The sequence below is a fragment of the Ixodes scapularis genome, unplaced genomic scaffold (assembly GCF_016920785.2).
Source record: "Ixodes scapularis isolate PalLabHiFi unplaced genomic scaffold, ASM1692078v2 PGA_scaffold13__105_contigs__length_92229423, whole genome shotgun sequence".
In the NCBI taxonomy this organism is placed as follows: domain Eukaryota; kingdom Metazoa; phylum Arthropoda; class Arachnida; order Ixodida; family Ixodidae; genus Ixodes; species Ixodes scapularis.
The window spans coordinates 87,434,759-87,506,847 of NW_024609839.1; the positions used below are offsets into that span (position 1 = coordinate 87,434,759).

The window sequence follows — 72,089 nt, forward strand, 5'->3', positions numbered from 1 at the left end:
CTTTTTTCTTATTTCTTTTTCTACTTGTAATTGTATAAAATGTTTATATCGATGATGTTTCCGGTTTCTGATTCTGCATTATAATTTTATAACTTTTTACCTGTTTTTTATTAGTTTTTTAATATTTTTGCTCGTACAATGTACTCTCCACTATAACTCTGTTCTTGTATATTTACAATGTCGTTCCTTTCATTTCATTGGCTGGGCTAATTTTTGATCACTAAAATAATGGCCCTGTCTCATTGAGGAACCATGGCGGTGACAGTAACACAACATGCTCATCAACAGTTGGTCAACTTTGTTTTCGGTCGTCCTGTTGCCCGACAAACACAGGAGACAGCAACAATGTTGCCTCGGTGTGACATCTTTCGGCAACAAAAACAGCTGCAACTTGCGCTGAACGACGCCTGTTGCCTAGGTCGGTTGGTGAGCGAAACACAGATAGCCTCGATGGCAGACTTCCCTCTCAATAACGTTTTTCTTTTTTTTCTTTTTGAAGAACGTATTAAGGTAAAGGTTTGGTAAACGCAATTTAACGATAACTAATGCTAGTGCTAAGCTAAAATAATTTTATGAATGTTTTTGGCGCGTAATTACGGAAAGCGATTGTCGAGATGGTCACAGCTACGGTCGTGAACGTTCAGACGGTTGTTGAAATTAATGCCACGAGACCACCTCACATTACTGCTTGTGAAATGAAATGGCATGCCTACTTACTCGTTGATAAACTTTAATACAAATCACGAGATAAAGCAAATAAAAAAATTGAAACATAAAAGCGACCGCTCTGTTCATGATTGCCGATAATTGAAACTTGAAAACAGCAACTCTCAGACACCTGAATTCTTTGTTCTTTTTGTTTTGTTTTAATCCCTACACTCTAAGAAAAAAGGGAGGAGAAAGGTAGCAAAAGCGACTGTTCCTCCTTGTTGCGCACAAGTTGCCCAGAGAAGGGAGGAACGGCAGTTCAGATGACAGGAGGAGGGCGAGTTCCTCCTTGCTCAGTTGCCGCAGGGGTAGGACATCGCGCTACTGACCAAGTGGTCAACGGTTCGATCCCCAGAAAAGTGTTTTTTTTTTTTTTTTGTAAAGTTTTTTTTTTTTTTTTTGTTTACCAAAACACACATAAACAAACCCAGACCAATGAAAGGAAAATTAAAGTCCTTATTATTCTCCGAGACGTTTTCCTCCTCCAGGCAGACCGGAGAAAGCTTTCGCCCTCCCGACTCATCTTCTTTCGGTTTCGTTTTTCGAGCACATCGCGCACGTTGTTTAATAAATTAATGTTGAGTTGATTGAGCTTCAGCGGCAGCGAAGGCCGCCTGTAATTCTGTCTTCTAGTCCAAACGTGCAGAACATTTCGGTTGCATTGACGTTTTTACCGCTAATTTTATCAAACGAGCTAACGAAGCCGCTAGAAACAGCGAAGTTCCGGAGCAGTGCCAGCAGCGCTACATACACTGGGTAAGACGGCCGTCTCCGATTTGCGGGACACACGCGGAACTACAGCTGCTACAGCAGCGAAACCACGAGGAACTGTGTCGACGTTTTCGACGTTATGGAAATCGCGGGAACTGCGTCCAAGGAAGGCAGGTTTTCCTGCCGGCTGCCTGGGTGCCTTCCGTGCTGAGTTCGGTTCCGTTGTCCCGTGCCGAGTGCCAACCGGCGTTCAACGTGATTCTTCTGCGTGTCAGCGACATCGTGATGGCAGTGTCGTGGGTTGTGAACAGAAGACTGGAATTATCGCCGATGTGACCGTGTGTTCGCGTATCAGTGGTGTAACAACAAGATGAGATGACGTAAACTGTCGGGCATTGATGCCGCCGGTCGGGCCGTTATCGGAGGGGCCGGGGTGTCGCAGGATCAAATTCCGCTTTACATTGAAGAGTTTAAAACCACTTGAGGGATTAGGTGCAGTCGATCGACGTGTGGATAGTCATGTTGGAACGCTGGTCTGAACGGTAAGCTCCTATCGTACAGTGGCCAATGTGACTGTCGGTCAGTGTTGCCAACCTATTTTTTGAAAATACCCCACGCCAGCGTCCAGAAAACCCTACGTTACCCTACGAATATTTCTTATTACCCTACCTTCTGCCCTACGAGGCAAATCTTTGTTCAAATAATGCTGTTGCATGGATTATGCTGATATAGCTTAGTATTAATACAGTACAAAGCGACAGGGAACGCATGCACGCGCATACCTGGGTTATTCTAGAACGTCATGCTTGCATGCGTGCTTTGTAGCATCAGCACAACAGTGTTGCTTCGAGCGCACAGACATCCCCAACCAACATGTTTGGCTGATTTGTGATCAAATTAAGAACTGGGCCACGTGGGACTAGCACTCGCGGCGACAGACAAGGCGGCTCATTACAAAAGGAAGCTAATAGGAACGGTATATTAGGTTATATTTTGGGTGAAAAGCCTAGGGATTCGTCAAATTAAGGTACTATGTCGACAAACTAGGCTATTACACCGAGCGAGGATAGGAAATCGACTTTGTTCGCTAAAACGTCGTCCACTCAAGTGAACGCCTCCAGTCCCAACTACTTGCGCAGTCGGTAGACAGTCTTCAAAAATCCTACCGACTGCACAAAGTGCCGGGAAGCTCCGCGGGAGCTTCGAAATCGGTTTCCGAACTCGTGGATCATCCGAGATCAGCGCTCTATAGGCGTGGTAAGGAGAGTTAATTGCAATGCGCCATAAAAAAAAAAAAAGCGCCCAGTACGAGTGGTAGTTCCCGCTATGGTTATTTGCAGCATGCGCACCTTACGCCAGCGCGTAGAAAAGTCCTGTTGAACAGGTGGCTGCCGGTTCTGGCGGGCTCGGCCGGGTTCCGCCCGCGATGCCACGTGTTTCGCAGGTGTAACAAGGGCCGCCGGATGGACCAGAGTCATCAGAAAAAAATTGGCGGCAACATTTCCACTGGGAAGATACCTCCTCTGGCTCCAAACTCCGTATGCGCAACTCCACCTCTTCCCACCTGCTCCAGCTTTCCAAAACTCTCCAGAAAAAACATCGAGGGACTTCACTACAACTCTGCTCCAACTTGGCGTGTGGTGCATTCTGTTAGCACGTCTTGTAACTTGGATACTTTCGTTTTGCATGATGTCGTGGTGTGGAGCACACGGGTTGTAAAGTTGTGCAAAGCTTGCACATCAGCTTTTTTTTACTTTTTTGTATTATGCTTGCCGTTGACGAAGCAACGTCTGAAAATACCCTACTTTTGGCAGGGAAATGGCCGGACGGCCCTACAACCCTACAATGTACCAAAAATGCCTAAAATACCCTACAAGTAGGGTAATTACCCTACGGTTGGCAACACTGCTGTCGGTCCCCGAGAGCGATTGCGCTCTGGGGAAAAGACAACACTACGAAAGTATGACGGAAAGTACGTATATTTATAATGGAAGTTTAGCATAAAAAAAAAGACAGGCAAAATCGAAAAAAAAAACAAAAAACGCTATCCTTTATTTTACTGTTTAAATATATTACGGTTCCTGTAGAAACTGCCCTCTAAGTGGCGCGCTGGCATGAGCGCTAGAAGTTTTCGAGCTCGCAACGGCGCAGCCGCGCAGCTCCGTACACTTAACAGTTGTCTCAAGTCGCGGCTTTGACTGCATTCAAGTTGATCGAAAAGCGATTTCTGTGCCCGTGAAGCATCACTTCCAGCTGAGTGGATATCCGCTCTACAGAGATTAATTCAAGACGGCAGTTGCAGCTTTGCGCGAACAGCACAAATAGAAAAACGAACACTACAATATAAATACTGGCTACGAAGGGCCATGCGGGAAAACAAACTCATGGCTTGGAACCACATTGGAGCGGCTCGATTTATTGGCTTTCAAATAATTATGGCATGATCGAGCGTCTTCTTTTTAATAAGAGATTCATCCCCTGAGCCATTAAGAATAGCTTCAGATGTATGACATTGCTGGAAAGAAATGAACATGTTCGGAATATTTTTTTTTGCTTAGGGAGTCACCGAAAAATTCCGTACGTTCAAAACGACCACTATAAAAGACGGAAACGCAGGGCTCGGTAGTAGTGATCGGGGTTGTGTGCTGTTGTATTGATGTTTGTATGTGCGATGCCTGTGTATGCGTTCAATATATGTTGACCTGATGTTTGTAGTGTGCGCAACGTGTCTACATGTGTTAGAGATTCCGAAGAAAAGGAAACGTAATTGTGGTGTAAGGAAATAAAAATATTTTTTTGTAAAACATGAATTGGGCGGTACCTAGTGCCACCTAGCCTAGCTACGTGCGATTACTCTGCTTGACCCTGCCATCTGGTGGCAAGCAATTTAACATCCTTTTACGCTACGCGGCTACGCCATAATTTCGTGTTACCGTGTTGAGATAAGCCAAGAGGTTGCTTCGGATTTGCTTATTTTTGAGAGCGGCTTTTGGTTTTGCGGGCGAATGATTTTCACTCCTCCGTGATGTGCGGTTGACGCAACGGTTGACGAAGGAATTGTGGCTCGAGGAATAGCAAAGGTAGGACATAAAGTGCACGAACTGAGTGCCGGTTGTCTCCGTTGAACATCGCAGTGCTGACGATGAGAAGACTGAGTGACTGCATGCTTTCGAAACGTAAGTTTCTTTACCTGCAGGGGTAAAGAAACTTCGGAAATAAATACAGTTCGCGGAAAGCTCGTGTTACGTTTTTATTTCCTGCTCCTCTCGCTTCGTGCAATAGACTTACCCCCCATTCACACTGGAAGCGGATCCGCGTTCGCGAAGCGGTTGCGAACGCGGTTGTATGAAGATCCAGTGCAATTGCACGCGCATTTGATGTCATCAAATGCGCGTGCAATTGTACTGAATCCTTATACAACCGCGTTCGCAACCGCTTTGCGAACGCGGATCCGCTTCCAGTGTGAATGAGCCCTTAGTGTTCTCGTTAAGCCTTACCGAGCTCGATTTGCTCGATTCGTGGCCGCCATAATGAGATGCAGTCGACGGAGGAACTTTTCCTCCCCTGCTTAAGGGACGAAAGTTTCTCCCTTTCTGAAGGAACATATGTGTCAAGAGCGTTCCTCCCTTTAGGGAGGACTATACTGACCCTTTTTTCTAAGAGTGTAGGACGTTTTTGGGAATGAAGCAATCACATGGCAGGTGGTAAAACAAAATAAACACCGTTGAAACATATCTACTCTACCGATCGTTTTGAAGGCCGATTCTGTCGGTGTCGCAGTTTTCAAGCACTGACAGTTCAGCTTAACACCATGCTACAGAAGGCACTTCCGGGGTACTGCCGGTACTACCTCAACTTTACACTAGAAGTAGGAATTGCATGTAAGATAGAACCGGACAGAAATACTTCATACGGTGGAGTAAATCACAAACAATAGCAGCGATCTCATCTTCCTCGGTGCTTCGTCAGCGAATGAAGAATATCGTGATAAAATAAAGAGTGGAAAATACTCTCCCTGTCAAGTTTCCTGTTCACAGTCCCTAGTTTATGTCGTTCCGTGGTAATTTTCTAACGTTTGAACTCACTACAACTTTGTAGAGTCACATTTTCAGCGTCGCCGCGCCGCACGCGAAAAAAGGTAAACAATCAAAATGGCGGAGTATTCCGAGTGTTGGCCGCGCCGTCAGCGCGGTGTGACAAGGTGTTGCGCGACTGTCGGACAACAAATCGGCGAACACGGTTGCCGGGCGACAAACACATGCTTCCCAACAGCTGCTGCTGCCTCAACGGGACTGGGTCGGCGAAAACATGTTTCCCTCATGTTGATGGACAGAGTTGTTCAATTGTTTCCTTAGACAGCGCCTTAACTAAGCCTTTTTTACCAACGAGTCCCTTCAACAGTTTTATTTGAAAAACTCCTCCCTGAAGACATATTTTATGAATCGACAACTTGTTTAAAAATTAGAACAGATTTTGACTTGATTTGAGTCGCGCTCTGCACTTACGTGCCACTTGCATGCCTCACCTTCTGGTTTGTGTCAGTTCTCAGCTGCTATTCGCGTCTCCAGCTGGTTGCTCGCCCTCCCGCGGCGGAAACGGGAAGCGCTCTGAGGTTCCCCCGGTTCTCCTACTCAGCGGGCACGGCGGAACTGCTCGCGATCGTGGCTCGCCAATTGTCACTTCTGAATACAAACAGTAATATTCACTGCCTCAATGTAGTGCTGCAGCCGGTATAGGATTGTAACCTATTAGACAGTTTTAGTATTACATGTAAAAGCAAACGCAAGCTCTGTGCGTCTTTGGTAGAGTTGCGTGCTCCAAGCCGTGCATGCGCGTCATCACCATGCTCTAATTCAAGATCGCGATTTCGGGCTCCGCGCATGTGCAGTGTGGAACGCGCAACGCTAACGCGAACACAGTGTTTCCGTTCGCTCGTATACGCAATACTAAAACTCACTACTGTTTCACCGGTTTCCAACGCCAGCGAAACGTGCCGCAGTGAGCGGACGTGCAAGCGGGTGGGCGTTCCTTCGAACTGGAAAGGCTGAAATTGTCAAAGCGACGGCGCCTAAAAATTAAAGAAACTAAAAATTCTGGGAAGATTGCTAATTAAAAAAAAAAACGTTTATTTGTTTGAATTTGTTTTGGGGCGTTTGGTTTGGAGGGAATGGCGGTGACTTTGGAAGTTTTGCCGATTGTCAAAAGTCACGACTTCGATAGCACCATATGCTTTATTCACAATTCATGTAATTTAACATGGGTTTCTTAAACTAGCTGGAATGTTTTTATTGATCTTAGACTATTCTAATTTTATAACTTGTCAATTAAAATACTGTAATTGGCACCAGTGATGATAATTTGCACACCGTTGATTGCATACTTGTTCGCGCGTTTAAATTTTGATCTGAAGCAACCAATTATATTAGATGTTGAAGACCTAATGATGCAAATATGTTCATTGCATTATTATTATGAACTTAAATTGCGTTAATGTAGGCCCCCAATAAACGACAATCACAAAAGACGTCATTTATTTATAATAAACCTTCCAGAAAGGTCTATATTTGCTTTCTTTTTGGCACATAAAAAAATATAACACCGTTATCAAGATAGACAAACAGTCAAACACTGGGTGTTATATAAAGTTCTATGCGTCACGCGCTGCTTTAAAACACACACATATACATATTTCTGCTGTATGACTCAGAATGTTCTTTAGAAAAATTGCTTTAGTGCAAATCAACTATTGAACATCCAGCCTAAAATATCATCGTTGCGTACAACACAGCCCAATATCATAGAAGAGGCACTTACATGTGTAATGTTAATTTTTAATGGGAGTAAAATTACCTTTATATTAGGCAGATATCACTTCCTCGTTTCAACCTGAAATACCTTAAATATCCACTCAAGAATTTAAAAAAAAAGGAAAAACACCAACTCCTATGTACAACGCTTGCGTTCGGCCTCGTGATAGAACTTTCCCCTCCTCCGGTTTACTTAATCAATAGAGTGTGTTTGCCGGGCAAATAGAAAAGCTCCGCGGTGGAGCCAGCTAAAATCAAACAATTTGGCAAAACATCTTCCTCTGTATAGTCTGGTAGTACTTGTGCTCTTTTCGTGTTTTTTTTTTTTACTGCTTAGATCTCCCTGGGGGTATTTGAAGAAGCATGTCGACCGTGTGTATGTATGTAGCAATAGCTAACAAGTGTATACGAGGCGGGTATGGGGGTGAGATCCCAGTTTTCTTCTTGTCGCAGGATAAATTTAGGGATATGGGGATCGGCCGTGTGCCGTCTCCTGTGACCCTTGGGGTCATCCACTAACACTAGGCAAACGCAGTTTTGGTTCAGATTGCCAGAATCATCTGTTTGGCATTGAACAAAAAAGATAGCCACGATAACGTCGTCATTAATAAGAAGAACGTGACCCGTGCAACGCATCAGATAAGAAACTTATTTATTTGATGAAAGGGTTGGAGAAATTTTATTCCAAATGCAGAAAGTGATCAGTTTTACGTCATAAATTTACAGAGCTGCACAGGGCGCAGATTGACCAGACATTTCTAAAAATGCAATTATGCGTTGAGCAGCCTTTTTCTTTTCTAATGCTGATGCTGCTTTTTCGTGGTATGTGCAGCAACATAGTTATTTATTTAATTATTGGGATACCCACAGTGCCATGAGACATTATGGTATAAAGGAGGGGGGGGGGAGAGTTTGGGAGGAAAATCAGAAATAATCACAAACACCTAGAATGTAACAATCACAAAGCAGTAAAAACATTTTGAAGTTCACAATAATTCTTTGTGTAAAGGGAACTTTATGCAAGAATATTAGCTTTCATAAAAAAAAAGCATAGTAATTCTTTGTATGCAATCAAAGTTATGCAGAATGCGTTTTTTTTTTTTTTTTGCTCAATTTGTATCTGTATGTTCGAACGGAGCTTGACAAAACTAATAAACGCATATGATAATTTTGACCCGAATTAAACAAGGTGTATTCGTTCAATCTAGCGTTTAAAATCATTTCTTTTTGGCATAACAATCAAAATTCGAAAACGATTCCCATACCACATTCTGCGTTTTGGAATAAGCTTATAAGCAAAAGACAACTGGTTCGCTTGATCAAAATGTCATTGACTGCTTTTGATGGAAACGACCAGATTTTGTACAGTCTTGAAAAAAAATAACATCAGTTTTTTTCTTTTTTTACTTTTATGGAATTCAAATTTTACATTATATTTGATGTGTCCGTCTAACAACTCACGATACGATCGAGGTAATTGTTATAATTTTAGCTCTCAGTTGCAAGCTAAATATGGTGGACGCGAAGGCGTGTTGCGTGCTGCGTGGTGCTGTATCCGTAAACGCATTTCAACGTAAAAACTAAAGTGGTCCGTAGTACATCTAACTATTAGTCGTAATTTAACACGCTGCCACTTCGCTTTATCGGGCTCAATCTTACCAGTAAACTAGCAACTTATCACGCTGTTACGTCAACCTATACTTACTATAGTTATGGACACTGTGTCGCCAAGTTACGTGGTTATCCGATACCGTGACGTCACGTCACGAAATCTATAGTGTCACCAAAAATGTGATCGTCATACGTCGGTGTTATCATCTCTTCATTAACAACTTTTTGGGACGATCTAGGCTTAGAAAGCAGCCTATAAAAACACGCTGCATCAAGGTAAATAGCGGGAACGCTGAGATTTTTCCCCGGGCCGATAAGCCTCTCCGAGCTGAAGGAAGAAACACTCTTGCGTCTCTGGTATGATGTATTAGGAGTGTAGCGTCGGCTTAGAACTGCTCTTTCACTTTCTACCGAAACAAACACGAGGTGGTAGTTTGAAAAGAGGTTCCCGAAAACTCGCAGGGAAGCCAGCCGAGCGGCCACTTGTTAAACGGAACCGGTGTTCTGTCCTCATTACTCGCCTCTTCTTTCACCCGGTGTGTGCTTAGCACTTGTATATTTAGACAGGACGCACGCACAATGTAACTCCGCACTTGGGCGGTTCTGTTCTCTGGCACGACCTGCCGCCTCCTCCTCCTCCTCTAAAAACGAGAAGAGGGAAAGGGAAACTGTAAACGGGAGATAGTGAGAGAGGAAGCAAAAGTCGGAGCGGCCGGCCAAGGTTTAGAGCGGAGGGGAACAACGACGTGTAGACTTCTCCTTCTCTTTCGTCACTTTGATTTCGACACTGTTGTTCGCCGTGAATAATTAAGGACTACGGGCCCAACGGTCCTGGCGGCCAAGAGTGGAAACTGTCGGAGGGGGGGGGAGAGAGTGGGTGGCAGAGACGACGTTGTTTTCGGGCGGAGGGGGAGGGAATGGGAGGGGGGAGGAACAAGAGGGGGGTAGTAAACGGGAGGCGTAGAGGAGGGTGATGTTTCACACCAGGGGTCAGTGCGGTAACCACAACGGATGCTCTATGAATAAGTCACCCGCTACCGGTGAGTCTGCATAATGGATGACCGCACGCGCGCCCCCTGGCGGGCTCCTGTTGCGGCTCGAAAGCGCGGTGGTGGTCCCGCTGTTGCAGCGGCCGACTCCGCACTTCACGGTAGTCGACGCGGTGTGGTGCTGCTGCTGCGTCGGAAGCAGCAGCAAGTTGAAATGGGGGCGGCTGAAACAAAGCGTCCCTCCGGCGTGTGGTGCGGAAGAGTCGAACACTACGCTCTCGTGGCGCCACCGCGCGGACCTCGCTGGAGTTGGGTCGAAGTCGAGCTGGGGGAGGACGGAACGAAAGAGGTTCCAGCTGTTGAAAGGAGAAACAAAGAAGCGTGACCTCTCATGGCAACATCACATTAATTTGTAACTGGTAAAGCCAATCGAATTCTTGGGTACATACAAATAAACGTCATTCTCGCGTCGTCATCACGCAAATGCAGTTGTATTTTACATATGTTCGGTCGAACCTCGGATATGCTTCATCCATTTGGGATCCCGGCCGCGTCGCGCGAATAAATAACTTGGAAGCTGCTCAGAATCCTTTTGTTCGCTTTATTCTTTCAGATCATCCGCGCACTGCCAGCATAACTAACATGAAGTATACTCTTAATCTCTCTTCTCTCTCTACTCGCAGAAAACTATATCGCCTCTTTCTCTTTCATAAAATTTATCATCATAATCAACTGCTTAGATCACGCTCGATAAAACCTACTCTCCTTACTTCACAGCGTCTGGACCATTGTGATAAATTAGCCATACCTTATCAAAACACAGTAGCCTAATCATATTCCTTCATTCCAAAAAGCAGCCAGAATGGAATCGCCTGCCTGCCTCTTTAGTAAGCATCACGGACGGTGATCGCTTTCGCCAAGCTCTTGTTAATATTGTATAATATGTTTCATGTCAAAATTGAGTGTTCCTTCCGTGTATAATATTTTACGTGGATTATAGCGTGCTTGTCTTTATTCTTTATATATTGTTTTTGTAAGGCCCCTCTCCTCTATAATGCTTCGGCCCTGAGGGTAAAATAAATAAATAAATATCACTGGTTTTGTACTCCTATTTTATATATCAAAGTCTGCAAAGTTGTTCTTTTCTTTTTCTTTTTTTTTAGTGCAGTAGGTTTGTTGACTCGTTTGCTTCGTCGCTGATAAAGTGCGAATGACAATGAGGCTGGGAAAAGAGACTCGTACAAATCACAAAGTTACTCAGGTTAGTTGATGCTAATCGTGTGTACACCATTTCTAAGTTGGACCATAGCCGGCGCTGCGCGATCCGCCGTAGCCAATCAAATGCATAGCTCCAAAGGCGTATAGTTGAGGCGCTCGCCGCCAGTGTGTTTGGTATCATCGGCTAAACCAATCACGCGCAATAAAAAAAAAATACGGGAGGATTCGGGGGAATGTACTGTGCGTGGTGATGGTCAGTGATGATTTAGCAGGACCAGGGTTGGGCAGGAATACTCAGAAATGTATTTGGAAATATAAATACTGGGATACATCGAAATAGTAGCTAAAATACTGATACTAAAATATATCTGTAAAAATGTATCGCGATACGTATCGGAAACACATTTGAAATAGAGGCAAAAAGGCTTTGGAAATACAAATACAGGAATACATTTTAGGGAGGGCAGAAATATCGATACTGCAATACATTTTTCAAATTTGTTTGAGACGCCAACTGAGATGAAGCTTGAAGTTTGAAGGGGAAGTTTGTGATTCCGAAATTACTTTCCCGTAGGCTTGGCACTTTGCCTTGAAGGTAGTGGTTTCGGACGACGAGGAGTCTTCTCAGCAACACTCCCTTTGATTTCCTTGCTTTCAAAACTCTGACTGACTGATTGAGGAGTCTTCAATGGGCTAAAAAAAAACGTCCCATCAAGGACTGACCATGGTCCCTTCCCTGATATCCTGTCTCTCTGACAAGGGATGCGAAAAGACTTCGACCTCTAAATAAATTCTATGTCACCCTAAATCCCATCAAAACGTCACCACGCCCCTGTCCAATAAGGACGCCCCTGTCATCAATGATCACATGACGTCACGGCAAAATGAACTGGTATTCTTTATTTGTAGGTGTGGCCTTGAACATGGAACTTTACCACGCTGCTGCACGAAAGGACAATACGTATTTTCGTTGTAGGCTACCTCGTTAAAGATCGTGCAGGCAGTGTCATTTGGAATATTCGAGAATAGTGGACCACCTGAAGCATCCTGGAACGCATGTCTTATCTTCTGTTTTACAGTTGAAAAAGAGAACGATACGGTGGCATCTTTGGTGCGAAAGTTATTCTTGCCGACCCTCCGCCAGCGACGCATGAATTTCAGCCCTCAAGTTTCGCCTAGCATCATCTAAACAGAGACATCGTGGATTGCGACCTGATATTAGATAGTTTTAGCAGATCGTTTTTTTCGCCCCGATAACGAGACGATGCATGCCGAAGGCCGCCGGAGGGGAGAGGCAATATCGTTATCGGGGCAAAAATCGATCTGCTAAAACTCGCTATTGCCGGCACGGGTGTGAGCTCCCCGAGAAACAGCGCGCTCGAGGCGAGTCGCAGGTGTACGAACTCTGGGCCGGCACAGCGAGGCCACGTCTGGCCTCCTTCCTGGGTTTCGGATCACCAGAGCAGCGGGTCACGTTCACGTCGGCTGATCACGTACCCATGAGCCGTGCAATACTACGGGCGCAGCCGCAGACGCATTCGAACATGTGTTGAACTCCACTGCGTGAGCCATCCTACTATTTCAAGTCAACCACCACCGGGCTCGTGCTGCAACGGACTGTGACTCAGCATTGCCGGCTGGCGTACTGTGTGCGCTAAGGCAAGATAGACGGTTAGCAGTGGGCATTGGGTGCCAGCAAACAATGACTCAAGAAATCCCTACCTAAGGACCTGCGGCAGAGGATGCTTGGACTCCACCCCTGGCACACCACCTGGTTCGAATCCACGACTACGCAACACTTCTCAGAGGAGAGAAGAGGACGCCTAGAAAAATAGTTTGGAGAATCAGAAGGGACCTTGGTCAGGCACAGTAACAATGCCTTAGCATCTCCTTGACCCTAATGCCCTCAGAAGAAAAAAAAAATTGCGTTCTGGCATTTTTTTTTTTCTTTTTTCTTTTTTTCGAAGAGAGGGGGGGGGGGGGGCATTCCTCAAGAAATGTAACGAAATACATTTAATCCTGATTGTATCGCGATACAAAGAAACACTCCAAATGTATTTTGGTACAGGAATACCGATACTGGTCAAAAAAATGTATCGCGATACAGACATACATATACGAAATGTATTTCTGAAATACTGTCGCGATACATTTGTATCGCGATACTGCCCAACCCTGAGCAGGACGTAGCACAAAGACAATAAGCGCCGTGACGATGCACTTTGCATCCGCTTGATCGGATCCACTGGAGTGTATAGTAGCGTAGAAGAGGAGGACGAGGGACGACGGAATGAGCGTGAAGAAATCTCGAACCTCAGCACTGAAGTAAAGCAAAAAAAAAAAAAACAATACAATAACAGTCTGGCGCTCGGGGTTTGAGTAATAGAACTGGCAACTTCCTCGCGAAATCGACAGCACCATGGAACGAAAGCTGTCACGGCAGGTTCAATCGCCAGCTTTCTCGAGCGAAGCAGGTTTTCAAAGCGCCTGGCGGTCTAAAGACGATGCTCTGAAGGTAGGCTCATTAAAATACACGTAATCAAAAAATTTCCAATATAGACCTTTTAATATGGGTTCGACAGCCGTACTGTGATTATTGTATTGCTCTCGATCACCAGGGTTCGACTCCTATTTACGAGCGCCCCGACGTCGTCCTCCTCAACTCTACTTCAATTCTAACTTCTCATACGGCGTCCTTTACTTTTTGGCGCATTTTGGCCTTAGCAGCCCTTGCACAATAAGGCCATTAGTGTATAAAACTAATCATAAGTTTTATAAAAAAAAAATATTTAAAAAAAATTGGGGAACGTTTAGCTTCGTCCTTGAGAGTGGGACGCGACAGCGTGATCTGGCCTCGTTCTTAAAGCCTTTTCATTAAACTCGCGCTCGTTCCTAAGCCGTGCAAGCGTGGTCTAGTCTGTAGCATCACATGCCACGTGACGTCACGTGTATTCAATAAAATTTTCCCGCCAAATGTAGCGGGAATCTTCTTTAAAATGTAGTAGAAACATTTCCCGATAAATTTAGCGGGTCGATAGGTCATGACGCCACAAGTGGCGTCGCGCGTTGCATTATGGGAGTTTTTTGTCTTACCGACGCCGACGCCGGATATTTTGCGACACTAGCTCCCAAGCGTTATCGCGTTAAAAAAAGTGTGCCTGCCAGGGATCGAACCTGGGACCTTCAGCGTGTTAGGCAGATGTGATAACCACTACACAACAAGCACGGCTGGAAAAGGCTGGTAAAATGATACACCAAAAACCTTTTGATTGAGCATTCGTTTGAGGATCATTAGTACGTCCATCAGTTTTTGTTTTAACTATCCCTGTGCCTGCCACGGATCGAGCCTGGACCTTCCGCGTGCTAGGCGGATGTGACAATCATTACATAACAAGCACCGCTTTTTTCAAGTGTTTATTTATAGTTTGTATATATGCAGGGTTCCGTAAGTCCGAGCAGCAAGCCGGTCCAGATAATTCTACTACGGGTATTTCAGGGCATGAAGAAACGGAAGCTGCTCCTACCCACAATGCGCAGGGGCCTCGTGGTGCTCATCCCCATAAAGGTCGAAGCAACAACCTCTCCTTGTGTGTCAGACTTCCGACCCGTAAGTCTTTTTTCCACGGATCACAAGTTAATTGCGAAAATCCCTTGCAGACGCTTGGAGCTTGACCTGAGTGAGGTCGTTGGGGATTACCAGAGCTGTTGATTTAGAGGCCGCTCCATCACACAGAACCTACATTTGATGATGATCGTCCGTGAGACGGCAGAAGCGGATGACTATCCGTTTTTGGCGCCTCACGCTTTCGACAGAGTGGATAGAGACTTCCTATTCACACTGCTGCGGCACTGCGGAGTTGGAGATTATCTGGACGACTGGCTTGCGGAATGCTACAGAGACAGTACTATGAAACTGATCGTCAATGGCACTGCCGGATCTTCCATTACCCGCCACCGTTCAGTGCGACAGGAATCTCCGGTCTCCCCGATTCTATTCGCATTATGCTTGGAGCCAATCTGCCGCATGATACTTCAAAACGACTCAATCAATAGACTGCGACTCGGAACCAACGACATCAAGATACTGGCATGCGCGGATGACCTTGCATTCATCTGTTCCACAAAAAGGGAGTTCCATGCTGCTCTGAACGAGGTTGCGGCTTTCTGGGACTTTTCGGGCGCGGTGCTGAATCGCCAGAAGACCACAGGAGCATGGCTTGGTGACTGGATATCGACGCCGTCCTTTTTTCCTCGGAATAGAACGGACGTGCACCATTCGCAGATATTTGAGAGTTTGCTTGAGCCTCAGGGAGAGCCCCACGACCCTCTAGCGCCGCTATGTGTAGCGGCGCTGGGAGGGGGCCCAGTTTTCTGAAGAGACCGATGTATCTCAATTTTCTCCAGATGCTATTTGTGGGGAGCAGTATCCTTTTCGGCGGTGCTCTACGCCACCCAGGTCATGCCTTTCCCCATTTCCACGGCCTATAAGGTACATAGAGCATGAGCGCCATTTGCCTGGCGGTCAAGGGTGGAGTCAATGAGGCGGACAAACCTCCACTGGGGTGTGGAAAGGAGTGAGCTGGGCCAAGTGAACGTCGCCTTGAAGCTAACAGTCCAACGCTTCCTTTTCTTTCGAGACCAGAGCGATCTCATCATCCGGGCTGCATTCCATTACTCAGTGGCAAGTTTCGGCCACCGCCCTCTCGGCAGTCTCCCGTACAACAACCTTCTACCGAAAGATCGCATGTGCTGTATCAACATTACAGGGCCTCTTCTCACGAGAATACCTCCTCTCGGTGGGTGCTCCAGGGTCAATGCCGCCCTCCCCCGCCCCCTTTTTTTTATTGTAGTTGTCTATAGTTTTTTTTTTTATAATACGCCTTTCAGACATGCAACGCAACAGTATCTCTCTCTGTCGTGACGTGAGAGTTATCGGTGCCAGCTCTATGTACGGCTCCTGTTTTTGGACAGAGGCGCAATCACCCTGAGCCCGAAAACGTCTTTAATCGTACCCCCGAGTTAATGCGAATGACGGCAGGATGTGCCTCGGAATCGATCACCCTTTCTATGTTTTTCGTTTTGTTGTATGGGGTGCTGTGTGGTGTAACATGGCCTAGAAGACTTTTTCGCGACAAGGAGCTTACTGTATCTCACACTACTGTAAAACAAAACAGAACAAAAGCAAGCACCGCAGAAGAAAGGAGGTGTGGCAACTCCAGCGAAGAACGCGGGAACTCTATCGGGAGCAACCAATGTCGCTGCACTGGTTGCTCCACTTTTAAAGTCGCTCCCCGCCGCTCGGCGTCTTTAATCTCTCTTTCTATCTCTTCCTCTATGTTTTCGAAACCTTGTTCTCCGATGGACGGTGCTTCCATAGCAATAGCGTTGGTCACCAAAGCCGTAATATGCTCAAGGAGCCTTATTTCCTTTTTGTTATTTTCTGAGCCGTTTCTCCGACGTTTTTTCTCGTAAAGACTGTTCTCTCGGTATCAGTGACAGGGGCACTATCTTTCAAGTCATGCAATCTCCTATTGACGTTATAATTTTCCTTGTGTTAAGTTTTATAAATATAAAAAAAAAAAAACACAAAGGAAGCACAGCGCGTCAGTTTGTCCTTAGAACGTGCTTTTTTTGCTCGAAAAACTGCAAAAGGCACTTTTGCAGTTTTTCAACCATGCGAACAAGCGGCTCTAAAGCCGCTTGTTCGCACTATTTTTTCTCACAACGCAGCTCAAAACCTTGGTGTGGACCATAGTCAGCTAGGCGCTTGCTCCAAGGCTGCTTGCCTGTTACAAATTAGACACCTGTCATTTGCATTCCCATGTTACAGTTGCACGATATCTTTTATACAAAATGCATCGCTATAATTGTTAGAATATACTTATACATCGTTACTTTATGCGAGCCCTATAAGAGTGCAGGAATGTTTGGAGGGTAGATGAGTCAGATTAATATTTTCGTGGAATTACGCCAAAGGAGGCGCTAAAGAAAGCTTCAGTAGGATGTTTTGAAATAGATTATCGACCAAAACGACTAGGGGTTTGTGGGCAGCTGTTTAAAACAAGAATACTCTTTCAGCCGTGCTTGTTGTGTAGTGGTTATCACATCTGCCTAACACGCAGAAGGTTCCAGGTTCGATCCCTGGCAGGCACACTTTTTTGTAGACTCTGCAGGCCCACGCAGAGGGCAATAACTGATCTACAGCTACTTTTTGTACACGCAGTGGTACTGCTTACGTCATCGTACGAGGGAGATGGACTCGGCTACAGTGACAGGAAACTCGGTCAATTCGTCATGTCAGATCTCCCATTGGTGTGAACACCCAGTCATCGTCGTGGGACATCATCTGCTGCAACGCCACTTGTGCCTCCCTATAAAGACTGGAACCACCCCGACGTTTGCCTCAGGGGGCTCTGCAGCACCTCGAAGAGTGGAATGACTGATCCACTGCTACGTTTTGTACAGGTTGGTAACAGAAACTATTACTGCACTATCAAAGACCATTCGCCTACACTGTTAGTGCTGCCAAGCTCACGGTTTTTGATTTTTATAATTCGGAGGGCTGGGGCGTGCTTTTGCTGCTTGTTCAACTTAGTAGGGACGTGGAGTTAAACCCAGGTCCGACTGGTAGTATGTTGAGACAAATTATTGACAACCAACAATCAATTAGAGTCACTCTTAACAATATTCAGTCTAAACAAGTGCAACTCGAGAGCTTTCTAAGAGCAGTCCAGACAAGGCTTTTCCTTATCGATACTAACTTTGAAAGCTTAAACAAAAACGAAGAAAGAATTGATGAGAATCAAACTCAGATACGTAGCCTACTAAACCACATCGTTAAGTTCGATGAGAAAATAGATTACTTAGAGAATGCTAGCCGTAGAGATGACACCGTAATCTATGGTTTGCATGGAGATGAAAAACAAGACCCGAAGAAATTGGAGCAAACAGTATAGCGTGAGGTATCTTTAGTGCAATACTGGAAGTGAAAGTAAAATCAGTCGAACGCATTCATAGGATCAGTAGAAAGCTTGGCAATCGCCCTAGACCAGTGATACTACGCGTAAACGACTTTCACGAAAAAATACGAGTGTTCAAAAATTGCCCCAAATTGAAAGGCTCGGAGATATCAATTTCAGAACACTTTTCCCAGAATGTGCGCGCGATCCGCAAAAAACCTTTGGCAAAGCGCTGCTGGTAATAAAGCGAAGGAAGATAAGGTTACGCTTATTTTTGATAAACGAATATTAACAATGACTTGTACATTTTGAACCCTGTGAAATGTGAACGAGTTAAATGTGGCCTGAGGCAAATTAATGCCCCCAGAGACCCGCTCCTCAAGATAAAGTTAGACCACTATCGAAGGAAGAAAGATTGTGTCTAGTGTCGGCTCAATGCGCGAAGCATTGTGAACAAAGTTGATAGACTGGAAGAATATTTACTTATGTACACCCAGGCAGCAGCACCAATATTGGTCCTACACTGGTCCCATATTGGTAAATAGGGTCAACTTCATTGACTAATTAGGGAAAGTGAAAAACGCTGCTAAATTGGCACGATATTGTGTGCCCATATTGGCCTTTGCTGTGGGCCCAATATTGATCAATATTACAGCACATTTTCTGACGAACATTTGATATGAAAACTTCTCCAGTATTAATCAATATTGGTGCACATTTTCTTACCAATACTATTGGCTACTCCAACTGCCCAAATCTTAACCACTATTGGTTCACAGTTTCTTGCCAATATCGGCTACACGAACTTCTCAAATGTTGACCACTATTGGTACACAATTTCTAGTCAATATTGGCTACGCGAATTTCCCCAATAATAACCAATATTGGTTCACATTTTCTAGCCAACGTTGGCTACACCCACTTCCCCAATATTGCACGATATTGGTATACTTTCTCTATCCAATATTAGCGACATCACTTTTCCCAGTATTGCCCTGTATTGGTTCCCCTCTTTTAGCCCACATTAGCAGCATGAACCTTTCCAATATTTTCCTACAATAATCACATTCTCCTAGTCAATATCGGGCATCCACCTTTGCCTCATGGCAACCAATATGTATTAGGTAATTGTTTTTGCCATGCTGCCACCAATAACCGTTCTAGTTAATTTACATACATAAATATAACAAATTTTGTTATTCTCCCTTTTTTATTATTTAGAAACACTGAAGACCAGGCAGGCAGTCTCTTCACTCTTCGTCACTTGGCACAGGGCTTCGGCCCTGCCCCACTTGGCCTTGGACTTGCCCTATGGAGCCTTGGGACGTCTCAGCTCGGGTGGTGCCTAGGTAACGCCTGCCGCCCTCCCGGTCCGCGGCACCAGGCAAGTACTTCCCGGCGGCTTTCTCGATGTCAACGGTGTCGACGCTTTGCACTTCACCCTTGATTGCGACTGAAACAAGAAGCGTGACGTTCGACCTCTCATATTAATGCTATAACGAATAGAACACAAGCGATACTTGCACTGTATGCAAATTTGTGCTTAAGTAATAACAAATGGGGAAAATCCTAAACTAAGTGCTACATTAAACCAGGTCTGGTCAAAAATACTAACATACTAGTAGAGCTATAGTTAGTATTTATAGCGCACTGAGATCTATGAACAATCAAATTGGAGCTGTGAAGCCAGCATGTGTTGAACCATCACGCAGGGCTGGGTGCTTCACTGGCATCAGCACGTGCAAGCATGTGCAGCGTACGCGTGAGCGTAGCACTGGCAAGCTTGTAAATGCAAGCACTTGCCAGCACGAGCAAAGACGTGGCGGTGGCCAGATGCCGTGCTTTAAATCGTCTATACTCCATCTGATACTTAGTATAGGAAGTATTCACTGGCGGCCATAGCTGTGTGTGCGACTGCTGAGCGCGTGCTGATGGCGAGCTTCCACAGTTCTTTTGTAACGTGCATTCCGCACCATCGAGAGTGCCGGTTTAGCAGCTTATTAATGTGGGCTCGTTCTGAGCATGCGCTCTTGACTGCACCCACAAATATGGCGCCCAGTGAATATTCCTTATAGGGAGTATTCACTGGACGCCATATTTGAGGGTGCTGTTTAGAGCGCACGCTCAGAACGAGCTCACATCAATGGGCTGCTAAGACCGGCACTCTTGATGGTGCGGAATGCACGTTGCAAAAGAACTGTGGAAGCTCGCCATCAGCACGCGCTCAGCATTCGCGCACACAGCCATGGCCGCCAGTGAATACTGCCTATACAACGCTGTCAAAGCTACTGGAGCGCGCGTGGCTTCATCTATGGTTTTGTTTGCGCGAGAACGTGTGCAAATGAACTCCGAAATTCAACCATATACTAGCGCCAGCAGCTTTAACAGCGCTGTGCTAAGATTGCGCCCATTCGCAAGACAGGAAATAAACACTTAATCAGTAACTACAGGCCGATTTCACTGACAAGCACGACATGTACGTTAGTCACACATTATTTGCAAGGCGATAGCTAAACACTTAGAAGAAAATTTATTTACATCGGCGTGGGTTCCGGTCAAGATTGTCTAAGCTAAGGTAAAGGCAACTCCTAGAGGTTACGCACGATTTTGCGCTGACCATTAACGATAAACAACAAACTGATGCCATTTTTATAGAGACAAAAACCTTTGACCGCATGCCTCATCATAAATTAATAGCCAAGTTGGTGTCAGTTGGTATTAGTCACGCCTTGATTTCGTGGATTAATCGTTACCTTGTCAAACGCAAACAGTATGTTGTACCGAATGGTAGTACCTCTGGTATGCTGGCTGTGTTTTCTGGAGTGCTACAGGGGTCAGTACTTGTACCATTGCTATTTTTGATTTATGGAAATGATTTACGGCTTGTGTTGATCCAACTGTAAAAGTGAGACTCTTCGCCGATGATTTCGTCATATATACAATCAAAGCTGGACCTGAGAGTCACATAATGCTGAACAAAAATATTGCAAAACACAGGTCCTTGGCGTAAGAGATGGGGTATGAAAATAATTCACGACAAAACTGCTGCTATCACTATCACTAACACGAAACACTCGTTAGACTTCTCATATATGTTAGATAATAATACTATTAATAAAGGAAATAAAATAAGGTACCTGGGAATCACAATCTTCAGTAACCTTAAGTAGGAGATACATGTCACAAACGTATGCAGTAATGCATTTAAGAAGTTGGGCTACTTGATAAGAAAAATTTAAAATGTCTACTCCTGCAACAAAACTGTCAGCGTACAAGGCACTGGTCAGACAAGTATTGGAATATGCCAGTATTATCAGGAGCCCGTATCAAAACTACCTTACCAATAAGCTGTTGAGATTTCAAAGGCTCGCCAGTGCGCTACATCTATTATAATTACTCCTGGAGGGCCAGCGTTACCGCTATGTTTGCGAACGCAAAATTGGACTCCCTAGACGTTTGTGGTATTCTCACTCACCGCTTCTCCGGAGGAGGGAGCCAAGTCATGATGGAGACATGTTTATTCTTCGAGCCCGGTGTTCGGTGGCTTGCGCCGCCATGGCTGAACTGTCCTGTGCCCCCGTCACGCGCCTCGCGCCCCGTGCTTTGGCCCCGCGCTCGTTTCTCGCGCGCCGTCCGCATCGTCGCCGAAGTTCTCAGTGTCCAAAATCCCCACATCTTCCCCCCCTTCTGGATTGCTCATGTATCACAATATCAGCAGGCAGTTCATTACTCCAGACGTTTGCACCAACCCTACTTCGCGGGGCAGAACACCTCACAAATATGATTAACTTCATGTAGCCAATAACCGGGTCCACATCTTAAAATTAAGAAAAAGTGAGAATAACAAAGTATCTGTCTGCTTTCCTGCCGGTCTCTCCCCAAACGAGCATCGTCAGTAGCGCCGCTTAACTTTAAAAAGTCTTCCAGCTCACACCCGGACTAGCTCGCGTGAAGAGAAAGAACGTACGTCAAAGCAGTCACTTTCGCTTTCCAATAAACACTGATATAAAATCAAGGGCAAAAGAGAGAATTACAAACGGTTTGCCTGTTTTCTGACCAGTCTTCCTCCCCCTAACCGAGCATCATCACTAGCGCCGCTAAACTTAAAAAGTCTTCCAGCTTACACTACGACTATAGATCGGGGGAAAAGGGAGAACAAACGCAAACGCCAGCACTGTCGCTTTAAAATAAATTAAAATCCAGCGATAAGCCCTGCATTCTATAGTCTTTCCAACCTCCTTGGCTGATGTGCCAAAAGCAATACAGGAAGAGCAAAGCGGGAGAACTGGACAGCTTAATCTCAAAGCGGATAATTGACGCCTCCCGTGATCGTCTCAATGTCTTCCTACTGGATCTTGCCTCTCTCGAAGCCTCTCCTTGGCGTCTCTGATCCATTCAGCGTTGTTGTTAAGAGTGCTCCACCGAGATGGCGAAGCAAAGCAGGAAGTGAACGTCCGCCGGGGCCATCATTTTGGAGATCGCGGCGCTCGCAGTGGTCCCTCGCGCAGCCACCCGCGGACAGCTCGAAGATATTCGCTGCTTCTCTAGTGAAGTCTGGTAGGGCGTTGAACTGGCTGCACAACTGCTGCTGCTCGTAGCAGCCCGAGTACCTGGAGTAGGCCTTTCCAGCAGGGTCCCCCAGGACTTGCCTTGGCCTGGTAGCGACATCCAAGCAGGCGTTCATCGCGGATGATGTTAATCTCGTCCATCGTGGCTTTGTTTTACCGGGCCCCAGACAAGCAGCGAGCCCCACGTTGGTGCGCCATTTGTGGTATTCTCACTCACCGCTTCTCCGGAGGAGGGAGCCAAGTCATGATGGAGACATGGAGACAACTTCAATTTTGCTTATAGTATTAATAACACACCTCTAGAACTTGTAAACTCATACAAGTATCTGGGTGTGATTTTAAGTGCTGACCTTTCCTGGAAACTTCATATTAACTATGTGACTAACAACGCCAATCGAATGCTTGGTTTCCTCAAACGTAACTTTTATCTCGCCCCGTCATCATTAAAACTATTTCTTTATAAAACACTAGTTAGGTCCAAGCTAGAGTATGCAGCTTCCATCTGGGATCCCTCTACTCTTTACCTCGTTGATTCACTTGAAGGTATTCAGAACAGAGCTGCACGTTTCATAATGGCTAATTATAACCGCACCGCAAGCGTTACATCAATGAAAGATAATTTGTTACTCCCAAGCCTCGCACATCGTCGCACAGTCTTTCGTATTTGTCTTTTTCATAAAATCTATCACCATATTCCTCAGCTTAAATCCCAACTAATCATCCCCCCCTACTTTGTTTCAGCACGCCTTGATCATCGTCACAAAGTCGGTGTCCCATTTTGCCACTCTAACGTTTATTATGACTCTTTTATTCCCAGGACTTCCAAAGACTGGAATCGCTTACCTGCATCGCTCACATCAATTAATGATCACGCACTTTTTTGTACATCGATTGCCAATTTCATGTTCCCTGTTCCTTAAGTATTGTATATTTTGTTCCAATTGTTTATTATGTTTACTATTGTTCCCACTCCCCTCTGTAATGCCATGTGCCCTGAGGGTAAAATAAATAAATAAATAAATAAATAAATAAATAAACATGTTTATTCTTCGAGCCCGGTGTTCGGTGGCTTGCGCCGCCATGGCTGAACTGTCCTGTGCCCCCGTCACGCGCCTCGCGCCCCGTGCTTTGGCCCCGCGCTCGTTTCTCGCGCGCCGTCCGCATCGTCGCCGAAGTTCTCAGTTTCCAAAATCCCCACAAGTTCTAAGCAAAATTGCTAGCCTCAAGTTTTTGTCGCACTCTACCAAAAACAAATAAATATGCCACAAGATAAATACCTCAAGGCCCCCTTTGTTCACTCAAGGTTAACCGACCATTCAAGCCACATTCAGCGAAATATAACACATTTAAACATTCCGTTTTCCCCCGCTATATTAATAGATAGAATAAGTTACCAGAAACAAGTATGTATAGTCCATCAGCGCAGTCTTTTGCCGAGACTCCCACTTCTATGCATTAGCATAACATTCAAACTGTACGTTTTCTTTTTTTTTTCGTTCTTAACGCCCACTTCTGTATGGGTCTGCAATGACCTACAGCACTGATAAATATAAAACAAGCATGCTTATCAGGGGCTTGGGAATGTAGGAGCGGTATGTCATTCAGCGCCGCGTTATGCCGGCAATGCCGTTTCTTGCCAAACTTTAAGCTTAAAGCTTTAAGTACAGCTTAAGATAGTTTAAGTACAGGCCGCAACACTGTTAGCGCGAACAAGCGATCGCCGGTGTTTCCAGTTTTTTTGAAACCAAGGGATGTCATCCAAGTTATTGTTGCTACGGAAAGAGCTCATTTATTTCTATAACGCAAGCGATAACATTTCGTGCTCGCTACTATTATTTAGAAGTAAAATGCGAAAATGCGCCGATGTCGTGTTCGCGCTAACAGTGTCGCGATGTGTACGTTTAGTGTGAAATAGCGAAAACTTTCCGCAATAGCGGTTTCCGTACTTGAACGGTTGTGCCGCATCATCCTCGGCGTCCTCTCAGTACAACACATTCACGTCATTTGGGGCAAGATACGAATCACCACACAGTCCCGGCTATGGGCGTTCCACTCTGAATGCATTGGTTCGCCAATAGAGGCTTTTTTTTACTCAAGATTTTACATCTTGAGTAAAATGTATAATCCTTCGAGCTTTTGTAAAGAAGAACGCTGGGTCTCACTTAGCCTCAAATCTACAATCTTTTTTTTTTTTTCAATTATTATTTCTTGTTTTGAGTCATTCAGACAATTCCTTTGGTATTATATATATATAGAGAGAGATTATCAGTTCCTTCTGCGTTTATGATAGAAGAGGGAATGTAAGTTCAGATAATAACGCCCTCCCCTTTCCCACAAAACACACACACACACACAAACACGCACGCACAAGCGTACGCAGACGCAAACGCACACACGCATGGGGTGGCCAGGCTTACCTAGCCTAAGAGCGCAAACAAAACTACTAAATTTCCAAAATCCCCTTGGACGAGTAAGGGCAGAAACAGAAGGGGGGCAGGGGGGAGGGAGGGGGGGAGGAAGGGGTGCTTGTGAAGTTTTCTGGGGAGCCGACAAACCGCACTGGTAACACGCGAAAAGCCGCATGCGGCTCGAGAGTGGCACCTTGGCCACCCTTGCAGTAGAACAATAAATTAAAGTAAGGAGAGAAAATTTGGGGCAACGGGTGGGGAAATCTGCTGAAAACTAAATGCAACAAAACAAGTAGGAAATGACCGAACAATAGGCTGCACTTTTAAGTTCGAGTGCCGCCTACGACACGATCCCATGACGCCCATCGAGCAGCGTCAAAAATGCAACGTCACGGCGTTCGCCATCATCTTTCCCCCCGTGTTCTGTCACCTGCTAAACAAACCAAGGGCCCTAAACTCTTCAAACACAAAGCTGGAGCCGAAAGTTCGCAGAGCGCGCTCATTGGACGTCGGTGACAAAAACGCGAAGTCATCGTCGTGACTGTTCAATCGGTGCGCTCCGTGAACTTCGGCCCCAACTTTGTGTTGGACGAGTTTAGGGCCCCAAGCGTATATAATGGCCGCTGACTCACACTTTTGTTGTGTGTGTTGGTTTTTGCGTGCGCTCCAGCCTTCGACTGCGCTTAAACAAAGAACTGCCAAAGGAATGTGGTTAGATGCTCCTGCCGTCTTTAACATTCATAGTTGCTGCAGCTTTATTCAATATACGGAGCTGCATTTCGGTGGATAAAACTTTTTTTAACGCGACAGCGTTAAGCAGCTTGTGTCGCAGCAAAGCCGGCATAGGTGGCGTGGGGCGAAGTCCCGATTGGTCGATAGTGGCCGTGTTCCAAAATTTACTCGATCTTACTCCAGGGTAAGGGTTTGTACCCTCTGCGTTCTAAAAGCTAGCCGCGTCCAGCGTTTTTCAATTTGTACTGTCCCGTGACACGATCCACTGGAGTAACTCGGATCCATTTGGGTAAGATTTGGAACACAGCCAGTGTCACAGCCACATGACCTCGCGCGGGAATTTCAAACAACGATCACATGAAACTTGACGTCCCGCTGGAATGAAAGTGATTAAAACGTGACATATACTGTGATATAAAGGTCGTCGGATGTCTCAAATGATTTCACTCTATAAGTAATCCATTTGCCTTAAAGAAAAATTTGAAGAATTTTAGGCGGGGTTCGATGCCCCGACCTTTCGTTGGCAAGCTAGACACGCTACTAACTAAGCCACTCGATGCACCTATTTCTTTCTTTATTCCCTGGTTGACAATACACGGATATACATTTTTCACGTTCGCTGACATTCGCCAAACATACACAATTACATCTCTGAGTGCGAACCGAGGCCTAAACAGCCAATCCTTGACTGGCGTGAAGGAATCAAGCACATTTAAAAGTAACCAGGGCGCCCGGGACTGGCAGCCAATGTGAGCTTTCTTCGAAGGTTTCGTAATCTTCACTAATTGTACGGATTCTTCGGGAAAATTAGTGACACACTGGCCGCGGGTTTGCGTCTGCATATCGTAGAGCCATACGTCTCAGCAAAATAGTATAGAGCCCGATGACCATAATTAAGTCATAAGGAACAGGGTCAGCGTTCTCTACCGACAGGACACGTTTCCGGTATCTGCTTAACGGAGGTCTTTTTCCAAGCTTCGCTGGAGAACGTTGCAATAAACCAGAGCGTCCCAGCAATCCAGGAACACAGGCTCGATAGTTTATGCTTGCTTACACAACAAACAATTCACCAAACCATGGAACAAACACCCCCTTCTCATGGAGGCATGTTTTGACCGAGAGTGTTCCACTACGTAATTTAAAAAAGTAAATGTTCATGTTTACCGGAATCATCATTTTCTTTACGCGACAAAGTGCGTCATGACCTGGATATGCAGTGCAAACCATTCTATACATCGAGGGCCGCAAAAGACAAATCAATTCAATCTTCCGTAAGCAGTTTTCGCGAAACACTGCACAAATATTCTACAGAAAAACACGCTAAAAATTTATAGGCGCCAACCACTTCTTTTAAATATGCACTCTGTGGCCCAGCTACGCCGTCACTAGACCACACCACAAAATCAGGCAAGGCCCCACACGATGGAACCTGAAGAAACGTCCATAAGAAGGGGTCACTTCGGTCAAGTAGAAAAATAAAGCGATTATCAACTTGACGAATAAAAAAATGAGACAAAGAAAGACTTCGCAACTAAAGTCTAAACATATTATTCTGACCGGTACGCTCCCACGAGAATGTCCACGCGAAAACTGCGAAAACTTGATGCAGCTTCACGATGGAAAAACGAGAAGAGTGTAATAGTTGGAGAAGGTACCACAGCTTGGCGGCGAAAAACAAATTGCAAATAGTAGCTCGTGCGAAAATGGACAAATGGCGACAACCGTTCTGTGTTGTTTCTTCACGGAGCTTGTCAGTTTCGTCCCCCCACAAAAAAGCGTTGTCCCGGTAGCGCCCTAAAAGTGCACCCAGATAACAGGTAGTTATAGAGGACCATTCAAAATTTGCGTACACTTTTGGCTTGGATGGCCACTCACCGTGCCAAAAACCCGCATACTTTGCCAAGTTCAGGGAGCACCCAGTTTGCGAGCAAAAGGCATTTGTGATTTGAACTACTTTTTTAACGCTCTTTCTATCGGTACAAAAAACGCGATGTCGTCCACGTAAACCAGTATTCTGAGCTCGCAAGTATGCAACGTAAAACCCCGAACACCAGGGTCACGGATTATTCGCAAGCAAAACGTTTCTTTAAGATATCGCGTAACACTATTTCGTTTTTTTTTTTAATGGTGCTTAAGAGGACAGGTTTTCTCAATTGCACTTAACCTCTTGTTTAAAGGTCTTCTAGTGTTGAATACTGCCACCTTTGTTGGCAACTTCCTGCCATTTTTCCTTGGCTACCTCAAAAACGACTCATCTCGCAGGAGCTTTGTATTGAACTTCCACAAGTCCCGCGAGGAAATGGGCCCTCTTTTGTTTTTCCCCACTTTAAATAAAACCAGACAATGGCCACAAAAAAAAAGATACGTACACTACCGAGTAACTGTGTACTAGGGGGATCAGGTTCGATGAAACATAAGCCCGATCCAGCCTAGCATGGCTAGCGCCTTGAAAGTGAATGTACCTCATGCCGTCTACACGAGAAACACAACTAGCAATATCCTCGAAGTTCTAGTCTTCAATAATCTTATTTAAAGCTGCAAGACTTCAATCACTATTACACATCCTGTTGGACCGATCCTCCCTTCTACATACACAATTAAAATCGCCCAAAAGAATAATAATCTGATTACACTGACATACTCGATTAATGTTTTCGAAAAACATGCGGCGTTCAACCGCCCTGTTAGGCGCATATTCGCAGATTACACGCCCTCCAAGGCCGAACGCATCGAAATCGCACATAATAAACCTGCCACATGGGATTGTCGAGACAAGCTGGACGACAGAACCGATAGATTTCTTTAGAAACATGCAGCACCCCGCAGGCAAACCAAGAGCGTGACTTACGCATACCCCAAAACGAGTCAGGAACGGCCGCCACATATTGTCTGCATGACCCTCGCTCTCTGCCATAGTCTCTTGAATAGCGACTACGCCCAAATCATGCTCAGGGAACAGCCGGTAGTGCTGCAGTGGCCGACGCATTGCAGCAAGTCCCGGGACGTTAAGCGTAGCGACACTAATTGAACTTTCAAGAGTCACTGTCATCGCGCAAGTCAGACTTCCAGCATGGCTCTCACCCATCGGCACGCCCGAAAAGTAGCCGCTGGAGCCCCTAAACGACACTGGGACTTCGCGTCGCCTCGGGGAAGCGCCGACGCTCTACCAGGGCTGCCTTCTGGGCATCCTCCCATGCCCGCCGCCGCCAGGCGCCAACGCTCCCGCTGCCCCAGAGTCGCGTTGGGCATCTCCAACAACTCGCTTAACCGCCGCTGGGCAGTCTTGCCCTCGATGTCCATTTTGTCCACGCTGTCCTCAACCAGTGCAATGTTCTCGTCGCTCGTGGACGATGCTTCCTGCGCTGTAACCTTCTCGTCTCTTTCAGGTACGCTTTAGCTCCATTTGGGGAATGTCATTATTAATTTTGTAACTATCTAGCTTTTTGATAGGGTCTTGTGGGACACTCGATCAAATAATTTTGACAGGTCAAAACAAATGGCGTCTATTTGTCCTCTTTCGTTTGATTAACTAGAAAAATTGTGAAACGTTTCCAGTGACTGCGTCATTGTAACGATGAATCGTCAAAATCCATTCTGTTTCTTATTAAACATGTTCGAGCTCTTAAAGTAGTCGTAGAGGCTTTTAAAAACATTATGTTTAAATATCCTTGCGGGATGTGTGTGTTAGCGAAATCGACCTATAGTTTGTTACATTTTGTTTATTGCCTGATTTATGAACCGGAATAACCCTCACACACAACGAGTCCGCAGGAACGCTGTTTTGTTCTACAGAACAAATATTTTGCAACCCATTCTACATATCGCCTCAAAAATTCATTATGAATATTATCCGGACCGGGTGAGTATTTGGGATCAATATCAAGTAACATTGCAAGTACTCACTCTTCGTTAATGGTAACGCCCAGCATAGACCGAAGTGAGTCGTTCCTCTCCGTGCTTAAATTTGCCGCGATATTTGCATCAAACAGAAACAGAGCGGAAATATTCATCGAAGCGACTGGTTATAGCTAGGGCGTGTACTTTCCGGTGTTTATTTGTGAGAAAAATCGGCGGATGTTTTTCGGTGTTTATTTATTTTCGAAACACCGGTGTATTTCGGTGGAACGTCTCACGACGAGGCTAAAATCGGTGATTATCGGTGGAAAAAAATGCGATTGATCACAGACAGAGAGTTCTAACTTTATTAACATATTTCATACACTTCTCGAGAAAGCATATATTTCTCACACTTGGTTATTATAGTGGATGCAAGCATACTTCGAAAGGTTTGCATCCATCATGGCAGCACGTTCCTTGCGGTTCACAACCCACAATTTTGAAAACACACGCTCCACATTTTCGCTGGACACAGGAAACCCCAAAATGTCCAGCCAGGCTTAGGACAGTAGACTCCAGTCAGGTAAATGAAGTTTCCAAAATAACACTGGATCAACGGTGCTAGTCACAGCATACTGGCGGTAACAAAGAAACTCTGATTCTAGGTCACTCAGCTAGCTCTCGTCTCGGAGGACCAGCCGATAGATACTTTCATAAGGCACAAATACCCCTGGCAGCTCCACGTTTATGCACAGATTAACAATGGGCACGCGGAACCAGAGCGACGATTCATCCATGAAATCTGTAGCGTAGTCATCCTGAGCTTTCCGCTTACTTCCCATCCTGGTGGCCTTCTACTCCGCGTGACGACGAAGGGAAGCAAGTCTCGCGTTGAGAAAACCCGCAGACGCGGGACGGACGCGCCTTCTCATACACGTCTGCAAATTTTTTTACAGAACGGTTCTTTTATGTACATTGAAAAACTCCCCAGCCAACAAAACCCTTTTTCCGTTTCCCCAAAAGCCCATAGAAACTAAACAGATAACAAGGAACGCATCTCAGTTCTGAAAGTTCAGTAGCCCTGTACGACACGGACGTTGGCATTCTCTTCCAGGAACCACAGCAACCTCTGAATATATGGCTTGCGCCGACATTACTTGGCCAGACACAATGGGGAAAAGGCACGTGAGACTGTATACCTCCGCTGCGTTAATTTTTCCACAAAAGGGGGCCATGGGCGACACAATGGGAGAAAGGCGTGTGAGAGCTTAGCTTTCACTGCGTTAACTAGACGCTTTTCACCCCCAGAAAGGAGGGCGGACTGACGTCACGTGCAAGCCATGTATAGACACTGATAGAATGCAGGATCCACGAGATAACACGTTTGACGAACTTCTACGGGGAAAGGGTTTCGCTAGGTCGGAAAAGTGCAACGACCGGTGTTTTTCGGTTTTAACCGGGGCGAAAATATCCAACCACCGGTGTTTTTCGGTTTTAACCGATTTTGTATTTTCGTCACCGACGGATGTTTATCGGTGTTTTTCGGTTAAGACCGGAAATTACACACCCTAGTATAACTTTCGGGTCTGATTTATTGTCACTATACCTTAAGTTATATGCTCTATCCTTCCGTTTGGTGGCGCAATGTACCTCCGGAATTTCCGGGGTGCTGTTTTTAAGGTAACCGGACAAAATCTCACCGGACAAAGGCTCACCAGACAGAAGCTCACCGGACAAAAGCTCACCGGACAAAAGCTCACCCGTTTTTTCACACACCCGGACAAAAACTCACCTCATCTTTTTTTTTGCTACCCGGGCGAAACACGGGCTGGGATAAAGTGCGGACGCGATGGACATTGCACCATTGTTAGGAGAACGGGCATCCCATTCCATGGGAAGGTGTCGACAGATAAGCAGAGCTGGCCAAATTACTCATATTTTGTAATTAAATTACATTACTAATTACTTTGCTGAAAATTGCTGAAATGTAATTAAATTACATTACAAATTACCACAGCCAGAAAGTAATTGATTACCATTACAAATTACTTTTGAAAGTAATGACATTACTTTCGCATTACTTTTGTATACTTCTAAATATAAAGAAGGTATTGATAACTTCCTTTTACAGATAACTTTATTTACATTATTTACACAGTTCATGGCACACAGCTACTCTCTGTTGCATGTTTACCGATGGACAGAGGAACGCACGCGACGGATCCGTTTCCCAGCCCAACCTGGACAACTATTTTTGGAGATGACTGAGGACCCTAGGCGGATTATCTCTGGGAGGGGGGAGAACAATTGTAATTGTTCGCAAAATCGCGTCGAGGGCCGTTCCACCAGGGGCCTTAGTTCAACCTACTTCCCCTCCTTCGTTTCCCGAGAATGTCGAGCAGAAAAGCTCGAATGGAAGGCACTTACCAGCCCTATTTCTCACAGTGGAAGATACCACAGAGAGGGTACGCAGTATGCATCAGAAAAAGTAAGCGGCAACTGTCAAAAGGGGCCAGGAAACGTCGAATGCAAAACCGCTAAACATAGGTAGGGGATCGCACTGAGCGGGTTTTCACAGTTCAAGAGAGTGGCAGAAAATGTCTAGCTGATAGCGGGCGCGAGAGTCGCACCAGCCGCATTAGCATCAGCAACATAGCGGCGGCCAAAGAGCGTTTTTTGGAAAGGTGTAGAGGAAAAAGAAAAAGTAAAATAAAAAGAAAAGCGGTCTTGTGTATTGTGGACACAAAAAATATGCCTGGTGCGAAAAAGTAATTAGGTAATTTAATTACAATTACCATCGCTGGAGTAATTCATTACATTACTAAATTACCTGCTACAAAAAGCAATGAATTACATTACTAATTACTGGAACAAGTAATTAAATTACTGTAATTTCATTACAGTAATTGCATTACAGCCAGCTCTGCAGATAAGCCATAACAGACAGAGAAGCAACGATTTGGGACCAAAATTTAGGTCACTTAAAATGAGTGGAGCTGATAAGATCAAGCTTGCTTGACTCAAGGTAATGCCGAAGCACCCTCGTGCCACGCCCAAAAAACTTCGCGAACCGAAGTTTTTGAACCCGAAGAATGACTGAAGAAGCGAAGTCACCCTACCGGGACCTTCTTGGGGTTCAGGGTAATATTTAAAGTGAATGGCTGAAAATTAAACTATTTCCGTCATTGAGCGTCGTCGTAAATGTATTTGAAATCAAGGATTATCTCAGGGTGATGTGAAAGGGAAACTGAAGCAAAAGTGTGAAGAATGGGAGTTGGGCCTTTAAGACAAGTACAAGACAGATGACCTATTTAGAAATCTGTGCGGAATTTTAGATAGGCTGGTGTTCCTTCCACCACAGCTTGTGCCCGAAGTACTAACTTACACCAGGAAAAAGTCTACCGGTGACATCGGCGACCTGCTGGACTACTTTGATTGCACGCATGCCAACGGCCCCTTCCATTATGCTTCTGCTCCTTCTGCGGCGGCAACCAGAGCGAATTTTTCCCTTTGCCTGACTGTGCGCCGACGACGACCGGAGTTTTCCCCGTAACGGTGGAATATGTACGACGCCACTCTTCAAGATAAAGACCGGACGAACAGCACCTGCGAAGGATGGAATTCTGGCTTTAAGAAGTTTGTCGGCCACGCCTATCCAATCGGCTGAAGGCTGATTGAATGACTACAGGTAAATTAGGCGCTCGTTTCCACGGCATTGACACAAGCCCGGAGAGGTGAACCCCCCAGAAAAGCGGGAGCGAAAAACCATTCTGCGCCTGCAGAACCGTCTGAAAAATATTTTCGAGGGGTTCCAGGTACGCCCAGATCTACCAAAACTGTTGGAGTTATACTCCGCGACAACTTTTCTTGGCAATGCAGTGGAAGGTACAGGCCCGCGTCCCCTCTCCCATTTTGAGTGTGCGCAGGCTCTCCTCCTCTCTCCGGAAATGGGGGAGGAGGAGAGCCTGCGTACACTCAAAATGGGAGAGGGGACGCGGGCCTGTACCTTCCACTGCATTGCTAAGAAAAGTTGTTCGCTTCTAACCAATCGATAAATAAACTTTTTTTTACTCTAATGAAGAAACCATACGCCTGTCAGATTTAATATATCGTTGCATTTTAGTGCCGCACGCACGCACCTAAGTTGTCCGCACTCGTGTTTAGACAAACATGAAGTTTTCTCCCGGTGAGCTTTTGTACTGGTCTGTGAAAAAATGGGTGAGCTTTTGTCCGGTGAGCTTCTGTCCGGAGAGCTTTTGTCCGGTGATATTTTGTCCGGGATTCGTTTTTAAAGACTGCGGGAAAGTAAAAGAAAAATAATTGTTTTTGGACTCCTTTAACTTCCTTTTTAATTCGTCGAGAAATGTCACTTCCGTTTATGTGTCTCTGCTTTCGCCTTCGTTTTATTTTACGCTGTATTTGAATCATCGCCATCGCAGTCCATAAATGTTGTTTTTACGCATGGCTTTTTTATTTATTTTTTTTTGTAGGGGGGGGGGGGGGCGAATAATATACCGTGTGCTGTTTTTTACTATCGCCCTTTGAAGGTGTTAAAGCCATGCTTCGGTAAATAATCCACTAAAAGATTCGCATAAACGGTAGTCAGAATATCTATTTTAATTGCCGCGTCGAAAGACGTCTGAGTCGTGGCGCCTCAAATTCACCTTTTTAGCAACCACCGTAGTACCCCGAGAGATAGCCTAACTAAACTCAGGAGCGAACCCGGTTAAAATAAAGAGTGGGCAAACTTTCAATGTACGATAAAAAAAAAAAAAAGAATAAATCCCGTGATCTGCCAGACTTGTTATTGCATGGAGGGGCGATGAAGCACAGATGACCTTTCCCCAATCGGCAATGTTCGCTTATCTCATGCTGTACCTGCTTGACCCCATTTCGGCGGAGGTTACCATTGGCGCAGCCACCGCAATTACTAGAAATCAATTTCCTTTCGGAGTTCCTGAGAAAAAAGAAATATATATATATAACTAAATCATTATACAAGTAGGCGGTCGGGCGTACCTCGGTGCTGGGTCAACTCTCGGTATATTACGGGAAACAGCAGTAAAAATGTCAATCAAGTATCAAAAGACGCACTGTGCCTGCCAGGGATCGAACCTGGGACCTTCCGCGTGTTAGGCGGATGTGATAACCACTACACAACAAGCACGCTGGCACGCGGAGCCTGCGTGAATCTGAGCGAAAGACGCTGGGAGGTATAGCTGCATATTCTCGCAGAACTGGTTGCTGTAGGAAGCCATCGTTCGCTCTGGTCGGCTTCTTCGCTATCCTTCTTTTTCAGCCTTCTATCCCTTCTCTTTCGATGCTGACTGGCAGCTTCACAATCCCGGGGCGTGACTGTTTGGTTCATGTTTCTCGCGATTCGTTTCGGAGGCTTTCTTACACCGTATTCCCATTGGCCGCCGAGCGAGAAGAATTGACGTCCGGAACTGGCCACGACCTCTCTGGTCCCTGTCGCACTCCACATATACACGTGATACAAGAGACAGGGCGTTCGCGGCAGGCGCGATGAATTGAATTGTTTTCCGACACACCTTTAAGCGTGTTCGAAGGCTTCGTACATAACTGTTTGTGGGTTTCGAACATGTCTGAAGGCAGTTTCTGAACGACCAATGCGGCGGCCTAGCCTTGCCTGTTGGCGAATTCAACTGGGCGTTTTGGAGCGCGCCAGGATCGACTTTTCTGGAGCGAGCCTATTTCACTGGGCGATCGGGATCGAGACCGACGTGTTTCACTGGTCGTTTTGGATTAGATGCCGCTCCAGATCTTGATCTGGATCCAAGAAAAGTCGTACCCACGATTTCGGCGGATTCAACCGGAATCCAGCCGGGCCAGCCGTCGGCGCACACACGTGACTTCCTTTCTCGTGGGGCATCTCGCCTGATCTCGCCTCAGAAGAAGAAGCACGTCGCGGGCTGGGCTCCTAGATTGTCTCGACATCAGAAGAATTCGTAATGGCCGCTTGCTTACCCCTTGGCTCGACAGCCGGTTCGTTTTCCAGGAAGGAGAAGAGAAGGTATTTGCCGCGCTACTGGCATTCCGGCAATCTTTGCTAGAAGCGCCTGAGCCATTCCTGCCGCTCGTGCGTCGAACACGTGTTAGCGCCGCGATTGTGAAAACGTCTTCGAAACGACCGCAGCGGCCGCAGAAAGGGAATTCCCGGGCAGTTGAATGACGGGAAGGCATCCGCCGATCCCGGAGCAGTGGTCATGTTCCACTGGGGATCCGTAGGCGGCGCGACCCCGTTCGGATCGTGTGCTCCAGTCCGGATCTGGTCAACTGATCCCGGCGCGCTCCAAAACGCCCAGTGGAATTCGCCATAAGTCTTTTTAGTCTTAAGCTACGTGGTGCAAGCTGCCGCCCATTACAAAAGGTAAAGCCGTTAACGTTCATCCATCAATCCATTCGGCCACACGGGGAAGGAACACGCCTCAGACAGTGTCTACGCACTGTCTTTTGTAGGATGAATTGGCAGTTTGACCGCGACTTTAAGCTGTCAGTTAGATTAGCCGAAGCCACCGTCACGTTTCGGTGGGTCGACCTAAAGTCCCTTGATATTTCTTTTACAAGTAATCACAACCAATATAAATGACAGCACATTCCGCTGGAATAAAATGGCGGCATTTAGTACAGCTCTGCTGTGGGCGGCCATTCGCTTCGTACAAACCTGCACCGTCACGCAGTCAGCGCTTCAGAAAATGTCTCTACTTGTAGAAAGCTCTTATGTAGGAACTTTAGGTCGACCCATCTGTCGTCCGGTCAAACAGCCTTTGTCACGCTGTACTGAGCGCTTATTTTTGCGTACGTTTGCCGCTCACCTTCTTCCTGATTCGGGTGCACGATAGCGTTTTTGAAACAAACTTTATTACTCCGCCCTGCAGTAGTTGACGCTGGGATCGGCTGGAAGCCAATGTAAAGTTAAGAGCTTCCTAGATAAGAGCTTCCTACAAGTAACGACATTCTTTGAAGCGCCGACTGCGTGACGGCGCAGGTTTAAGGAATGGCGGCGCACAGCACAAGACAGAACCGAGTGACGTCATTTTGTTCCAGCGGAATGGGCTTTGTCTTTTTGATTGTTTGTCGTTGCTTGTAAAAAAAAAAAAAAGTTTCGAGGGATTTTAAGCCAATGAGGTGGCGTCAACAGTCCATCGTCATGGGGGTCGTCATTCATCTTTGTGGCGAAGCTACCACCGGCTAAACAAATTCGCGCGCAGAAAAAAAAAACGCATGATAACGTTGTGTTTACTGTGCGCTACTGGTTTCCTCGATCAAATGGAGCGCTCCATAACGGCGGGCGCCATGACAATGCACTTTTGGCGGGGCTTTATTTACTCCGTCGGAGTTTTGCGTTTGAACTTGGTGTGAAACGGAGTCTAAGTCCCAGAAATAAAGTCCTCAAGGCCCTAGTGAAGAATATGTTTTCGTCACGTACCGGAGGCCAGGCCGGCGTAGAGATCGGACAGGTGTTCGGTACCTGGAACGCGTCGCCGACTAAAAGCCTGTTCACACACTCGCAACCGAGTAGGACCGGTTGAGACGAGACCGGTTTTTAAGCCTCTCACGACGGCTTAGGACCTGCTCCTCGGCAGTGCATCCGGTCCTACGCCGTTGCAAGAGGCTTAAAGACCGGTCTTGTCTCACTCGGTTCTATTCAGTTGCGAGTGTGTGAACCGGCCTTGATGCGTTTACCGCGTGCGAACAAAAAAAGTGGTGACGTCATAAAGGTATCGTGATGTCGTCGACCGCGATCCTGGCGGTGACATCAGCAATGGTGGAGATGGCAGACGCCCGCTCTGCTGCAGATCGCTTGTAATTTGGCAGCCTGCGGAAGGAAGCTTCGGCTGCCAGGAGTTGGAACGCCGCAACGGGATCAACACTCGCGTTTGCCCGGCCTTTTTGTCGGGACTTCTGTAGCCGACCACCAGGATCGCGACATCCGACAGCGTGAAACTCCAGCCCTTTCGACGTCTTCTGTTTTCGGCGTCGCGTCGGATGCGTGGGCGGGACGCTAACACGCCAGTCGGTGACGAGGCACCGGGGGGTGCTTCGTCAGCGTTTGGATGAGACCCCGTTCAATCACTAATTGGACACGAGTCACAGACGAACTCTGACGCGGTGCTTCGCGTCCAATCTGTGACCCGCCATGGCCTCCAGTAGGCGACGTAGACAGTCCGACACCCAAGCCTCGTTACCTCGAGGCTCCAGGTACACTTAAACATCGTGACTTCGTGTTAGGCCTCAACATACGTACGGAGTTGTGACCGAATATTTTGTACTTTCATTTTCGATTTTTAGTCGGGGGATTAAGTTCCTCGAAATCGTGCTGGAGCTGCCATGAAAGCTTCAGCTGTCGCTCTTCACATGTATATGTCCATGCGAACCAGACTTCTCGGGTTATTTTGCAGCATGTCACGGAAAGGATATCGCCGTTGACATCATGATAGTGGTTTCTTTGAAAATCTCAGTGACTACGATTATCGGAGCTGCATCGTACCCGTAAAGCTGCATCTCCGCACGCCTCTGAGTGTTACGAGAAGCAAGCATTTGAAAGGGTGTAATGTGACCAATCATCCGGACACGCATCTTTTTCTGATAAAGAGCCCCGAAAAAGGGATCGTGTCGTGATGTCCGGTCGCGTCTTTGTAAGTCCCATTACGGGAAAAGGGGGCGTCGGCGTTGGGCCCGAAAGATGGCCATAAAACTACGTCGTCAAGCACGCGCCGCTCAAGCTCAAAGCGGAAACGCATCAGAAATAAAACACAAAGAAAAGCACAGCAACGCAGATGCTTCGTCACTGAAGCCGGTGGGGGCGCCGCGCCTGCGCAGTGGGGGGAGGGAGACGTCACCGCCGGAGCGCTGCCTCCGGCGCATCAGTTGCACTTCGGACTTCATCAGTGCTCGTTGTGTGCTTCGTGCGATGGACCGTGAGGCGACCGCGTTTACATCTACGGCCTCGACATCGGCAGCAGCGTCTACATCTACGGCGGCTTCCGCAGGCAATCGTGGCCGCCCACGCTAATACGCCACAGCCGAGGAAGCAAGGGACTGGATCAATGCGGCAAGGCGAGCGAAGAGGAAACCAACGATGAGGGTCCGAAAGTTTGGGCCTGGTGGCCAACGAATACGAAGACACGCACACACCGCATACAATACCGGCAGAAACAACTTTAATACGTGTAGAAACGTTACTCGAAAACATTTCACCCGCGGGGCTATAACGCTTTCACATTCCTACCCTTAAGCAGTTTTAAGTGTCTTTGGCTTGTATTATGAAAAAAGACACGCACAATTATAATTCCGGATTTTTTTTTTAGGTACTCGCGATGTTTGGTCGCGTTTTAATAGGAGCAAAGCTACCCGCGTGCCTCTAATCTTAAAATTCCTGTGATGCTTGGGGCAAACGGGCGTGTCGCGATCTTTGCTCGCTCGCCTTTTTATGAAGAAAATGTCATGTGAGCCGTAATTTTTTTGTCTCGGTCGCTTAGGGCCAAAGAGCATGTCTCGATGTTTCGTCAGATTTAAAAGTCGAAAATCCACGCATTATTTTAATTTATAGCCTTTTTTTATATATAGATTAGGGCAGAGGGGCGTGCCGCCTTGTTTGGTAGCGCTTTAATATGACAAAAGACAACGCATGATTGTAATTTCTGATTTTCTTATGACGAGTGGGGCTCGTAGGGTGAATTATTGTGCTATAAAAAAAACGGTCCCTAAGATCCGCTTTGTGCCCCTTTGGCCTGACTATCCGTGATAAACCCCCGCGTGATGCCAGTACGTAGCTAAACACCACCTCTAATCGATTGCAGCAGAGTCCTCAAGCCTAACTAGTAATCGTGTAACCAAACCTAACCCTCGAAACCTCTCCCGCCATTTCGCAACGCTCCTTACGCGGTTGACCTAACACCCCCGAGAGCTCTCGGTTCAATCTAGGAAAAAGCTCCTCCACACCGGCGCAAAACTCCGAAAACAAACGGCCGAAAAGCCAAACAATCAAACAAAATACAGCATCATCCGAAAGTCGTAAAGTATACGCAAGAACCGCAACAACAGCGGAACGAAATAGGCTTAGCTTCTACGTTGCCGCCACGCCTAGTGGGGCCAAAACGATCTGCTGATGTTGGCCTCACCATCGTTTCGTACACCCACCTCGTTTTCGTTTTTTACTTACTTTTTTTTTGTTTCTGTTTTTCTTTTTTTTTGGTTGTTGTCTGCGTTTCTCCATACGTTCTTCGAGCGGCGAGGGCTAGCGAAGGTGAGCGCTCGGGTATATCATCTGCATAGGTGGATAGAGGTACGAGCTCCGGAGAGACGCCTGAAGACACACAGAGGGGAGTCCCGCGAGGTGGCGCTGCTCGCCTAGCTTCGAGTCCATCACTGTAATTCGCAGCGCTACTATCGCCCCTGGTGGCTATCGTCGTTAATCACCTTCGTTTTTGTTGGCGGACACATGCACCCGCTCGTATCGAAGGTGCTGGAAAAGGAACCCGGGGTCCGAGGGTGCGTGGAGCGAGAAAGCCATTGGAGGAAAGAAAGAGGGTGAATGAGAAGGGGCAATTTTTTTTTTTTGTAATGATGTTCCTTCTCAGAAAACAAAAGGGAGTCATTTTTTTTGCGGTTGGCTACCAAACAACACGTTCGTTGGGATAAAAAAAAAATATATACAAAGATGGTGGTTTATCCGTTGGTATCCACACCCTTCATTACCATGATGACAAAGCCAAACGGGGCAACAGGTCTCCCTTTTTTTGTTATTTTTGTTAATTGCATTTTTGCTCCTTTGATGTGTAGCAATCATTGTTCATGTTTTTTTTTTTTTTTTTTGTGGTTTGTGGTTTTCTCTGTTGTCGTTGTGAGCTTGTGTAGTGTTCGGCTTTAACCTCGCTCGGCTCATGACTCATTCACGCATTTCGGCAGTTTCGGATGTTCTGAGTCCCCCCTTTTCCACGGATATTAAATTGCGCTGTCCCCGACAAACAACGCCCATGTATTTCAGCGCCTGCGTGTTAAAGACTTCGCGTACTTTTCTGTCTTTTAATCTCACTCCGGCCGTTGTTCGTCCGCAACGATTCATTTCGCACATCCCCGGTTAAAACAATAAAGACATGACAGTTTCTTTAAAAAAGCTCTCTTTACCATATTGGGGCGTAAAAAACTATATCTATGCTTGTTTTTGCCTTATTAGCAAAATGTTGCACATTGCTTGAGCTGCATTTAATGGTGCCGTTCATTTATCGATGACTTTCAGGAACCAAAATTATTTTAATGTTGTTAACAACTAACACCCTATAAATATACATATATATGTAAAAAAAGCCACCGAGGTTCAAACAAACTTGGATAGTTTAATCGGACGTTTCGGAGAGGGGGCCCCTTTACCTCAATTTTTTACAAGTTTAAATACAATTACTGCAGTACTTAGAGAGGCGGACCTTCGCAATTTAATCTTGGTACATGTACCGACATCGCTTGATCAAGTAACACAACAAACCAAATTCTAGGTCGAAGCTACCGTACTTATTTGAAGATACCTTCTCTCAACCCAATTTCAACAACAGCAAACGTCAGGCCGCTCACGCAACCTTAGTCCCGCCTCGCCAACATCAAAGCAAACCATGGTTGTTTACTCAAACTCCACAAACACGCCAAAAAGGCCAAAAGACATGCCAGCCGCCCAAAGCAACACCAAGCGGGGAGGACGCGACGACAGCCGTTCTATGAAATATTGAGTACGACCAACGTCAGATCAAGCTTAGGCGGCAGGAAAAACACAGAAAATAAAAGCAGCACCACAACTCCTCACTCGAAGTCAACTCCAAAATCCGAAGAGGGATCAGACGACAAAAAGGACCCGAAGCGCCATCTGTGATTGCTGACGGCTATCAGACTGTCTGCGAAATACGGGCGTCCGTACATTCCGTCGTCCTTTCGATAATTCATGGAGTCGGCAAGTCCCTCCAAGTCAGCCACTCCACCACTCTTACCCGGGGAGCCAGTTAAACATTCAGCAGCGCCAGCCTCGAAAGCGCTGGATTACACTGAGTCGAACATCCCTACTGTTTGGCCGGGGGCTAATCCGTCAGCTCCGCGCAAGGTTCTTCGGATATGACTGCGCTGTAGGCGACTGCACTTAACAGATATCTTTTCTTTTTCTGTCTACGGCCCACTGTTGTTCCACCGGGGGCCCGCGGAGGATGAAAGATTGAGCGCGCCCGTGAGCGACGACTGCGTTCTTACTTGTTCCTACCTGTAGCGCTTCAGCCTCAGCCTCGGCCGAGGCGCGAGCCCCAGTTGCGTAGCTGAGAAATTATGCACCGTCATCATCCGTGAGGTTTCGTCTGCGTTCGTCGCCGCGATTTCTCGGTCTCTTAGACGTCCTGAATTATTGGCGAGTTGAGCTCTCGCCGAGCTCTCACCGTCTGAGCCAAACTTTCCCTGAGGACTTGGATGACTCGAGCGGCTCCGAGAGCTAGCTCCCTTGGCTTCTTGCTCGACTGTGTGTGTAACCCGAGCGGGATGGGCTTTCAACTCGGGTGCTGCGTGTTCGTGCACTGCAGTGCGCAAAGATAAGGCTGCAGGTGCCGCCTGCAGCCTTCGTTGGAACTCCTTTATTATGGAGGGGTTAGTTTGAAGTTGCGACGCACTACTTGAAACGCCGTGTCCTTCTGCGTCGCTTCAACCTACACCGACTCCGAATTTTAATTTAGCCCAACTGTCTCCCCCTGCTTCGTTCCTTGCGGAGAGACCTGCAGTCGTAGTTCGTAACGTTTTTTTCCCGAACAAGACGCACGGCCGTTCCTTTGCCTAAATATTTGAATGATTTCAATCCGGCGCCGCCAGAACGGGGAAAGTGTTGTTCAGTCGGTGGAGCTCTCGGATCTGAATCTCGTGAAAGTTCGGTTCCCAACTTCACAAATCAGGAACGCCAACCTTTAAGACGTTAGTTATGACGGACAGAGAAGATTCACAGGTGAGCATAGAATTTGGTGCTGTGGTGGAATATTAAAATTTCCCCAGCTTCCGCAAGATTTGTTGTTTCGTATGTTGTAAAACACTCAAACACTCAACTGCATGTGCATTGTTTTTCAAGTTGATTAGTATCCTCTCTCCAAAAAAAACTTTGACTCATGATTGGGTTTGGAAAAAGTTCCGGGCCTAATTTACGTGTTGTCCTGAGCAGGCAATATAAAGTTTCTACGTCGTTCTTGGACGAAAATAACTGCGTGGACAAGCTTACTCAGCAAACGAAGCTCCCATAGTCTCGAAGCACAGCGCTGAATTATGAACTATTTTAGCATCGAGGGATCTGCCTGAGGACAAGGCTTTCTTCGAGAAATCGAATATGCGTGAGACCTCTAGTGGCATAGCAGAAACCGTGTGATGTAAGAGAGCTTTAGTCGATCGCTTTTGCGTTCCGATAACGATACCCGTTGGCTATAGAAAACAATAATGGGAACGATCCAGGGTACACTTTTCTACTTCGTTCACCCTGAATCGGAGACTGGAAGCTCCACCTTCAGCACGAGCTTTCTGCTCTTGCGAACAGAAGTGTAAGCGCGAAGGAAGGCGCAACCAAAGCGATGTGGAAGCCAGCGAGCTCGCGCTCAAGACGTAGCTTCTAGTCCCAGGGGTAATTCCGTGGACTTCTCCCCGGCGCGCGCGCATCACGAGACAGAAACGCGAGGCTTTTGCACACCGCAAAGCCTGCCGACATGTCGTTGATATGCCGGGAAGCGTTCCATGGTGGTGACTATTTCGAACCTAAAAGTTAACGAAAATTCTAAAACCAAATTTTTTATGTCATTAATTTTTCTAAAAAAGTACTTTTCACTCGTAAAATAAGACCGTTTCATTAGGGTCATAGCAGAGATGGTAATCGATAGAAAAAAATGCCCTCTCCCTCTCACCCGGCATGTCGTCTCCCCCGAGGGGGCTGTACCTAGCATCCGGCTGGCGTGCAAACTCTGTTTAAAATCGCGTCATTTGGGAAATTTCAAGCGCAGACGCGCAGATTTTGGTATTCCAGTTATCGTGTAATACTATGTTAGATATAAAGACTAACAGGGTCGAATTGCGCTGTTACCTGCGTGCAAATAAAAAGAAAATAGGGAAAACTGTGTCAGGTTGGCCGGTCTCTCCGGCGAAAAGTAAATCCGGTTGCTGTACCGTTTTTGCTATGCAAAGTTCGTACTCGTGTAGGCCTTTAGCGACCATGAGTGGAAGTCTGAAATAGTAAATAAAAACGTGCTCTCCTGCCGCCATACACGCAGTAGTTGAGGGTAGTACTGCCAGCTGACTCAACTGTTATTTAAGTAACGGAAAAAAGATATATGCTAGTTGATCATTTACCAAAAGAGAACAACAGAGAGATATAGGCTGATTTTGGAGTAGCCCTAACTATTCTAAGAACGCGAACCACTTCAATACGGCCGCCACGAGCGAGAGTTCGATGTTCCGTACAGCCCGCCGGTACAGCCCAGAGATGGAGAATGGCAACCTCCCGGTTTGTCGTCTGCTAGCGGAGTCGGGCGCGTGCCCTCTCTCTCGTTTTACCCCGTCTAAAGCGGGAAACACATGTACGACGAAACCTTCCGATCCGACGTGCGGACTGCCGGAATGACCTTGGGGGGAGAGGGTTTTCGTAGCATCGGAGAGTGTTGAAAACCCTCGCCCTCGACCGTCGTATTGCGCGGTCGGACGTCGGATCGGACGGTTTCGTCGTACATGTGTTTCGCGCTTTAACCCGCTGAATTTCCCAGTTGTGTGGCGAGGGCGCTGCTGTTGAACGAAATGGTGCCGTCCGGAGAGCGCTAAATGGCTTTGAAGCCGATTGAGTGCTACTAACAGATTGACTGGGACTGAGTTAGAAATGAACGCTTACGCAGCTCTTGCTTCCAATTCCTGCTTTACGTCGCGCTAACACCTAGAATGTATAAGCCTCGAATCATCTGCTCAGGAGCATCTTCAACTTCTTCCTTCATCAGTAAACAGAAGGCCGCCATTAGTATAGCACATATGCCGTTTTCAGATGATGATGATAGTGATCAAAGTGGCCAGACTGAATTCCGGAAAGGGTCTATTATATTATCAGATGTTTGGCGCGTACCAAACGGGACCATTCTCGGGATTCATTCAACACCGTCCAATTCATGCATCAAGTCTATTGGGAAAGAGATCAAACAGTCACGCCTAAAGCCGTACGCTTCAGCTGCGGGGACAACAGACCGTATTTAAGTCTTTGTTTTTGATCCGAGAAATTGAAGATGACGATTCAAAAGCCGTTCCTCGTGCGACCAATGCACTAGTCAGAGCGAAGCGCTCGTGCCAAGGCCATGCTAGGCGAGGTTCAATTTCTTTGTTATGCTGTGTTAGCAAACACCGGATTGTGGGGACAACAAGCTCGATAAAGCGCCCCTTATAGTTCGATCTCTAATACCCCATTCACAGGATCATAAATGGCCTTTTAACTAATGGACCTTTATGGTCGGCGGCGAATCGATTCTCGGTTCTACGCGCAGGGCATGTGCTCGCGACCCAAGAGCGCTGGCTGATTCGCCGATTACAATGCTGCATACCCCATTCACACAGCCAGCATAAAGGTACATTTACTTAGGTGCCTTTGTATTTGGGTGATCAGTAAGCGCCAACGTTGGTAAGCGCTCTTGGGTCGCGAGCACATACCACGCGCGGAGGATCTCGAATAGACCGATATTACAGTGTACTAGTATTCTAGTACACTGTACCGATATCGTCAAGCGTTCAGCGCATGCGTCACGCCGCCATAACTTTAGCCATAAGGAGGCAGGCTGCAGTGCACGAGGCGGCTCGCGCCGTCCCATGCTCTGCACGTGCAGAGCTCCAGCGAGGTTGTAGCACGTGCAGAAAGACTAAAGTTCCCTCGATGCATTGCGGCAGCGGTGGCGTAATCAAACTGGCTGGTAAGATCGGTCTATTGATTCGCCGTCGATCATGAAGGTCCACTGACTAAAGGGACCTTTATTATTATGAAAGTGTGGTATTTCGACGTCTAACAACAAACTTCCGAACGTGATGTCAGGATTCATAAATGAAAATTTTGGAAATATTCTCAGGGAAGGTAATTTTATGCCTAGAGCTTAATTATTGGGCCCATATTATTAAGACCAAAGAACTCGATTCCTGTCAAATACACAAACAATAAAAGATGAGAAAGAAACAGATCAAAGATTTTACGAAAAGGGCACTATAGTCCGTTTCACCCTATGTTGTACCTAGTGCCACTAAATAAGCTACGCTTCAGAGTAACGACACTGGGCCATATTGTGGCTTAAAAGCATGGTTGCCAGTTATCTGAAGCATTATCTGGAATCACAGGAAACGCTTTTCTGCCCTCCACAAATGTTTAAACAGTCCGTGACAGAGAAAAGCAATATTACATGAACTTCCTAACACCGAATCGAATGCTGAGGAAGTCGCACTTTTGAATCATGACGATCTGCAGTTGCGTCTGCTCTGCACAAGCCCCAATATGGCGGCGCCCACAACAATGTCGGGGAACGGAGTGCCGATACTCTAAGCGCAGCTCATTTAGTGGCTCTAGTTGTACCGTAGCAAAGGCTAGAAGCGCGAGCTTATAGCGTTGACAGCCGCCCTTAATGCACGAGAGCTTGTGCCACCGAGACGTGGCCTAGAGCAAGGAGCTCGCGGGTGTAGCCTTTCCTGCAGTACATCATAAGGTGAAGTAGAGTATAGACATGGTGTACGTCGCTTGCACGTGACGTCATCACATCATGCTGATGGTCACTCCCACTTGTTCTCGCCGAGAAAAACAAATTCGGTGGTGCAAAATGTATGCTGCGAAAGGTACGGATTTTTTTAAATTCTGCCACTACAGTGTACACCCATGTAACGTCTGTGCAAGCCATCTATGGAACACTGAAAGGTGACGACGACGACGTTGAGAGGATGACACACCGGGCGATGGCGGTGCCTCATTCTGAGCCCTGAGCCTCGGTTCCTCGGAGGCGGCAGCTTCTACTTTAACTGGGCTACCTCCTTGGAGCCTGATGCTCCGACCCCAGTGGACCCCAGTGAGCAACAGCGCCATCATGTTCCTGGGGCTCCTTCATGCACTGATCGAACGACGTGCCAGATCCCCATGGCTCGCTGCTCTCTCGCCCAACCCGCCTCCACGAAATCTGGGCTTCTTACCATTCTCCCCAATACAAACAATCCACGTCGTCGTCATCTTGCATGTACATACTCATCAAATTATCGTGTTCACTGGATGCGGCACCGCGGGCCTTCATGGTACGGGCTGCTGCCTTTCTGCGGTGTCCCGGCTCTCCAGAGTCAAATAAATAAAGACTAAAAGCTAGAGACTGAATTCTGAAGGCTTCGTTTAACCGGCTTCCCTTTCCTTATATTAGCATATTTCAACGACGGGTTCGACGCGAAAGAAACGCTTTAAAGTGGCCTCCCAGCACGCTCTTACTGCAATTTTCCGACTGCCGTCTCTTAACATACGCTTAAGGGCTGGACTATTGGTCTCCCCGATCTCAGTTACTGCTTTCTGTGCACTCTTAATAAAGGGATACTGAACCAAAGAATTTAGTGCCCATAATAAGTGGCGCACGTTCTTTCCACGAGCCAGCAGCCGCCGGTGTGCGCGAGCACACGCAACAAACATGACGTCACGGACCTCCATTCGCGGTTGAGATGACAGTGAAATGCATGGGCTTCGGACTAAAGGAGAATAAAGACAGGCTTTTCATCTCTACAAGTGAAAGCTACGTGCTTGTTAGACCAATTCATCGCTTACTTTTTACACCAGGCACCACTGTGTAGATGAAAAACTTGTCTTTATTCTCCTTTGGTCCGAAGCCCATACATTTCACTGTCATCTCAACCACGAATGGAGGTCTGTGACGTCATTTTTGTTGCCTGTGCTCGCGCACACCGGCGGCTGCTGGCTCGTGGAAAGAACGTGCGCCACTTATTATGGACATTAAATTCCTTGGTTCAGTATCAAGGACTGCACAGAAAGAGAAACAGAGAGAGAGAAGAGTTGAAAAGAAAGGAAGCCTGGAACTTAATAAAGGACTGTACAGTGGCAGTACATGATGCTGATATTTGTCACGAGCAAGTCCATGCACGTACTCTTGAATTCTGAGGCATCACCCAGCGAAACAGCGCAAAGGCCGGAGCACCGAATAAAAATTGCGAATAAACGTCGTGATAACAATGAAAATGTAATCTTCATTCCTGGGATTACCTGACAGCGTGCTTTGAGGTAAATCTGTTTTCATTTATGGTTTGGTTAATGCTGTGATCTAGAGAATTGGCTCGGTTCGCTTCTTCTGCTGGGCATGCCGAGCGTTTAGACACGCCGAAGCAGAGGGTGCGAAAAATCTCGAAGGCCATGTCTAAGGACGTTGCGTTGAAGAACGGGTTACGTGTTGACTAGTGCCGCTAAATAAGCTAGCTCATTTAGTGGCTTTACTGTAGACTTTTAATTATATGAATGAATGTACCGAATAAAAGGTCTTATTCACAACCGTTTCTTATACAATTGTTTTATTACGTTTCCTTTTATAAGAGACGTAAAAAATTGTTAGTTCACACGAGGGGGAGTACTGGGCGTTTGAATCATCCATAGTACACGCCTGGTACGCAGGTGTCTAACGGTTTTAGAGGTCGTCTGGAGCATCCGCAAGGACCCGCTAGCTTGCAAAACGCTTTGTTTATGACTTAAATCCCTTTCAAGCCTCCCAACTTTTGACGACACCTACTCGTTTACGGTGTCCTCGTCATACACCTCACTCAACGTCTTTGTGGCGTTTTCTTTCATGTCACGAATCTCGACCTCGTCCGCCTTCAGGGTACTGACGCAGCTCCGTTCGCTCTCGCGATTGGTCAAGGGTTTGCCCTGATCGGACTGGCGAGCTGGTAGGTATGGTGTCATTTCCACGTGACGTTTAAGGTTCACGTACCAGGCGACAGCATCCACAACTCTACCCCCAGGGAAGTCGCAGTCGGTTCCTTGAACGTTCTGGGAATCGTTGACGATGACCGTTTTGCGACATACCAAAACATTCTGCAATTTCAAAGAATTTGCTAAGGGCGCTCCTCTAAAGTTCTTCACGATGGCCAGCGAAATGGCCAGTGATGGTATTCCGACCGGTAGCAGTTCGCAAAGCGAAGCTTCGTGATCGTGACGCTGTGGCCCCATCAACGCTATTCCAGGGAAGCTGACGTGGTTCTTCCACTCTTTTATAGCGGTTATCCAGTTTATCTGGTTCGAAATGCGTTCTTTGAGGGAGGGATACACTGCTGTCCGACCACTAGCCCCTTTGAAGGCACTGGCAATCCAGAGGGAGCTGTTAAATCTGGCCGCAAACGACAGCCAGTGATGCATGATAGTGTGCGCGGTGTAGTCAGCCATCATCACATCGACGTAAAGACCCACCGGGAAACGACGATATAGCTTGTGGGGAATCTTGGCTAGCATGTCATGCCACACAATGGCGCGAACGTTGTGGCGCCTTTTAACATACTCTGCAAGTTCCAGGGTCTAGGCCAAGTATAGACTCTGCTTCTTTTCTAGCGGAGCAAGTTGCGCCTGTAGGCGCGGCTTGGCGGAAGTCTTCGAGTTGAAGTCCCTAGCGCTGCACCGTGGACACTGTCCGATGGCTTTTATGTGTCCGCATCCGATGTGAACGTACTTGACCTCTTTCCCGTGGAAGTCAAGCACCTGGTCTAGAAGCTTCTTGACAAGGCTAACCGCGGGGGCGTACGTCGGACAGATGGTGCCATTGACTCCCGGGTTCTCGCGGTACCTTGAGAATTCCGGGAGCTTGAGAATGTACTCCATGTTGTTGAAGGTGTTCATAAATGGTACTACGGCAAGGTCGTATCTTTCGGCTTCCTCGAGGATGGTCCTCAACTTCTGCCGGGTGTACGCGTGCTTCGAAGTGACAGCGTGGAGGGGCGAGCCCACAAATGGGAATGCATCTTCGTATTCGATCAGCGGGCCAGTGGCACCGAGACTTCTGAGGACGGGAATGAGACTGAGCAGGTAGTCTGTCTTGAGAAGAGCGCGTTTGAGGTCGAGGTGGACGAGGCGGTGGGGAAGTATGGCGGGTGCTGCCTTTGGTTGGGCTCGGACACCTAGAGCCATCAGTGTCACCAGTACTAGGCTGGCTGATGCTGGAGCTCCACGTACCATCGCCAATCTTCGGCAGTTCTCTGCGTTCGCGTGTAGTCGTCCACTTCCTCTTCTTTTCTCTTTATGTATATTGCTTAGTAGCGTGTGAATCGAAACATCATGCTTCCAAGCGTGACCGAGTTGTCCATGTGGGCTAGCGCACACCAACCTGGTGCATGTGGAGCGAAAGCTCGCGCTGCAGAACCCAGGCCACGTGACCCAGGCCCAGGCATCCTGAGCTCATACCCCAACCTTGCTCGTTTCGATATGGATAAGCATCGTACCGGCGTGCGGTCGCGTATCACTACTGCGTGGTGCACGTTAAAGACCCCAGGCTAGCGGTTGTACCGCACTGGCTACATTGCTCTTCTACAGCTAAACGCCTGGTCCCATCGGGGCTTACTAACTTCAGGCTGTATAAACATAGTCACAACATAATTATTATTAAGCGTGCTGCAAACTCGGATACCATAATAATCGTAAGTCCAAGTCTAACTTCTAGACGAGCGTTGTGCCTCTGTGAAACTGTGTTGTCAACTTGGGGATCCATCTTAAAACAAAAAGAGGTTTGCAATGAGGCTAAACTGAACTAATTTCTCCTCCACTTTCGAAATAATACAAAAGTACACGCTTCATTTGACCTTTTCTAACATCTGTCCAATTTTTTTTTGTGTGTCATTTTCCGTAATCAGTTCATATTAATCGGCTAATAAACGCCCGGTCACAGACTTTGCCAGCCAGACACCCCAGGCTGTCAGCCAGCGTTAGCCCGGAACGTACGCAGCGTACTTATTTGTCGCGCGTGTACGACGTTGAATTGCCGGTCTCCATGGAGACAATATACAGGGTGCGTAATGTTAAGTAGAAGAAATTAAAAAAAATGGTGAGGGAGAGTTAGGCGAGCTTTCTCATCATCGGGTATTTATTGCGCTCAGCATACATTAAATGTGGGGATAATCATCACGGTAAGGTGACTAATTAACAAACATTTCTTAATTATCTTTTTAATTATTGGTTTTAGGGCTGATGTTGCAATTTCACTATTGACCGCAATTACTACATTATAGGACAGATCAATTAAAGTACTTGCTAAAAGGTAATAATTTTTTTAAAGATTAATCGGTAAATTTTCGTGTTTTCTTTTCACCCTATTCAAGCATTTCGCGCAAAAAGAGACCATCAAGCCCAGTCCGCAATGATGCTTGGAAGAGTGACGTAGTCATTTAGGTCACGTTGTTCCTTGCGTCGTCGGTGCACCAACAAAGGACACGCTGCTGAGACAGTGATAACATGACCCTGTTGAGCACAACATACTTCCTTTTTTTTCGGTGATATCGTCCTCCGGATTACTGAAGAAACCAAGCTATTCTCCAGCTTGTAAACACGCTTCTGCCATCGGGTTGTAGAGAGGTCAGATAAGTGTAGACGATTAACCAATGATATTGTAGTGAGTGCGCAGGCGAGCTGGTGGAAATTAACCATTCTGATGTTAGCCTGAGACTGAGGCAGGAAAAGTGGAAATTTCAAAGTAGAAGGAAAAGGAACAGTCGAGGATACAGGATCTTTTCCTGCCTCAGTCTCAGGCTAACATCAGAACGATTAACCGTTTTCCAAGCGGCAGCGGTCCATGTGTCGGAGCCTACCATCGTACCCAGCCTTGCTAGTTGCCTCTCGTGCCTCAAAATGCGACATGCCCAGGTCGCCCTGTATTGCCTCGTAGCGACGCCACCGGTCTTCAAACAACACGGCGCCGTTTCGCACGGGAGACAAGAGATGGCTCAACGAACGCCGCCAACGAACGAGCATACGGCGCCGAGAGCCGGCATCTTTAGCAGACGATCTTTTCGACTCAAAAGCAGCGCGCGTTCCGCAGGCGGCGACAGTCGCAGAAACAAAAACAGCCACTGTAACAACAAGGAACTGCAGTTCCTTGCTTCCTTGTTCGCTAAAGATGCCGGCTCTTGGCGTCGTATGCTCGTTCGTTGGCGGCAGTTGGCGTCGTGACCGTTTGCGCCATCTCTTGTCTCCCGTGCGAAACGGCGCCGTGTTGTTTGAGGACCGGTGGCTTCGCTCATTTCCATAGGAACTAAGCCTTTTTCTCTCTTTACTTTTTCCTCACGTAAGTTCCTTTTTTGCAAATTTTACAAAAAAAAAAAAAAAAAAGCACTATCTGTGGGCAACGCTGCACAAAGTCGTAGCGCGATGGGCTAGAAAACCGAATTTTGCGGTCGATTTAAAGAGCCTGCCGTCTCCTTGAACCCACGGGCGTATACAAGCGTCTGTCATCATTTGGCCACGCACGCAAACTGTCTGTTAATAAAAATTAAACGTTTTAAATTTAGCTAAAACAAACAAACAATCAAAAACAGTTCAACTCGCGTCTTTAGCGACCTAAATACCAAAACAATAGTTATTTCCTTTAAAATTGTATGTTCTTGCGCATTTAAAAAAAAAAAAAAAAAAACCTTTGTATGAGCATGGGCGAGCGTGATGACGTGCAACAGGAACGGGACCCCCTCACACTCCCCCCCCCCCTTTCCCGAAAAAAAAAAAAAAGAAAAAGAAGGGAAATTTGATTTGGCTTGTCACGGGGTTTCTTCCAAACTCAAAAGCTGCAGACCTGAGGCGGAGTTGGCCATGTTTCACTACGGTCGCCAGGCACGCGTCTTCGACCGGTGTGCTTAATGTCCTATTCCGCCCATGCATCGCAAGTTGTCCCAAAGTGGCAACAAAAGACGTCGCAGAAGCCCGAGTGTCATGTTTTCGGATGACGCGATCCTAGCGGTTGGGCCTAAACGTTCTGCAAAAAAAAAAAAAAAAAGATCACGAGACAATCCGAGTGTCGCCATCGTCGCAGCGCCCCAACTCCAGACTCTCGAAGCTTCCACGAACGGTCAAGCTGAATAACGAGTCGCGGAAGAACAGGCGTCCGCCACAACCACCACTTCTGCCGTGACACCTCCAAAATCGCGGCTGGTGACAACATGACGCTCCTCTGACGTCATCGTGCAGAAATCGAATCGAACGACCACATTTTAGGAGGCGGTAAGCACATCAGTCAGAGGCGCGTTCCAGGTACCATAGTTTCACGCCGAACAAAAAGGGTTCGTCGGCCACGTCATCGAGCGGTTCTCCAGCCCGTCGGATCACTAACGCCGCGATAATTCACGTTCACGCCACCGGTTCGCGGGTCCCGTGACAAATGATTCGGTGTCGCTGTCACCGTCGCAGTTCCCCCCGCCATGACGTCCTTGGTGTCTAGGGACTTCGTGTCCCTTCGGGACTCCTCTTCTGGCGCTCTAGCCTGAAAATCCCTGAACCAGCCTTAAATAGATGGGGAGCAAGTTCGAATTAGCTCGTATTTATTTCGACTTGTTTGCTCGTTCGTCGTTCTTTAAAGAGGCAATCACACCGCTGTTTCCTTCAAACATGGTGACACAATTATCTGCTCTTCAAGCATGCTCGGTGCGAGTTCGTTTCATACATCTATGTATCCTTGGCCCATGTCGGCAAACAGTTTTTGTATGACCAATGTGACAGCTTCGCCGTACAAGGAAGAAACACGACTAGAGACATTGTCTGTATGACGTATTATTAGTGTGGCCGCGACTTACTGCGTTATCTGACCCACCTGATACAAGAAGCCGTACATCGGTGTCTTCTAGTTGATTTTGACCCCTGTGGCGAGAGTAGAGGGGGGGGGGGGGGATTCTTTTCGCTGGCGATGTAGCTGAAGGCAGAAACAAGCACCGCCAGAATTGCGGCCAACCACGATTGGTCGGGTGTAAACCAATTAGAGCGCGTTGCGCCGGACCCCGGGCTCCAAGCTCTGGGGGCATCCCAGGAGGGTATACGAGCCAGCGGGTATCCCGAACCCCCGCAAGTCGTTCATACACAATTCATGCGGGCAGCGTGGTCGGAAGCTCGGCCGTGGCACGCCATCGCCGTCGTCCTACCGAGACGCCTTCTCGCGCGCGCGCCCGCGAGTCTATACGTCGCACTCTAGAAGCCCGACTGGGCAAGCGCGCTCTTGTTTTGCTGCTTGTAAACGGTTCGTATCGTAAAAACGTCCGGCCGGTCCGGTGTTGCAGCGGCGGGCGCCAAGAACTGTTTTCCCGCGGACAGTATACGCTCTCTCGCGGTGCGCACACACACACGGCCACCGGCCCGGGCTGGCGGCGCCTGCGCTTGCCGAATTATTGATGAAAGAGGTAGACGGGTAGATTCATTTTGGGAGGGTGCCATCCGAATGTTCCCGGCCCTCCACGGTCGTAACGTTTGGGGTGGCATCATTTTTCTTAATGTTGCGGAATGGTTTTTGCGGCGGCGGGCCAGCCCGAATCGTCGGCGATGGGACGGCCGCGCGAAGCCAATAGTGCTCTTCTGCGTCTGGATGCTCGCGGGGTCCCTGTCCATAGCGTGGCTGCAGGCTCCCAGTGGAGTCGTACTAAACAAAACCGTTCGCGATCCGCTCGGGGCTCGGGCGGCCGTTTTCGTGCTGCTGCTGGGTCCGCGAATGTTGTTTCACTGCCAGCGGAATGGGTCCAGAGGGCACGCTGACGGCGCTACATCTTTCAGGGTTCGTTGCTTGGTTGCCGTACTCATTGCGAGCGACCGGACGGCGGTCAGGTACAATCGCCCCCTCCCCCCGGTCTTCTGACATTGTCAGCGAGGTTAAACAAAACAAGTGTCCTTTTTGACAAGTGTCTTCGTTGCAAGTTTGGGGTTGTGTTTTAGTGGCGTAGTGTATACGAAGGGCGGGGCCACATCCGATGCACCCGCGTTCAACCGAAAGGGTCACCGCCCCTTCCAAAGTTACGTTTACACGCATGCCGCACGTTCTGAGCGCCAGCGGGGAGCTCTAGCAGATTCCTCTTTCAAAGCGGTCGAAGGTACAGGTGCGGGTGCGCGTGCGAGCGTGATACATTGAACTATGGTTAAAAGCGCTAAAAAGACGTACACAAGACAGAAGAGAAACACACCGTGTTTGTCTTCTATCTCGTGTACGTCTTTTTAGCGCTTTTAACCATGGTCTAATACAGTCAACACCAACTAGTCCAACAACCAGTTCTTTGACCGTGATATCGCCGCGTCATGCTGGTCTTCGTCATGCTGGCCAAGAATAATTAGTTCTGTGGTGGGAAATGCATGCCGCCGAAGGTACGCGCGGAGCAGCGATGCCGCCACTATGGGTGCTCACGTGACGCCAGTGCAATCCATGCATTACTGCTGATGTGACATAGATGCGAGAAGTGTATAAGCACTCTTCCTCCCGTGTCTTTGAACCTACCTTCACGGCTTCGTAATTAGATCGCCAGGCGCTGCGAATATCTGATTGGAAAGGTGGTAAGCGAACCTGCCATGAAAGCTTTCTGTTCTAGCCACTAGGTGTCGTTCCAATAACTAACTTCTGAATTTTTTATAGCCTCACTTTCTTCTTCAGTGCGGAGTGGGTATAGATTTCACATTTAAATATTCTAAGCTTAAATGGTAACACAAAATGGCTAGGTGGCGTAAGCTACCGCCCGATCCAAAGGGCTCAGCGGGATTCATCCATCCATCCATCCATCTGACCGGCGGCATTTTCAGCGGTCGTGCGTATGGCACGGAATTCGCTCACTTTCTCAAGCGACGAACACTCTCGTGCTGGGCTGTTTGGAGATCGCACCCAGACAGTCTTGTTCACGTCACTCAAAAAAAAAAAAAAAAAAAAAACTCGACTACAATTGCGTTGACTCTTTGTTAAATCTAATAAATCATATTACTCTCTTAGTTCAGAAAAAGAAAGTAATTGCCTGTTACTTTAAAAAAACAACCGTTACTTCTCCGATTAATTCATATTTTCAAACCGACAGATTTTCCTGCCGGTTTGAAAACGGGTCTTTCATACCAACAATAGTAATTCCTGGAGAGGGAAAAAGGGGGACAAAGGACAAACACAAATTTCCAAACACAGTTAGGTGACTGGTGCGCGACCGAAAAAATCCGCCTGGTCCTGGTATCGAACCCAACACCTCTCCATCCCCGGCGGAGCGCTCTACACTCTTAGCAGAATTAACACTCCCAGACGTGTAAACCGTTGTCCCATAGCGGACACTTCAAAACGTGTTCGTTTTACACGCAGCCATGTGTGTTATTTTTCTACACATGAGGTGCTGTGTATACTTTAACACGATAAACCGTGTCTGCCTTCCGCAAAACACGGTTGAGCGTGATCCTTAATAAACATGGCGGCCAGCGGCCGAGAACAGGCGAGAGACAGGCCAACCGAGCCGCGCGCCTTTCAGCCGAATTGAGAGCACACAGGACGCGTCTGTTCTCGTTCGACGTCTTTTATACACAGTAAACAGTCTCCAAGCGTCGGACTTAGCTACGTGCCAAGGTACGTACGTGCGCCGTCGGCGGTCGGCGCCGTCAATATGTACGACGAAGCCGCTAGACAGAAAAACGAAGGCCGAACTTACATAGATAAATAACTCGAGCAAACTATTTGGAATTGGGCGGTAACTTGCGCCACCTAGTGAGATTTCTAACAGCATATATAAAAAAAAGAGTCCATGAATACGCTGCAAACGATCACGAGTAGACAGTAACCCTATACATACATCGCAGACAACAGGAGTAGCATGTATTACACATCACCGACATATACACAAACACAACAACCGACACTGCGCCCGACATCCTACTCAATACGCTTTTCCCTCCGCGGCGTATATACGCTTGACATGTGCGGGTGAGCTCTTTGGTCACCGACCGTTACTGATTTATGGAAGAAGACACAAAACACGGCGCAATGGACAGCGGTATGTAAGAACTGTTTGCATTTAAAAAGTATGGAGGCAAAATCTATAATGTTAGTCCGTTGCGACAAATAACGATCTATTAGCAATAAATCTTAAACCGGTCATGAAAAAGTTCAGATTATTGTTATTTTCATGCTCGACCAGTGTTATGAGCAGTTCGACTAGTTTGAATCAGATAGAAAAACAAATTACTGGGATGTTATCATTGTGCGTTCAATAATAAATGGAAATCATCCTTTCGCAAAGCCCTTTTTTATATATTCTTGCGAAGGACATCCGCCCAACACTTCACTTCTGCTAGTTGCAGTACGGCAGCGGACGCCTTCACTTTTGGGGCGTTTTCATGCAGTTTGTTGTCGTATGTCGTGTCGGTGTCGAGTGGAGCGGCGGGGCTTGGGGGTTTGTGACCGGTGTTATTCGTGATCGCTGGTGTAGCACTGATCTGTTTTTTTTTTGTTTTTTTTTTATACCGGCACCACCCCGAACTTTGAAGATTCACGGGCCCGTAGAACTGCATTATGCTGAATTGCGAGCTCCTCTGTTGACGTCGTTTTCCTGGTACCACTCGTGGATGCTGCAAGCGTTTAAACAGTGTGCACCGTCTCGCCTACATCCCGGGGACGTACTCGGCCTGTTGAATCTTATTGCTTCCGTCATTTTGGAGTACGCAAGGCAGTCATCTCGTTGCTCCGGTTTCGGTTATAAAAGCAAGGCAAAACGCTCGTAGTTCCCGCCCTAAGTACACGTTGGACATATTCCACACTTTGACACCGGATAACTGAATGAACGAGGATTTACATTTACTTCAGAGGTCACTCTCGCCGCTTCCTCACCGTTGAGCAGCAGGATCAGCTGGGGTCAAGCCGCGGATGAAAGGCTTGAGCATCAACAGCCCAAGTGCACTCGGTGCCGATGCGGGCGATGCGGGTTTCTGTCAACCGCTAGGCCAGCACAAACCGTGACCCTTCCAGCTCTTCGTCATGACACCGTGTTGCAGAGAGCAGGGTAAAATACAGCTACGCGGATCACCGAAGCAAACGCACTGCTATCGTAAATCATGGCTTGTGATCGCGCCTTTGTAGGTCATCTTATTCGTTTTGCTGGAGAGACGCAAACGACGGGCATAACAAAATCGTCTGCATATTCCGCGTACCTCTGAAAAGCACTTAACCAGTCACCTTGCGAAAAGCAAGAAACACGGAGTCCGCACCGTTCTGGCTTCCCAGTCTTTTACCTGCTTTAGAGCACTTTGTACCTGCTGGTAGAATGACCTTGGGTATGCCTACTGAAACTGTAACTTGAAGCTATAGGGGCAGTGCCTGAGAGATAAGGGACAAAGTTGGAAAAGCTTGCTCGCTCTTCCCAATTTCTCAACTCTCAAGTCATTGTACCATAATAAATGCACCAATGCCTCTTCCCAAAATAAGAAAAAATCACTATGTTCACTACGTAAAGCATGGTCTCAGTTCATGCATCTGTGTGCAGGTAGGAAATCTTACCCTAATTTATTCACACCGTATGATGAGCGCAACAAACTCACACGAGATTTACAGGAAAATATCGGTGGTGACTTAAGTTTTCCTCAAGTTCTGTATAACCGGTCGTTTCCAGGACCGAATCATCTACTTGAACGGTGTGCGTCGCTGTGCAATACTTCGCCGTGCAAACGCAGTCCAACAACACGAAGCACAAAAGCGGCAAATTTAGGACAACAATCCGGAGTCCATTGTTCAATTAAAACGACGTAATTGTGTATAAAACGCCTGCAGCTTTTTACACACGGTATGCGCCGGGATACTTCCACATTTTGAAACGGAACGAAGGAAGTTTTATTTTTAAAAACGATTCGCTGCGTCCTCCCGGATTAGCTGGACCGGATCAGTTGACCACGACGGCACTGAACCTGTCGAACCTCAACCCCACAACAACCAATTTGCGCTCTGTGTTAGTGTGGGTTTCTGCATCCAAGTACCGCACCACACACCACGAACGTTTCAGCTCTTTGTCGCATCGCCGTGCTGCACCAAACAGAACGAGATCGCCGAAGTCAACGCAGCGCCGTCGTGAACCTTGGCTTGCGGTTGCGCACACGTGGACCCTGTGACTACCTTCACTTTCAAAGCACACACGACGATTACGAACGACACTTTCCGTCTTTTGAGAACATCTAAGGGGCACTTCTCCGGTCACGTCTTCGGTACATGTGCTCGAAAACCGCTAGAGCTTCTCGCATCCCGTCAAGCCAAAACATACCGGTTAGGGTGACCACCTGTCCCGCGACTCGCGGGACTGTCCCGCATTGAGGGCTCGTGTCCCGCGTCCCGCCAGAAATTCCCAATTCTTCAAAATGTCCCGCATTTCATATTGTAGTAAAATTCACTCTGCCACTCATGGCGCTGCTGAACGACGGGGCACCGGGAAGCGCGGAGGTCGCTGGTAATCGTGTGAATCGCAATTGTACGCCATTTTCAATCCAAGCATTGTGGGAAGCGACCGTCGTTCTTGCAGGAGAACCGATGCGCATGCTCCGTTGTGCCTCTCCCTTTGGGGGCAAAATATTCTAAGAAAAATTGCTCGCAAAAATTTCAACATAAAATACTGTAATTATTTTGATATCGCTCTGTCAATGCGAAATGGTAGCTGTGGATCTTTGTTTTAGTGAACACAGCCACACAAGGCAGAAAGCCTGCAACTCGCAACGGTCGAAAAAGAACATTAGGTTAAAATTTTGTGTAGGATAATGCTGATAAAAGTAGGCGTTGACAGGAAACAGTAACCCGAAAGAGATTGACTGTTTCTTATTTCCATTTGATGCATTGAGTTCTGCTACAGTTGATTTATGTTTTCAACTTCGACACATTTAATAACACATTTGGCATAAAAATACTTCATTCGTAGTGAAACGTAATTGAGCTTAATTGCTGCAATGAAATTAGCAGGTGTATAAACAGCACAGAATAAGTGTGTTAACAGAGCCTCGGTTTGTGGTGTGTGTGTTAATAAATCCACCCTTCTCCCCCCAACCTCCAGTGTCCCGCATTTCGCTGGCAGAAAGGTGGTCACTCTAATACCGGTGCCATGTTAAACGTGCGTTGTTGCCACATTTTATTTGGCCAAACAAAAACAACGAAGGCAAACCGGCTCTAGCTTCCAGCCTACATCGGCGTTGCGCCGTGGCCAGATTTTCTTCGTCAGCTCTAACTTAGAGATGACCTGCAAATGCAGCAACACTGTTTAGAAGTTTTAATATGGCCGCCACCACGGATCGCCGCAAATTCTGAGGAGGGTGCGTGGGAAGCGGCGGAGCCTTCGGTTGCAGTTGAAGGGTTGAATCCAAAACGAAACCAACAGCAATGTCACGTGTTCAGATCGAGGGCACGCTTTTCATATCCATTTTAACTGTTTAGAACAAGTAATTAGACCCATAACTTTATTTGTGGTATGTAAGAAACTATTATCAAGACCCCTAAAGTAAATACAAACATGGGCGACATGAGGGAAGCCGCATTGCCATCGACCAGAACCAATGGCAGCGAGCGCGGTATAAGCGCGGTATAAGCGCGGGCTTCGCCCCGTCCCGCGACATGGCGTAATTGCTATTGATATATATCTGTCTCCGAGACATGTTTCGTTCCGCGGCATTTGTCTCCACGGTCCTTTCTAGGTGTGTCCCCAAGCATTCCGGTGCTTCCATAGCCGGCGATGCTGCGGTCGTCGCCGGGTGTGATGCGTGCTTTGGAGGTCGGCTACACGGTTATGCGGGTATGACCGAACCAAAACACGTTTTTTACAACCTCGTATGATTTTTGAACGAATTATCTATTACTCAACGTGTAAATGTTTGGTAATTTGTGTAAATAGCGTGTTTTTCAAACCTAAATATTCACCAAATACACGGGACTTGCCAACAGTGTACCAACTGAGCTAACCAGGAGTTAGACGTCAGTAGAGCAAAGGAGTTTTAATATCAGCCGCCAGTCTAACACCTTCAAAGGTAAACGACCTGTATTTTGAGGTTATGGTGTTAATGAAATTCATGCAATGTTCGGCGAGCTCGACAAGACTAACGACAATAATAATCCCTGGAGAGGGGGAACAAGGGGAACAAAGGACAAACACAAATTTCCAAACTATAGCTGACTGTTGCGCGACTGAAAAAATCTGCCTGGTCCTGGTATCGAACCTGTCTTCTCTCTTCGATAGCAGGACCAGGCGCATTCTTTCAGTCGCGCACCAGTCACCTAGCTGTGTTCGGAAAATTGTGTTTGTCCTTTGTCCCCCTTGTTTCCCTCTCCAGGGATCATTCTTGTTGTTATCCTTGTCCAGCTCGAGGCACATTGCATTAATTAACCAGTATTGTTTTAACGCTCTAGCGTGGTTTCGGCCTCAGAACACTGTCGAGAATAGTTCTAAGTAGATAGAGCTTTCGATTTTAATAGTGACGTTAAGAATATTATACGGCACTTTTAATCTATCAATTTTCGCTATTGTTAACAACGGCTGAAGCAGCGCCCTGAGAAGCAGTTCTGTAGATGAGTTTCATGTACGAAAATTATTAAAAATAAACCTAGCAGCTAGTTTTTGAATACTTTCAAGCCTGAGAATACCATTTTGCGTGCAAGGGTGCCACGCTGAGCTGGCGTATTCTAACGCGTCTAAGAAAACTTTATAGACAAAGGGTTTAGTATCTAAATCAGAAAATTTTAATTTCCTTCTCAACGCGAACAAAGTGCCCCTTGTTTTTTCAACAGTCGCTTCTAAGTGCTCGTTCCAGTTGAGTGTACTGTTAAAAACAAGCCCTAAATATTTGTATTCTTCGACTCGTCAGGGGTTGCCCTTCAAGTAATGATATTGGATCGGCTCTTTTTTACACGAGAATGTCACGACGGCTGTCTTATCATAATTTAGCTTAATTTGCCACTTTTTATTTCAATTCAACATTGCCCCAAAGCGTCCGGTAGTTTAAGGTTGTTGTTGTGGTTCCTTATTTTGTTACATATAATACAATCATCTGCGAACCTTCTAAGTGGTACATTTATGTTAAATGATATGTCATTAATGAGAACCAAAAGCTTAAGTGACCCAAGCACGGAGCCCTGAGGTGCTCCCGAAGAAACGGGTAGTTTATCAGGGTGAATATTATTATAGTGAAGTATTCGCTTCTGGCTGTTAAATAAGCAGTTATCCAATTTAAATGTGTCAGTTTTTAAAAATGTTGAAAAGCTTTTCCTGCAATATTGAATGGGATACCCTGCCAAACGCATTAGAAAAGTCTAAGTATATTGCCGCGCGCAGACTTGCAGAAGCTTCTCGTTTATTCTTGCTACAAACATAACTTCTATCGTTTATGCCTGCTTTTGTTGTTCTAGAAAGTGCGTGCTCATTCTCGCCCCAAGCGCACTACGCTCGAACCTTCCCCGCCGAATCTTCGAGATAGTGACTCACTCTAGATAAGAGGCCGCCCGCGACCTTGTCGAGTCAGTCTCGCCCCAGCGCTCGATTCTGCTGACACGCCGACTTCGACGCCCGCGACGCTCTGCTTTCTTCTGTTTCCTTCTTTATTTTTGGCACAAGTTCGCCACATTAAACGTTTATTTATTTCTGTTTATTTCTTGTTTATTGGTCACGACTCACCACTCGTGACAATATTACGCCAGTCTGTCCCCTTTCATTACATGTTTCAGCTAAGTTATGTGTAAATTCAGTGAGCTGGGTTGTGGTCGACAGGGAATTTCTAAAACTCTGCTGATTTTTATAATTGTGATTATGTTCGTCTATGTGACATAAAATATGCGTAAAGATGATGTGCTTTCACAGTTTACATGTTGTACTAGTTAAAGAAATAGGCCCGAAAATTTGACGCTGTATTCCAGTCACCGTTTTTTGTATGTATCGGAACTATTTTTGCAATTCTCCAATCATCTGGTAAAACTGCGTGCTCAAGAGAAATACTGAAAATAACAAATATTCTGGCAGCCAATCTGCGTATTGTTTCAAAAAAGCGTTCGGTATCATATCGGACCCGACGCTAATTTATTCAAGAGTAAGTTAAAAATTTAAAATTCTCTTCTGACTTATGAAAATGCATCTTATTCTATCCACGTCGGTAACTTGAAGGCTTGGGACTACGCCGTCGACATTAGTGAAGACCGATTAAAAAGTAATTGAATTCACATACGGTCATAGTACTTTGTGTAGTTGATTTATCCTTTGGGTAAAATATGACTCCAGAACTTTTGTGACGCACTTTTTGTAAAAGAACGGAGCCAATTCTTAAAATATCTTTGCTTTGATTCTAATATTTAAAGTTTAAGTTGTGGCGTTTAGTTCCGAAAGAAGCTGACGACATGATTGTGTCCTACTCTGTTTTGAATTATTTCCCACAAGGGCAATCCTACGATTTTAATTCAAAATAGCTGTTGATCCAAGGATTATAAAAAGTAGTCTTTTTTGTTTTCCGATGAGGCACATATTTCAATATACGTTCGTTTACAATATTTTTAAAGCAGTACCGCAACGCTTCGATGTTAGAACTACATTCCGTAGACAATTGTTCGAACGTCTCAAAATGCAACTCTAAAACATCAAGAATAGCAGCGCCGTCAGTATTAATAAAATTTGGAACTGTTAACAGAACGGTTGAAGTTCTTAATCTTTGGTGCAAAACAATTGACAGGGGCACTAGTTATGATCAGAAATACCTTTGCACACACTGAAGCTATACCTTTTACTAAGCAGCTGGTTATTTAAGGAAACCCGATTCAGAAGTGAATCGCCCCTAGTAGTTCGGTTTACTGTCTGTACTAGATTATGGGAAAAGGCTAGATCAACTAAAGCTTTTCCGTTCCCCCGATCCTGGTTAGACACAGTAAGTGTATCCCGATCAATACAGGGTAGATTAAAGTCTCACAGGAGAATGAAATTAGCGGAGTGTTTGATGTTTTGAATTAAGTAGTTATTGAAATCACTAATCAAATTAATAGGTACATTTGGTGGTCTATAAAGAGCACATACAATTCATGACAAGTTTTCGTACATCAGTTTGCGCAGCAAAGCTTAATGGTTAATTCATGTAGAGGCCAGCTTACACTGCAAAGACGTTTTGTGAAAAATAGCTTCGCCCTCTCTCCTGGAAGCACTGTCTTGTTTAACAACGTTATGAACAGGTGGGCGTAGCTCTGAATTTGCAATATTAGGCTGTAACCACGTCTCAGTAACAACCATGATGTCAGGAGAGTGAACAAACGATATTCCTTTCAAATCTTCAACTTTAGTGGCCAAAAATCTTGCACTGATATTTATTAATTTAAGCTGACGCGGCTGTTTATTTACTAGTCACTGCACTTCGCGTGCCGTAGGAACTTTAAGTCGCGTGTTGTTTTCCTGGTCCCATGTATATACACCCCATTCTTTATAATCAGCTTATCATTGCGCAGAAATATTTTATCGTCTGGTGTTTTGTTATCCTTAACAGTCTGCCACAGCTGCTTTCGAACCGTCTGTATGCAAAGGGAATAATCGTTAGAGACTGATATCCTAGTTCCCTTAAGTTTGGCAGCGTTTTTCAACAATCTGATTTTTTCATTGTAGTCAAACAATTTAATGATCACTGAACGTGACTTCATTTCCATTTTACCTCCAAGTCTATGTATACGTTCGACGCTTGCAACTTTCACTCCTATTTTCGATTCAAAAATATTCTCAATTACGGCCTTTGTGATTGTTTCTAATGTTTCAGTTTCTTCCTGGGTAATTCCATAGGCAATTAAATTATTACGACTGCTGCGATTCTCTAAATCGTCGACGTTGTCGAATAACGACGCAACCTGGCACTTTAAGCTTTCAATGGTGGCTTCACACTGTTCAAGTTTTGGGAGAAAAGGCTTCCATTCTTTGCTCAATTGATGCAAGACTCTCGTTAACAGAGGCAGCTCTAGCCTTTGCTCTATAGGCGCCAGGCGTGCCGTCATAGGCTGCTGGCTTAAGAGAATTGCCTCCAACTGCTCGCTTACGGTCGGACCTGCATTGAACTCAACGTCTCCGCTCAGGAGAAGAATTAAAAGACAGAGCGAATCAAAACATCCAGCCACACATTCACACAACACGGCCGGGCAAGGTGGCACTAGCAAACAAAAATAGTCACTCTTGACTTCACAGTTGAGAAACTGCTTACGCACCTGCAGAAGATGCAAGAAGGGGTTTTTTGGTGGCCGCATTGTTGCCGTACCAGCTTGTACACTCTAATATTTCCCTAATATTGAAGCAGCGCCCCGTGAACTTAACTCATCGTGTGGCTTAGACAGGGCGTAGATCTCTGAAGAAATTCTTGACAGGCTTTTAAGAGGAGAAGGATAATATACATTATTCGTTATGATTCTAGTTGACGCTGTTATCAAGATAATGGGTAAACTCATTACTTAGTTTGGTTCGTACAGGAACTTTGCACTATGACATCAAAAAGTAATGAGTTTAAGTCGCCTCATACATACATGAATTTCGAGTGGAGCCTGTTGATCGAATGAGGCCTTCCTACCGCCCCGCTGTAATATTCTGTGATGCAAGAAACGCTGAAGAGGCCGGATGATTCTAGTGATTTTTATTTCGAGTGTTTAGCTTAAACGCCGACCAGCAAATTGTCTGTAGCAACGCTGGTCGCTCGTTTTCTTCCGTCGAGTTCATTAGTACAAAGTTTTGGGGACATGATGATTGACAAATTACAAAAACTCTACGTTTGAGGGACATAATCCTAGTTCTCGAATTTGGCATACTCACCTGCAGCAATACTAAAGTGAGGCAAGTGCCCATTTCTTCTTCGCAACGGCGTTTGCTTTAACTGAGATTAGAATCATTTTGAAAATTTTTGTAGCTCTATACTTTGTTTTACTTCAAGTCTGGGCGCAGCCGACGTCAACAAGGTCGAAAGCGCAAGTCACTGGGCCTTCTTTGTATATGATTGGTTAAGTGACGCTACAACACGTACAGAAATATACCTTTATGTGCATGGTGTGTGTCATGTGACGAACTCGGTGTTAGTGCTGATTTGATGCTGTTTGATTGGTCCCATCAGCTTGTAGCGTTGGCTGCGTCAGGACTTAAGGCGAAACAATTATCATAATAATATGTAACGTTAACATCCTAGACAAAAATTTCTGTGGTGCGGTGGAACCACTATAGCAATAACAATGAAATACTCCAACCAAAGCCTTTAAAAAGTATCCCAACGTTTCGAGACTTGTTCGGTTTCTTCTACGGGGTTCACCAAATCGCGCTCGGCTTTGGTTGGTGCATTTCATTTTTATTATTATTTTTATTATATTCTGCACTCCACCGCAACGCTAATACCAACTACTTATCGTGTTTCTCTTTGAATCAATAGCGTCAATATTTAAGTTTAGACCCGTGGGCTGAGCACCTTCTTCGGTGATTGCGTGTATGCAGTCTCTAGTACCTTAACAAATCTTGAGCTAGTTGGTACATACTGTTGGCAATCGGGTTCAGTGTTCTGCTGACCCGATTGCGAACATCGTTGACTTGAACAAATTATATTTAAAAGTCACTTGGGAAACTATTTTTTTTTAAACAAATTGTATTTTTTTTTTAACAAGGTCCGCGTGAACAACAGTAATATTAAATTGACAGTGATATCTGTTTACTCGCTCTCGCGTTTCGGAGCTGGCAGAGCTCCAGAGGCTCGCGTTCGGACTCCTGCCGCCCTCTCTCGGAAAGGGAGTGAATTAACGAAGCTGCTCGTCGATTAGGCGGGTTTTATGTTTTGCACCCGTTTACTGTCCCGTATTTTCCAATCACTTCTGACTACACTCCGCTTCACTTTAAGTCCGACCGCAACCGAAATAAACGGTCGAATGGAGGTAATCAAGCAGTCAAAAGAGTGCGCGTCGTCAGGGCGATCATCGCGTGTGCCTCGCTACATCGCCGACTTAAACGAACCACGCACAGTGATTCCGCTGCGATCTTGCGTTCTTTTTCTGCGCGCGAGTGGTACAAAGAATAGTCGCGAAACCATCAAATCTTTGTACTCCAGGACCGCGTTTCAATGTTCCCGCATATCCATGTACCGCGTAAATCGCCTGGTGTCGAGCAATGACCGCCGATGATGGCGCCGGTTGGCTTTCCATCTGCGATCCACCGTACTACACGAAAGGTCAGTGTTGGTGTATCTAAAAATTTCTACTGCCGCCTGAACTCCGCAAACAGACTTTTCCGCTGAGCACTGACGACGACGTATATTTTGGTCGCCAGTCCATTTCTTTCGGCATGGATATATCTCGGACTTGATTAGCAACACACAGGCTTCCCAATGGTCGTGTTATGCGCCGAGAAACTCAGGGAGAGTAGGTGACGTTAGGGCACGTCCGAACGCCGAGCTCTGGTTAGAATGATTAGTGAGTAGACCTAACGCTAGCTGCCTTAGTCTCCAATGCGCTCGTTGAACGCCATAGAACGCGAGACTAAACACAAGACGCCGGCGTTCCGCTTTCTAAAGCGTTTGACGAGTTGCAGTAGAGACAAAGGCTGCTAGCTTTAGGTCTACCCACTAATCACTCCAACCAGAGCTTGGCGGGTTGAAGCCCCCTCCCCCTCCCCCACCCCCGCGCGCTCTTGCCTCATCCTCTCCCTGAGTTTCTCGGTGCGCTGGAAAAGATAAAAAAATAACGAACTGTGATTCACAGAACAACGTCGTCTCATGGTGAAGCGGGTAAAATGTTGTCATCCTTGTTTGTACAATTTGTCATGTCGTTATTTTTGTCGACGAATCTGCGGGTCAGCATATAGTTTCTGTAAGCGCTCTATTTATTACTTGCCCGCGTAGCTCACCACCACCTGTTTCTTGTGTCCGTTCAGTCTCATTCGTGTACGCTACCTAGGGTTTATCGCAAACGCAACTGTGAGAGCATTGTTTTTAATGGGTAGCGTTCGAGCAAAAGCTTGAACTACTTTCCGTTCTCTTTCACTAAGACAGACTCGGTAAATTATGCTAAGACATGCTCATTTAAAAAAAAAAGAAAATCAGCACAGCTTCTGTAACTTGATACGCTGTACAAAGCGGGCACAGGACTGTTCACCACGTCGCACATTGATAACTACCCCTAAATGAGGAGTAAGCGACTTAAATCAAATAACGTGCCTTTATTAACAATAAGCATAAATTAAATCCCAGCGTGCTTTCCAAAACTTGTTTGGTTCGCCTCAGTTTTGATGTCTAGCATTAAAAAGTCCAAGCGACAATACACAAGCTTAAGCTCGGACAGGTTCAGCGACCTCAGCCGACACCTGTCGGCCATGTTGCAATTCTGCTCCAAGAAACAAAAAAGGAAAAATAAATACAATAAAATATTTCAATAGAGGGTGCTAACCGTATTTGGGGATGCTCTGAAAGCCTGTTTAAAAAAGGCTTCAATAAAATTACTTACTTACTGGAAGCTGATTTAGAAGTTTCCTACGGTGCGACTTAATATTTCTATTAGAACAGATGACTTTAGACTGCATAAAATCGGTTTGCCTTATTCGCAACAGTAATTGACGAATCTAAAAAAAGATAATTATTTCAGAACGTGGCACAATTGGTCACATTTTTCCAACTTAGATCGTGGTGGTTCGTACAGCATTCCCTCTGGAGGTGTACCATAATATTTGAGCCGGAAAAAAAAGATTCGACCATATTACTCAGATACCAATATAGGTGTAAGGGGCAGGGACGTTTTACAGTAGGGTTATCACACTGTAAGCTCTCGAGTTACCTTTTTGGAATGCGTAAGCTTGACAATGAGTAAAATGAAACGTGATAACATAGCGTTGCTGAAATAGCGTTAGGATTAACTCCGCACCGGAACCGAACCGGGAACGTACCCACAAAGAAACCCTTTTTGCCAAGCGTCTGCAGGAGAAGAAAATAGCGAGGTTCGTTTTACATTTCCGGTTCCCCTCTGCCATAGCGGTAACTAAAACGGTGCCACGACAACACTTTGGTAAAATGCAGTAATAATTCAATTCTACCACTCAGTAAAAGCTCTGTTATACCCCGACGTCGAGCGTAGCAAACGCGGCGTAGCGCAGCGCACACAGATACTGAATGGTCGTAGACACGAGTTCCTGCTCGCCGTCCAATGAAAGGTTCACGTTCCGCGCTGCGGTACGTTCGCTTCGTTCAACGTCGGAGTATAACAGAGCCTTAAGTGTGGGACAGCGATCAGTTTTCAAGCCTTTTCTATATGGTTTACCTGTCCTGCAAACAGCACCACGTCATCCGCACCGGCGGTAATAAAAAAGAGGAAAGGATGGTCGACTGTCACCGTTGCCGCTGTTTCGGCCGACTTCCCGGACACCTTGACCACAGTCACACTCTCTGCTTCGCTCCCGGCTTCGTCAACCTGAAGCTTAGACACCTGGAGGAAGCCACTTACGAAGAGGTCCCTGTCGCCGTCGATGCCCGACAGATCGGCACCGCGACCGAAGAGGATATTGATGCCCAACTTCTTCAGTGGTCCTACGAGATCGTACCTGGAGGACAGCTTGAACTTTGGCAACGACAAAGCGACATTCCTCTTGTCCAGCCTTTGCAGAGTAGACCGCCACCTCGTCGCTGACAGCTTGCTCTTCAGGTCGTCTAGTCTTGCTGGCTCTAACGGAAGGAATATGATGAAACGGGCTCGGAGTTTCTGGTACGGCAACGCCACGACGTGGGTCTTGAGGTCCTCGTCGAAGTGGTACCCTGTCTTGAACCTCTTAAACATGAAGGTTGTTGGCACTGCGGTTCCATCTGCGTTGTGAAACGTGTCTATAGAGTTGAGTCGTTGTTCAAACTTGCTTGACCACAATCCCTTGAACCGGATTACGTTTACGGCGAGCATCACTGTGTTCTGGTCAAGGGCATCTGCGTCCAGAATGTGCGTTATTTTCTTGTTAGTCTCGGCACCCACCCACTGATCAATTTGGAAGGGCAGCTGGCCACTCATCTCCCACATGGAGGCATGGAGGACGTTGCCCTTGTCCAGGAGTTTCCTGAACGCTGGCCGTAGTTTCTTCTTCGTTTCTTTTTTGACAACGAACACGTTGGCCTGCTCTAAGTACGAGTTGTTGGCGTCGTGATGGTAGACCGTCTCGTAGAAGGCCTGGAACGACGACAGAAGATCTTCTCGACTATGGGTTTTTGTGGAGCTGAGGACACGTTGAATTTCTTGCCCCGTTTCTCCATTGGCCCCGCTGTTCAGGATAGCGAGGGGAATGAACGCACCGATGGGCGAAAAGACGGTGTTTGTTGACTTGTTTTGTGGTAGCTCTCGAAGCAAGTTGAGGGAAAATTCGGCATTTTGCCGTCTTGACTCACCCGTGCTTCCCACGACGCAAGCAGCTATGGTGACCAGAAGAAGAGATGTTGTTGTCTGTAGCATATCGGTGAGGCAGTCTCTTCAACAGCAGCGGTTGCTAGAAGAAGGAAAAATAATAATTTAAATCTGGATGAGCCTCGTACCGGCGTGCGGTCGTGTATCACTACTGCGTGGTGCACGTTAATGACCCCAGGCAAGCGGTTGTGCTGCACTGAATAAATTGCTCATCCACAGCTGAGAGACAAGCCGCCCGTTGTGGCATACTAACCTCAGGCTGTATAAACATACACACAAACACAAGGAAAAACAACACGATCATGAACTCTAATTGATGAGTAAATACTTCGTGTTTGAACCAGGATTTCATGTTTAACCTCTTCTCGTACGTCATTAAAGGGGCCTTGCAACTATTTCTTCTGCTGCAGTAAGTACCGCTTGCAATTATTCCTCGGAGTTTATAACATAAGAAACGCCCATTAGTTAAGTCAATGGCTATACGCAGATACGGAAGAGGGGTTTACTTGAAAACGCCTTCTGCGAGGGAACAATGAGAAAAGAAAGGTCATGGTGCTTGCCCCTACACAGATGGCGTTTTCTAGCTAAGCAATTTTCGATACTTTGTCATTCGATCGATGATCTCCGCAGCGTTCAATTCACCCCGTGCGCTGTGGGAAAGACTACGGTCATAAACAGCTTAAAAAACGCGGGGCGTGTCGAGCATTTTATTACCGCTCCACACCCAACGGGATTTCGCAGCCGATAAGATTACCGAAGAACCAATCAGAAGGCAAGATACGCGATCCTCATTAACCGGCGTTTCTTCGTCTGTCAACGATTATAGACGCTCAAAAAGATCTTACACCCTTAAAGAAAAACTTCGCGAATTTAATTTTTTGCAGAACACGGAGATAGCCAATCATGGCGGTTTAGGTCCGACCACAGCGCGACCCTAAGACCCGAGGAAGCCAAGCCAAGCACTGCAGGGTCGAAAAGTGCATTACCACGGCGCTGGTTTTCTTTGCGTGTTCGCTTTCACCGGCCAACTCAATCGCGCACGGAACAAAGCGCGGGATGGAGGCGCATTCCCTCTGTGCGTAATTGATTGAATCGATGATAGCAAACGCTCAAAGACGGTCAACGCCGTGGCGATGCACGTTGCCGCTGCTTGATTGAATTCATCGTATCGAAGCGTCGGCTGCTATTGGATTCGAAGTGAAATGCAGTATAGAGTTCAGTCGAATATTCGCTGGTAATGCACCAACCGCCGCAAGCTTATTCCCTCGATCTTCCTGCAGTCATCACCCTCTGAGATCTTGTAAAGTCTTCATCGAAAAAAAAAATGAAGAAAAGATGTTTGATTATTTTTAGACTCACAGTACAGTTAATCCCAGCATACTGCACCAGCAATGGCGTCCCGCTGTTGTACTCCGCAGGCTTCGCGGGGTCGGCCGGTCTCGCACTAACGAACTTGCCTTTAGCCTGCAGCTGCCGCGCAGTGAGCGTGAGAAGTGGCAGCTTTCTTTTCGTGACTTCGGAGAACCCGCCGCGCGAGGCTCCTATGCTTCGCTCCTCCCTAGTCGGACAGTGCGGTGGGGACTACACGTTCGTTGGACCAGCCGTACGTCCAACGTTCGAGACGTGATCACGCCTCTCGGCCACGCGGGAGAGCCGGGTCACGTGAATGAAAGGGTGGCAGCTGATTGGTCTTGGGAAGCGCGTAGCTTTCACCGCACTGTCAGCTAAGGGGTGGACGAAGTAGAGCAGCTGTCGTTTTCCGCTTCCGTCAGACTTTCCCTTTCAAATGAGTTCTCGCGTGCAAGTGGCGAACGAACGGGCATCCACAAAAGCGCCGCTGTAGATCGTAAGCACAATTAGTTTTCTCTGGATTTTTGAAGCATATAGCGAACGTCGAGTCACCTAAAACCGGGGTCACACTGATTATACACCTTTCCCTCAAGGGCGCGGCCATCTTGAATGTCGTCACTTCTGGTATGCGGTAAAACATCGTTTTGATTTCTCTACGCCGCTGGAAGGTGTATGCGAAAAATGCGTCATTGTCAAACATTCTTGTTTTGTGTCACCTATTATTTATCACAAATTCCAACAGGTTTAAATGCTGTATTATTTTTTCATCCCGCATACCAGATACGGAACCAACTTGACGGAGAACGACAGGAAACAGAAAAAGT

At 46.6% G+C, this 72,089-nt stretch overlaps 1 protein-coding gene, 3 non-coding genes and 2 pseudogenes across 4 annotated transcripts; 2 read left to right on the plus strand and 4 right to left on the minus strand.

Annotated features, from left to right (window-relative positions):
- Positions 1-14,197: 14,197 nt before the first annotated feature.
- Trnav-aac lies at positions 14,198-14,270 on the minus strand. Its single transcript has one exon. It is a non-coding gene; the product is annotated as a tRNA-Val (tRNA).
- A 2,854-nt stretch (positions 14,271-17,124) lies between these two features.
- On the plus strand, positions 17,125-17,197 carry Trnav-aac. Its single transcript has one exon. It is a non-coding gene; the product is annotated as a tRNA-Val (tRNA).
- A 282-nt stretch (positions 17,198-17,479) lies between these two features.
- On the plus strand, positions 17,480-18,428 carry LOC115322968 (annotated as a pseudogene).
- A 16,214-nt stretch (positions 18,429-34,642) lies between these two features.
- On the minus strand, positions 34,643-34,715 carry Trnav-aac. The gene has a single exon. It is a non-coding gene; the product is annotated as a tRNA-Val (tRNA).
- Positions 34,716-48,329: 13,614 nt separating this feature from the next.
- On the minus strand, positions 48,330-49,769 carry LOC115326835 (annotated as a pseudogene).
- Positions 49,770-68,769: 19,000 nt separating this feature from the next.
- On the minus strand, positions 68,770-69,963 carry LOC8042144 (serine protease inhibitor-like). The gene has a single exon (XM_029987766.2). It carries the CDS (start codon positions 69,961-69,963, stop codon positions 68,770-68,772), a length of 1,194 nt encoding a protein of 397 aa, XP_029843626.2.
- Between the last annotated feature and the right edge of the window lie 2,126 nt (positions 69,964-72,089).

What these genes read in the sequence shown, in the direction of transcription:
- LOC8042144 (XM_029987766.2), bottom strand. Translation starts at nt 69,963, where the DNA reads ATGCTACAGACAACAACATCTCTTCTTCTGGTCACCATAGCTGCTTGC.